This window comes from Aulonocara stuartgranti (assembly GCF_965226115.1).
Source record: "Aulonocara stuartgranti genome assembly, chromosome: 17".
NCBI lineage: Eukaryota > Metazoa > Chordata > Actinopteri > Cichliformes > Cichlidae > Aulonocara > Aulonocara stuartgranti.
The window spans coordinates 22,517,431-22,589,519 of NC_138953.1; the positions used below are offsets into that span (position 1 = coordinate 22,517,431).

General features: G+C 39.2%; 1 protein-coding gene and 1 long non-coding RNA gene across 6 annotated transcripts; one reads left to right on the top strand and one right to left on the bottom strand.

Annotated features, from left to right (window-relative positions):
• Positions 1–17,809: 17,809 nt before the first annotated feature.
• LOC309692545 lies at positions 17,810–37,116 on the bottom strand. Of its 4 annotated transcripts, XR_014272335.1 has the most exons (4): positions 36,935–37,116; positions 35,878–36,071; positions 35,715–35,783; positions 34,171–34,896 (listed from the first exon to the last, which is right to left on the bottom strand). It is a non-coding gene; the product is annotated as an uncharacterized lncRNA (long non-coding RNA). The 4 variants fall into 4 exon arrangements; XR_014272334.1 differs by adding an exon at positions 17,810–18,877 and having other exon boundaries at positions 34,722–36,071; XR_014272336.1 differs by having other exon boundaries at positions 35,715–36,071.
• On the top strand, positions 30,407–33,705 carry LOC309692544 (uncharacterized protein). Of its 2 annotated transcripts, none has more exons than XR_014272333.1 (3): positions 30,407–31,411; positions 32,115–32,232; positions 32,347–33,705. XR_014272333.1 is itself a non-coding variant. In XM_082511148.1 (3 exons), the coding sequence occupies exons 1-3, from the start codon at positions 31,542–31,544 to the stop codon at positions 33,126–33,128; spliced, it is 960 nt and encodes a 319-aa protein (XP_082367274.1). In that variant the 5' UTR covers positions 30,407–31,541; the 3' UTR covers positions 33,129–33,705. The 2 variants fall into 2 exon arrangements, 1 of the variants encoding a protein (XP_082367274.1); XM_082511148.1 differs by having other exon boundaries at positions 30,407–32,232; positions 32,347–32,515; positions 33,029–33,705.
• Positions 37,117–72,089: the final 34,973 nt, after the last annotated feature.

Below are 72,089 nucleotides of genomic sequence, written 5' to 3' on the forward strand. Positions count from 1 at the left end.
GAAAAAGAAAGAAGAAGCACAGAAAAGCGGACCAAAGGGAGAGCAAGAGTTCATGTCTCCAGCTCAATGTTCAACACAATCTTACAAACATTACGCCTAAGCTAAGCTGCCAATTAGAGCTACCTGTGTCAACGCACAAAACCAAAGCAGCCATGCCTCTAACCATGAGTCTTAACAAAATCCCAACACTTGAACCATGTGAATAATCTATTTTTTTTTTCAAATTCCCAAACTTTAAATCTGTTATAAAGATGGAAATTATTTATTAAATTGAATTGAATTGTGTATTTTATTGCTCAAGATTGACATTCTAACATTGAAGTCTGTGTGGACTGACCTGTCTTTGGAGACCAAAGTGGTCATTGGTGTAACGGTAGTTTTTGACACTTGAGCATTGTCTGTATTTGTCATCCTCAGAGGTTTCCACTGATATGCTGACAGTTGTAACAGTGCTGTATGCATAACTGAGAAATTCATAGAGAGGCACTGAAAATGAATTCTGTAACATATTAAAAGAATTATAGTTCCCTCAAAATGTAAGAAATGTAAGTGTAGAAGATGTAATTTGAAACCAAGACATGGATACCTGAGGACATGGATAATGGTATAGGACAATTGTGTTGTTTTTTTTTAGAGATGTTTCCCATCATTACCAGTCTACACACACTGACTTCTAGCTCACCTCATCGCCTAACAATGCTGTGACACAATCAGAAATAAACTTTGTCATTCTCTGTCAAATGCATCATTATCTCAAATACAATAGGTCCAGCAAACAATGCTTGTCTTGTTTTAGTGTCTAACAATGCCTCTTCTTTTTCAATATGGAGCCTTCCAAAACTCCCCCTGCAGATTTGTTGTTTGAGGCCATGGTTGAGCAAGACAGCCCTGGACTGAATATTTACATAAATGAGCCAATTTAGCTGCATTTCAGAGAACTGGACTGGCTGGCAGACTGGCTGGCTGCTTTAACCACACAGACGTGGATGGACGCTGACAGAAATTCACAATAAATCCCATAACAAAGTACAGAATCTAACAGTCCAGTGGGCCATGTTAGCAAATTACCAAGTGGCAAAGATGCAAAACAAGATATCTTTATTTACAACACAGGGGTCGTGGTATTCCCAGATATTTCACATCCAAACAAGGCAAATCAAGATGCTGAGAAACAGACAGACAGAATGATGAGCACTGTGAAAAACAGAAGCTATGCTAGGGTTGAGAAATTCTGATGTTTCTGGTTGTTAGTGTCACTGTCAGCTTGGCCTAGCATGAAAGAAGAGCAAGGGGGCAGTGCATCGGCGAGCCAAGCCAGGCTATGACAGACCAATGGCCAAGGTAGAGAAAAGGCAAGCAATATGACAGAAAGCAGGCATAAAGTGAAATGAGCACAAACACTCAGCACACACAAACGCACTGATTGTGCCAATCCGGTGCCAGTAAATTGCTCTGTGCTGGAGAGCTTAGGGAGGCATCAGAGAGTCTGGGCACCATCCTGCTCTGAGCTGCAGATCCCTAGCTGACTGAATGTGGATGCTTGGACCAGTCGGCTGGATCAGCTGCTAATACACAGCCCGGGACCAGGAAATTACTGAGTAAGCAGTGAGCCCGTGCAACTTGTTGCAACATGCAACCTCAACCACGGACACACACATGAAGTGGGACATGCTTGCAAAGAAGCATGGCATGCATGCAGACTATGTCATGATAACATAACACTGTATGTGAACACAAGGACTGAGCAATATGTCTGAAAACAGTTAATGCCACTTAACTGCTTTTCTTTTCCTCAGTGTCAGTTACCACACTGTAATATATGTAGAATAAAACTAACAGAACATCCATCTTCAGTCTTGTGAATTGTCCTCCACTACAAGATATAGTATGAGCAATGATATCCATGTGCAAAGCAAGAATTCACTATTCTGCACAATAAAACTGCACCAGTACGAGTTTTTCAGTGTCCTTACTAGGCATCACTCCAAGAATGTGAATATATAGATGATGAGAGCCAAAATAACCACAACGTCAAAATAAATCTTACTCATTACAGCTCAAAAGTAAGGGTGGGAATCACAGACATCTGTTTAGCTGTATAATTTGTGGTATCAGTGTATGTAAATTACAGTTATTTGGTGAATCTGTGAAGTTCACTGAACCAGTGCACAAATAATTATATCACAAGGGGAATCAAAATGATCAGTTTCCATATAGGCTATATTGGCAAAAGTATTCACTAACCAATACAAATCATCACATTCAGGTTTTAGCTGTGCAACAAGGCCAGTTGTGAAATTTCTTTGCTACTAAATATTCCACAGTCAACTGCTAGTGGTGTTATAACAAAGGGGAAGTGATTGGGAATGACAGCAATTCAGCCATGAGCCACAGAGTGGGGCCAGCAGATGCTGAGGTGCCAACTTTCTATAGAGTCAGTCGCTACAGACCTCCAAATTTCATGTGGCCTTCAGATTAGCTGAAGATCAGAGAGCTTCATGGAATGGGTTCCCAAGGCTGAGCAGCTGCATACAAGCCTTACACCACCAAGCACAATACAGAGCATCAGATGCAGTGGTGTAAAACACGGCTCCACTGGATTCTAGAACAATGGAGACGAGTTCTCTGAAGTGACCAGTCACACTTGGGTTTGCTGGTTGCCAGGACAACAGCACTTGTCGACTGCATTGTGCCAAGTGTAAAGTTTGTTGGAGGGGGATTTTTGCTGTGGGGTCGGACCCTTAATTCCAGTGAAAGAAACTCTTAATGCTTCAGTATACCAAGGCATTTTGGACAATTTCATGCTTGTGGGAACAGTTTCAGGATGGCCCCATCTTGTCCCAGCATGACTGCAACAGTGCAAAAAGCAAGGTCCAAAGACATGGATGAGTACGTTTTGGTGCAGGAGAACTTAACAGCCCTGCAAGAAGTCCTGACCTCAACCTGATAGAACACCTTTGGGATTAGGATGGAGATTGTGAGCCAGGCCTTTTCGTGTGTCTGACCTCAAAACTGTGCATGTGGAAGAATGCTCAAAATTCCCATAAACACTCCTAACCTTGGGTTGAGTTTGGAGTTGAAGCTGTTCATATTAAACATCATATTAAACCCTGGGGATTAAAAATGGCATTCAATTTAATTCAATTCAGTTCAATTAAATTTTATTTAAACAGCACCAAATCACAAGAACAGTCGCCTCAAGGTGCTTTATATTGTAAGGTAGACCCTACAATAATACATACAGAGAAAAACCCAACAATCATATAACCCCCAATGAGCAAGCACTTTGGTGAGAGTGGGAAGGAAAAACTCCCTTTTAACAGGAAGAAACCTCCGGCAGAACCAGGCTCAGGGAGCGGCAGGGCCATCTGCCAGGACCGGTTGGTATAAGAGAAGGAAAACAGGATAAAAGACATGCTATGGAATAGAGCCAGAGATTAATAACAATAATAATTAATAACAATAGCATGTCACTCAAATTCACGCATGTGAAGGCAGACACGTTTTAATTTGAAGAGAACTCCGAAATGTCAGCTTTTTACTCTTAGATCAGTTGAACACAGATAAGAGTGCACTCTCAAAAAGGTCCTTGTCTTACTCAGTGACTCAAGAAAAATAAAATCACTTTAGAGAAGACATTTAAAAAGCAACTTTTTAACAAATCTTAACAACAAATCTTATTTTTTCAAACTTTCACAGGAGCATTTCCCATCTCACTGCAGTGATTCTGAAGGATACTGCAGGCTGTAAAGATCATCAGTGTTTATTGTGATTTTTGGTACAACAGACTGAAAGGTTCGTCCCAGAGCAGCAGCATTTAAGCATTCATTCAATTTATTTTTACTTTTGGTCAAACTGAGCTTCTGTATCTCATAACATCTGTTGAGAAATGTTTGGGAACATTGTATTGTCACAGTTTACTCATGTCCACTCTCTAAAGTGCGTGGGCTGACTGTACCTGTCACTTTTTATCAGATCTGAACAACTGAGTTCCACTCAAGTAGAACAGTTAGTCCTCTGTAGTTGATGGCCCTCAATAAACACCGTTTGAAAACTTCTTATGGTACAATAACTTGCCTGAAAACAACCCGCTCTCCCACCAGGATACACTGGCCTACTTCTCAAAGTACTCACATCTGGCAGAGACATAAACCCCCTGTAAGGTTCTTTTGAGAAACCCTGGCATTATATTCAAAGCTCTTATTCCCTCGACCTTTTGTTGCAGTTCCTTCTTTGCTCCGACGCTTTCTGCTTCCATGTGTCCATGTGATATAGTTTATGTGCACATGCTTTTTGATTGTGCACTCTCTTTCCATGGTTTCCGGCCTCAAAGGAGCACATAGATCGATAGGATGTTTAACATACTCCCTCCGCCTTTTAAAGCCTGTGGCGAACAAGCCCTTCACCACCGACCCTTAACCTCACCCGCTAGCGCAGATCGAAGGCGCCCCTGTCACGTGATCGCCTTACACAACACTCACAGGAGGTCCTCTTCTCACCAGGCCGCCTCCCACTTCCTGCTCAGCTGCTGGTTACTGAGGTGAACCATCGCCATGGGCAACGGACCAAAAGAGAAGGAGGAGGACCGGGAGGAGGGAGGTGAGTCGGAGAGGAGATGTGAATAGATGTGAGAAGAGGGCATGAAATCGATGAGGCCATGCAACAGCTTTGCGGATCATGTGCCCACTCACCGAGATAGAGATGCAGACGGGAACACACACACACACACACACACACACACACACACACACACACACACACACACACACACACACACACACACAAAAGTAGAGAGCGAGATGACCTGGCATTCACGATTGCCAACAATCCCGTCCATATTACAGGAACGAGTGAGAATGATACACACATTCCTCCCTCACAAGTTAAATGTTTCATCCATTTTTAGACTGCACAAATTAATCTTCTCCACCTCCACTGACATGAATATGAGTTTTAACTTTAACTCTCCTATAATTAAAGCAGAGCTTTAGCATTTCAAGCAGGAGATTTCAAGAGTTTCATTTTTCAAAGAGCCTATGTTGCAAAAGGTCTTGTTGGGTGGATGCCGTAGGCATCCACACTATTGAGATCCTGTTTCTCTTTATTCTTTATCCTTTATTATTCTAGTTGCTCCGTTTCTTTGCCGCTTAACTACTCCCTCAGTTTTCAGCCGATTTTTACCATTCAAACTCTAAACTGTTCTGCTATTTCTGCTTTCGACTGCTATATCTTTTGGTACTTATTACTATTATACTTTTTAAAATATTACACTTTTTTCCTTTAATTTGTCCCATTGAAATGAATGGGAAACTTCTACAATTCTGCTAAAACTTGCTTGTCTTTGAAACTTAACTACTTCCTCATACTTTCACCTAGAAACTCCATTCAAACTTTAAAACGTTCTCAGATGATTGGGCTATTCCTGTGTGATTCAGCTTTTTCATATCTGTTACCGTTTTCATGTAATGACTCTTTAAGTTTTCAGTTACAACTTTGTGATTTTTCAGAAAATACATGTGTTGCTATGGTTGCTATGCAATTAACTCCCACTGCACACTCGTCCGTTCTGAATTTTCTCTTCATGTCTGAACAACTCCTTGCTACTCGCTCAATTTCCACTCAACTTCCACAAATTATACATCAAAACGTAGGTATTTTTGCTGGCTTTAAGACAGTGTCACTATAATTATTGTGAGAGTTACGTTTTTTTCACAATTTGCCTCGAAGTGACACATGGTCTAAAAACTCCCCATTCAAAGTCTATGGGGAGGTTGTGAAACTCAGAGCTGAAATACTGAAACTGAAGGCATTTTCAAATCGTCATATCTCCTTAACGAAGCAAAGTTAAGACATGAGGCTTGTCCCTGTATATCTTCAGACACTCCTGACACTCACAATTCAAGAATTATTTTCTCACCTATTACCGTTCTGAGATGAGTTAGACTTGTTTGAGGGGTGGAAATCTGTCCTCCTCTCATTTTTCAAATTCCGAAAATGAAGCCGTTTCTTCTCTCGTCATATCTCCGCGACGGAGATACAAAGAGCTATGTAAATCGCAGTCAAAGTACACCAAAGTCCGCTGATTCACCCAGTGCAAGAATTATGCTTCTATCCCACCTAGTTTTTGAGTTACACGACGTTTTGTAACTCCAAAAAACGGCGTTTTTCGCGTCTCACCGCGATCTAATTCTGACTCCTCATCACCCTTTTTTTCAAAGCGCCCGCCCCCTTAGAGGTGGCGCGATTGGTAATGACACCGCTCTTCAGACCAGAGGTCGTGGGTTCGATTCCACCTTGGCCCACATGTTTTTTTTTTAACTACAAATTTATACACTATCACAGACCGGTAATTCATATTGATAATTTATTACAATTCTGCAAAGTTTAATGATTTTAGCAGCTTTTCTAATATGGACCTCAGATTCTGGTTAACAGTCTATGGCAGAAATACATACAAGTACACAGCCTGATGAAGCAGACAGAAGCAGTACCTCTGATTGGTTCCGCAGTTTCACCTCTTATCAGCACAAATCTCACCCTCTTCTGCTGTTTTCACCTCTTTTCTGCTAATTTGAGCTTCTGTTCCACAGTGCACTCAGCCTCTTCTGCTGTTTTCATTAGAATTTTAAGCTTTTCCACCTTTTTTCAGTTACGTGAGAACCAGTTTGGCTCAATGAGTAGCTGAAAAATATCAGCCTCTTCTGCTGTTTTAGCAGGATTTCAGAGTTCAGCTTTTTCACTTGTTTTAAGCACAAATTTCAGTTTCTTTACCTCATTTCACAACAAAGTTCTTCCTCTTCACCTCTTTTCTGCTAATTTGAGCTGCTGCTCCACAGTGCACATTTTCCCTCTCATCATATCTTTGCTTGTGACCAGAACTCATTTGGCTCAGAGGGTAGGGCATCTGTCGTGAGACCCGGTGGCAGAGGTTCGAATCCTACCTGTGACAGCTGCTACACATGTTCACTGCTTGCATGCGCTCTGCTTTCTTGACACTCTCCAGTGTGTCATTACACATACAGCCATCTTCAGCAAGCACTTCTGCTTCTACACTTCTTTTCAACTCGGCTTTTTGCTTCTTTACCTCTTTTCAGCAGAAATTATTCCTCTTCACCTCTTTTCTGCTAATTAGAGCTCCTGCTCCACAGTGCACTTAGCCTCTTCTGCTGTTTTCATTAGAATTTTAAGCTTTTCCACCTTTTTTCAGTTACGTGAGAACCAGTTTGGCTCAGTGAGTAGCTGAAAAATATCAGCCTCTACTACTGTTTTAGCAGGATTTCAGAGTTCAGCTTTTTCACTTGTTTTAAGCACAAATTTCAGTTTCTTTACCTCATTTCACAACAAAGTTCTTCCTCTTCACCTCTTTTCTGCTAATTTGAGCTTCTGCTCCACAGTGCACATTTTCTCTCTCATCATATATTTGCTTGAGACCAGAACTCATTTGGCTCAGAGGGTAGGGCAGCTGCCGTGAGACCCGGGGGCAGAGTTTCGAATCCTACCTGTGACAGTTGCTACACATGTTCCCTGCTTGCATGCGCTCTGCTTTCTTGACACTCTCCAGTGTGTCATTACACATACAGCCATCTTCAGCAAGCACTTCTACACCTCTTTTCAACTCATCTTTTTGCTTCTTTACCTCTTTTCAGCAGAACTTCTTCTGATTCACCTCTTTTCTGCTAAATGTTTAGCCTTTTCACCTCTTATTAGCACAATACTAAGCAGCTTCTGCTAATTTCACCAGAATTGTCAGTCTCTCCACCTCTTCTTTGTAAGAATCAGTTTGGTCCAGTAAGGTGAGACGCCGCCTATAGATCAGAAAGGCCAGGTTCGAATCTCGCTCAGGGCAATGTTTTTTGTTTTTTCAACTTTTTCTGCTTTTTTCAGCAGAAATCTTCAGCGTAAGGCATCCACACAGCATTTTCGCAGGAAATGCAATTTTTTCTAGTGTTTCTTTTAAATGTCACTCTGCTAAAAACCGGGTTGCATTTAAGAAGCAGTAGGACTAGTGATATTTAACAGGGAGAGAAATCAGAGTGGCTGCAAGAACACACTGCTTGTCAACCTCGCAGCCGAGGATATATTTATAAAGATATGTCTATGGCAACAGCTAATACCTGACTGAATTAAATATGTCTCAGAGATAGAAAGTTGCTAAACAGGTCCGCGAGAAATAACTTAATTAAAAAGTTTCAACTTGGAACATTGAGTCAAGAATCATTCTGTACTCAAGATAAAATGAAAACATCAAGAGCCTTATTAAAAGATCCAGCCATTGTTCTGTTCTTTTTCTTGCTCAGTAATACAAAAGTACTGGCAGCCATTCTCAAATTGTTTGACACTTGTAGTTCAGTAGAAAATGTGCCTATTCGAGATATAGCATGTTACAGTGGACTAAAAGGTTGCGTACACTCAGTTGCCATTAACTCAACAGCAGCCAGCTACTATGGTGCAAAGGTCAGACCAATAAAAATAGAGCGATTACTTCCAGGTCAAAGTAATGGGTTGTTTGGGGATGTTTTTTTTTGTTTTTGTTTTTAGAAAGGCAGTTACTCTTTAACTTTTTTGCACTTTATTTGTATTTGTGTGTCTCTTTTGTCCTTTCTCTCTTTGCTCTATTCTTTTTCCCCTCACTACCACCCCAAATCTGCCCTTCTTCTCTGAGGTTTCTTCCTGTTAAAGGGGAGTTTTTCCTTCCCGCTACCCAGATTTTTCAAGATGCTCCATCCATCCATCCATCCATCCATCCATCCATTTTCTGGAGCTTATCCAGTTTCACGTTTTATGGGCAGCAGTTTAAGCACAGAATCCTAATTGCCTTGTAGCTCATTCAAGGGGCCATTGAGTTGGTTCCAAGTGAGTTGAAGTTGAAAGACATAATCTGTCCTGCGAGTCTTGTGTCTGTCCTGAACCGTCCTCCTCCAGTAGCCAATGCCAAAAACACCTTGGCTAGGAAGCGTCCAGTAGGGATGGGTATCGTTTAGGTTTTATCCGATACCAGTACCAAACCGGTACTTTTGAAACGGTGCCGGTGCTTAAACGGTGCTCGAACCGGTGCTTAAAGAATGGAGAACACAAAATTGGTCCAAAAACCTCTCATGTTCAGCTGTTTTTTTGTAAAAACATAACAATGTTAGCCTTTTCTGCAGCTATAGGGCATATATGGTATCACTCTTGGCTGGAAGCAGTGTTTAATCAGTGGGAAAAAAACACAAACTTTGTCCAAAAACCTCTCATGTTTAACTGTTTTCCACTTTCTCTTTGGTCATTTTAGCTTTTTTGGCCAGTGTGAAGGGAGTATCTGCCATCAAACAAGAAGACAGCTGCATGTAACTACGACAGTGTTTGCTAGCTCACCTTACATGCATTAATGTAATAACGTGGTTAGCCTACTCAACGTAAATTACACACGAACAACATTAAGCTACTCACGCAGAGAAGAACGGCTGCAGCTGCCATCATCATCCGTCATCATTTCTGCTACACTGGCAGGGCTAGGGGCCAGGACTCTACTCCTCAGGTTTTTGGGGGATGTTGCTAACTCCGCGTCCGATAACAGGCACCACACCCGCAGTAGATGTGCACGGTGTGAGGTCTCGCAGCAAGCTATCAAATACGGTGCATTTCTCAGGGGTTTTTTTTTTTTTGCATCTTTTTGCACCATATTGCGTGATTTATCAATGCTTGCCATGACCAGAGTGTGAATATGTGTGTGAATGGGTGCATGACTGGTTGTGTAAAGCGCTTTGTGGTCCTTAGGGACTAGTAGTTTGTGGGGCGACCGTGGCTGTGGGGCGACCATGGCTCAGGGGGTTGGGAAGTGCGACTGTAACCGGAAGGTCGCCGGTTCGATCCCCGGCCTCTCTGTCCTGGTCGTTGTGTCCTTGGGCAAGACACTTTACCCTACCGCCTACTGGTGGGGCCGATGGCGCGATATGGCAGCCTTGCTTCTGTCAGTCTGCCCCAGGGCAGCTGTGGCTACAACTGTAGCTTGCCTCCACCAGTGTGTGAATGTGAGAGTGAATGAATAGTGGCATTGTAAAGTGCTTTGGGTGCCTTGAAAAGAGCTATATAAATCTAATCCATTATTATTAGTAAAAGCGCTATACAAATACAGGCCATTTACCATCTTTTGCTGTGAAGTACAGCCAGACTTTTGACCGCTTCGCCTTGGGCATTTTTAATCTGTAGCTCTGCTCTAAAAGAACGTACAGACCTGGGCCCAGGGCTGGACTGGGACAAAAAATCGGCCCGGGCATTTTGACTAGAGACCGGCCCACCAGGATAAAGATTGAAAATGTGACGCCATTCAGGGGTAAAACCGCAAAGGATTCTGGGAACTTGTGGCAAGAGGTACTAGCGATAAAAAGAAACCCAAAAAATGCCAAGAAGCTGTTGTATTATTAACTGCAATAGCTGGTCGCATGACAGCCATGGAAAGCCGACGGGTAAAGAGATCGTTTTTTTTTTAAATCGGATTACGTAGTTGAAGAGAAATTTTTTAAGCCATGTTTCCGAAGTAAGAGCCGACGGATGGCCTGGATATACCAAATATAATGTCCCAGAACACTCCAGCTCACATGTTAGTCTGCTCCAAGCATTCCCACAAAGATCAGAGTTTTGTAGTAGTTAATACGTCCTTTTTCTTAACATAATTGGTGATATAGGTTACAAGTCTGGCGCTGAACAGAAATTGTCGCGCTATGCTCCTTTATTTATTGTGCATAAATAGTAAATTGTCCTGACACAATATTGCGTTTCGCTTCTGTTATTATGGTACATTGACAAAAACATATACTTTTATTCACAGGATAAAACTGTTGTTTTGTATCACTAATTGTCCAGTGCGATTACAGCATACAATATTATTGTCACTGCTACATTTCTGTAATACTGCCAGAAATTATTTCCACTACTAATTAATTACCGTTGAGCTCAAAGGTCCTATTAATAAACGGTTAACGAATGTGTATTTATGACGACAATTTGTGAGACTGGTAAACTTACCTTTGTTCGTACGATGGTCTTTCGTTCTACACGGTGCATTTCAAGGTCCTGTACCCATCCGTCGGTAAACTGTACCTGGGCTTGTTGCAGTGACCTGAAGTTACTAAACTTCATGAGTGTATGCACTCACTCCAAGAACCGTATAATTATAAATATGAGCGTGGTGAAAGTTGGGCAGCACGCTGACGTCTTTTGTCCCTCTGTGTGCTCGTAAGGGTCTGACCCTTTCACTCCTTTGATTTTTCCTCGTATCTTTTCTTTGTCTTTTCGTCGAGTCTGTCTTTGTACGGACCGGCATTGTTCTCCTTTTGTTCTGTACATTCCTTTTTTGTGCGGCAAAGAAAAAACAAGAAGGTATTGGAACCGGAGAATGAACGTTTTGCGGTGCTGCAAACGCTTGCATTTGATGCGGTACTTGGATTGTTTTGCCACGAGTTCCCGGCATGCAATGCGCGAAAATCACGTGATTGCTAAACAGGGGGGAGGGTGCATCCGGCCTCCTCGGCTGTAATTGGTCCAGCCCAGAGTCGATCATGACCCACCGGGCAAATGCCCGGTATGCCCGATGGCCAGTCCAGCTATGCCTGGGCCCGCCTACTATCCTTGGAAACATAAAATGATTGGCTAGAATCTAAAGTGTATCACATCTCAGGAAAAAAAAAAGCACCGAAATAAAGCACCGAAATGAGCGCTGCTTTTCGGTCTGGTTACTACCGTTTAAGTCAGAACCGGTGCCATTATGGCACCGGATACCGGTACCCATCCCTAGCGTCCAGGAGCCATCATCATCAGATACCCAAACAAACTCAACTGACTCCTTTCCATGTGGAGTAGCAGCAGCTCCACTTAAAGTCCCTCTCAAATGACTAAACTAGTCATTGTATCTCTGTGGGACAGCTCAGCCACCGTTTGAATTTGTGAAGCTAGGAATGTGGACTGAGGAATCAGCAGCTTTGTTTTCGTACGACAAAGCTGCTGATTCTCTCTATACTGCAAAAGATCGGTACAGCAAGACCAGTGTCTGCTCCTTGTATCCACACTGGAGCAATTCTCGTCCCAGTGTTAAGCGACAGAATTGAAATTAACACCTCCAACTCCAAGACCATGGTCTTCAAGTGAAAAAGGGACAAGTTACTACCCCAAGTGGATGAGTTTAAGTATTTTGGGGTCTTGTTCACAAGTGAAGAGAAAGTGACGTATGAGACTGACAGATGGTTTGACGCGGCTTCTGCAATGATGTTATGTGTTGAAGTAACAGGTGTGCAGAAAAGTGAGGCTGTCATTTTACATGCCAGTCTACATTACTGCCCTGCATAGTTTGGATTTTTTTTTCTTTTTAAACAGATTAAAACACCAGATTAGTTTAGTAATATGTCACATAATATTCCACATGCTCTGTTCCACAACTGAATGACAGACTTTTAATCTCATGTTTGATATGCTGATATGTTATAGGTGCAATATAAAAGGGCATTCATATGTGAGGTTTAAGCTGTACAATACTGCAGATGTTCAGGGATGCCAGAACTTCTAATTAGACATCTATAAGTGTGCAGATATAAAATCAAATAACTATGCCACAATTAAACCAATAATAACTAAGGAACTAGAAAATTCAGTATGCAAAAGTAAAATGTTACCTTTTACCACTGAAGTGTCATAATCTTCTGTCTAGGAGGTGATCATTGGATATATGTATGATCATAATACATAATTTTTACAAAGGTCATTACCATCCACTATGCTTCCGAAACAAGTGATTATAAAGGCTACATTTGGCATTTCTTGCTCGTGTTCACAGCTAAAGAGCAACGCAATGGAGTTAGTGTGAAGGCACAAGTGGAGGAGCACCAGCAAATCTGTTTATGTTTAAAGGCCAAAATCGAGAAAACGTAAACTTATACACAATCAAATATTGCTGTAACGACCCACCTCCGCACACCTCACTGGTGTGAGAGACAGACCATTGTGAAAGCCCTCTGCTCTGTGACCATCCTGCCAGCACAATAGCCACACCGTGTTTGGAGCACCTCAGCGGCCACTCGGCGGGGGTCAGCTCTCCAGCCGCGCAGTTTCAACTCAAGCCTCTGCTGTGCGGAGGGGAGACGAGCGCAACTGCACAAGAGCCTCCATTACGGCTCCAGCACAAGAGCCCTGCTCCATTATGGCTTTCACATAAGGGCCTTCATTCAGGCTCTTAGTCATTCTAATTAGTTGTGCTTTGCAGCTCAGCAGAGCCTCTGACTCGGTCTGTGCAGGGGCCCCGCGTAACAGCTCCCACGCGACTCCAGGCAGCCCCGATTCCAGAAGAGCGCTCAATGAGGATTGCGATTTTTTATTTTTTTATTTTTGTAATTGTGAAGCTTCAGTGAGCTCTTAGGCAGAGATTTAATGGCGTCTAATGGAATCTCATCACAGAACAAGAGAGGAAAGAGGACAAAGAGAGGGAACACTGACTAATGTCTCTGCATACTTTTGCTTTGCAGTTCACCCTTAATTCTGTAAATGCATTGTCTTTTTGTGAACGGCCCTTTATATACAATATTTTCACACATATATTTTTTATGTGCATGTGTTTATTTACCCTAACTACGCTGCAATTAATATGGGAATAGAGGGCTTGCAATAATCACCAACTGGCAGTAATGACTTACCCACGTCCCAATTTACTCACTATCATGAAAAATAATCTGTATGCATTCCTTTTTATTCTCTCTTCAGCTTTTATTGCCTCTGGTTTTTGACTTTTATCTTCCTCGTTCCACTCTTTCTTTTGTCATTTCCACCTAAAGCAACAAATAACAGCATCCCTAACTCGTTCACTCTAAAATCCCTTTATCCCCTTTGCAGTCGTCTCATATTTTGCTTTGCTCTTGACCACGCAAAACTGTCTCCCTCCTTTTTGTCTCCCAGCTGGTTCAGGTTAAAGCCTCCCACTCACATCTTAAAATTTGCCTCTGCAGCACAGTTAAAAATGACAAGTTATTGCCGTGTCAGCGGTCATGGTTAAATGCCATTCTGCTTTTCTTTAGAGCAAATGCACACACAGGAGACCACGGATCCAGACAGTTGTTGCTCACCAGATAGATCTCTAAGTGACCTGTCTTAGGAAGAGGCTTCGGCACAGAAAGCAACATCATCATCTGCAGGTACAGAGAGAGAGAGTACATAAGCTATGTATAGCAACGGGTAGTCACCTGCTATATAAGCCTTTTAGATAAGGTTACAAATAAAATGTAGGCAATGCAAAGCTTCAATAAATTCAGTCTGCTGCAAGGAAAATGTCTCTGTCAGTAGTTGGAATGAAAGGCTATGAAAGAAATCTTCATTCTATTGAATTTGAAAGTATTCGTACATGAATGACATGTCATATCGATTCTGAGGATGAAGAGGTCGCTCACATACTTCAGTTGTTGTATGCATAGAAAACCCATTTTAATAAATTTAACCAAAAACTAGACCAAGTTTCTTCCTGTTTTGTCTGTGTTTTCACACTGTGGGACAGATTTACTAATGATTTGAACCAACACAAACCCCCCCTGAATGCTACAATCACACTACAGATAACAGTGGTTGGAGACCACAACACTATCAGAATTATTGCCATCATGTGCGTTGAATTTTTGATCCTGTGGCCTTTGAAGTGGTTGGACCAGGTTTGCGACCGTCAGTTGCCATCTGCAAAGCAACTTTTGTGTCTCAAGATAATCAGTCAATTTCCTATGACTTGGCTGTCGGTATATGATTGAATGAGGTCAAGCTGGCAATTACACGGACTCTGTTTTTCATGATCTCGTGATCGGCTGTGATAAATCAGTGAAAATTGAAGCTCTGTTGATGTCTACACACATAGAAATTCATATTAAACAAAAATTCACATTTACTGCTTTACTTTCAGAGCTGGAACCTCAAAGATCTGAAATGAAAGAGCAGAAATACTTCCTTAAATAGTGATGTACCTCTGTGATGTAACTGTAAAATGACATAGGCACTCAAAAAACTTGCATTTTTATACGAATTCTTTCCAGTATTGATAAAAACACGTGTTACAGACTGGTTGCACACTGGTTGCATACCATGATTGCTTGCAATATACTTTTCTGCCTGCATTAATAAATTTGATGGCGATTATTTACAAAGCTTCGCCAGTGTGCTGCAGACTCAACCTCTGGACAACCACTTGGTTGCAGGTCTTGCAATGCAACCTCGAATTTTTCCAACTGAGAAAGTTGGCTTGCTACTTTTACTCTAGTAAGATTGAGTCATTAGGCAACTGGCTTATCTGATCTGTTACATACCACACTGTGTTATATTAATGTTTGAATCTTATGGTTGGTAAAACTGACTGGAGAACCTATACCTTCTCATGGTACACCTACATTCACACGTGTGTTACAGTTACAGTATCTTCACTAATATATGGATTGGTCTCAGCAAAAAAAATACATTGTGTTCTTCTATACATCCTACAAATTAACTCTTATACAGGTCTATGTGGGGGGAAATTTTTTAATTAAGAAATGGAATGAATCCGATTTATCTAGAGAACAGCCGGCCCAAACACCAAGACTGCACACAGTCTCCAGCCATCCTTAACAGAAGAATTTGTCTTTATATCAAAAACATATTTATTCTCCTTCAGCCGCCTCTCGTCGAGCTTAATTGCTGGGCTATTTCCAAAGAGAAACACACGAAAAACTTACAGTTACGCTTCATCTTTTTTGTTAGCTCATTCCTTGCTTTCTCATCAGGCCTGCTCATCTCTGACCCCGCTACAGTAATTTGCGCTGCTCTCAGTGGATTGCTTTTGTCATTACTAAAATGAAATACTGTGTTTTTGCTTAAAAATGTGTGTCATGCAAGTAGATCAGTCCCAGAACTTGCCACTCCCATTGGTGCATTTGTCCCACTTCATCAATTCACATTTTACTTTGAAAAAAAGCTGAACTATTTCATGAGTCAAAATGTTCGAATTAAAAATCCAGTGAAAGTACTCCACATCCTTACATGACAGCTTAAAATACAACAGTAACTGGCACATTTTTTTCATTGTCACACTAAATTAATTCTGCCTCAATTTCCTGTCGTTCTCTTGAAGACTTTGAATACTTACCCAAAAAAACACAGTTCTTACTGTCATTATTCCAGGAAACAGTCTGTCAGCTTCAGCTTCAGTGTCTGTACCCAACTGGTTACATCCTGTACTTGCCTGTACAGCTCCAGACAAATCTAATCATAGAACTGTAAAAGCAATGGTACTTATGTGGAGGTAGGACCAACAAGGAGATTAACATGAATGTGAAAGGAATGTATTACAATGATGTCACGAATGGCTGTGGAGGTGGATGGAAGAGGGACCATAAATAACTTTCCATCATCTGTAATGTCTAATGGAATGGCAGAGCACTCATGGTCTTGACTTCTATTTTCTGAAAAACAAGCTGATCAAATATGTGATTACGTTTCTTTATCATAGTCTGACCATAATCTAGACGATGTTACATGGATATCGATTCCCTTACAACCAAATACCAGTGGTTACAGGATATCTGTGCTTAAGGAGCAAAACCAGATCATGATCTGCTAAGCTCTCGTGTCCATGTTTCTCTCAGTTTGTCTAAATTTTGCATGGCTCCAAAGGTTACTGGAGCTCGGGCTAGCAACTGTTAATACAAAAGACACAAAATCAATGTCATCAGTAGAAAACACAACAATACTGCTGCGGCAACTTAGTGTGCTTTAACATGTTAGTTTACTCAGAACCTTCTTTCTGCAAACTTTAGGATCACGCAAACAGCGAAAAAAAGGGCAGTGCCCGATTCACACTTTTGAAGGAAGATATCCTGGATCTGCAACAAAATTTAATGAATTTCATCCTTTGACCCCGCTACATTTCTCCACTAACATCAATTAACATCAACTAGGTCAGTACTTCTCAAACTTTTGGTAGCTGAGAGCCAAATTCTTGAGCCAGCATATGGTTGGGGGCTTCACAGGAAATATGCAGTTTCTATGTTTCTAAAGTTTAAAGTTAGTTCTAAAGTTAACATTCAGTAAATGTTAGATTATGTTGGAAATTTTGACTTTTCTTCTGCTTATTTTTCTTCCCTGACACAAGCTGTATTTGTGCTTCATCGTAGGATGATACAAACTTTGGATGAATTTACTTGTCACGTTTATGAGATCATTAACATGTTGCTGTTACTGTTCAACCTGAGCAATATTTAGGCTTTAACTTTAACCTTCAGAAATACAGCTCAGTGTTGCTGTACCTTTACAGTTTTTGCAAGAATCTGTTGCAATACATATCATGTTGCAGGGGTTATGATTTAGTACATTGCATACATTGCACATTTTTAAATAAGTTGCCAAAGTTAAATGCTTTGTTTACTTTTCATTTCATTCAATTTTTAACCATTCCCACTTACCCATGTAGCCATCCACACCATCTGTACAGTGGAAGTAGGACCGATGAACTCTCACATGACCAATAGGTTTGGCAGCATTTTGAGATAACATTGATTGCATAAATGCATTGCCAGAATAATCTGCTATGTCAATGATAAACAGGAGCAACAAGCATCCTGCAATAAAATAAGGATGACAATGCTAGCACTGGTAATATTAGCCACCTTTATAATTTTTTTTTTCACTTGCAATACAACCAGAAACAGGTGAATAATAATATATAATGATATATTTTTAGCACGTCAATAATTTGTGCATTGTTATTTGAGACGTTACTTACTTTTAGAGCAGTCATTATTGAGGTTTTTTAGAATAGAATAGAATAGAATAGAATTCAACTTTATTGTCATTGCACATGCACAGGTACAGGGCAACGAAATGCAGTTTGCATCCATCCAGAAGTGCTTTAGTGATATAGGTATATTACAATATATATTAGCAATAGTATAGATATGTAAGTATATTACAGAAATGGGTCTATTATGGTATGTTATAATGTACACGGTATGAAGTATGTTGTGAATATTCTATAACTAAGTATGTACAGGCTGTAGTGAGTACAAGCTATGAACAGGATATAAATATGAAAAACTACACAGAATATGAAATAAATAACTTTACAGAATTTGAGATATACAGCTATACAGAAATGGGAACTATGCAAGTTGTAAACAGTTGTAGGATTAAAGATTATTGAATGTACAGAATGATTATTTACACAGAGCTATACAGTAGTGCAGTTAAGATAAGTGAGGGTGTAGATAGTTTCTACAGAGGCTATATAAAGTGCTAGTGGTTGTGAGTGGTGGTTCACTCCATGTTATTATTGTGTGTTTGAGGGTACAGTTGTCCATTGTGTGTGTGTATGTTCAGTCCATGAGTTTAACGTGGGTCAGATGTCAGGAGGCAGAGTTCAGGAGTCTGACAGCTGTGGGGAAGAAGCTGTTCCGGTACCTGGTGGTCTTAGTCCGGAGGCTCCTGTGGCGCCTCCCAGAGGGCAGGAGGGTGAAGAGTCCATGTGATGGGTGACTGGGGTCTTTGATGATTTTCCCAGCCCTTTTCAGACACCGCTTCCTGTAGATGTCTTTTATGGCAGGAAGTGGTGCTCCGGCGATGCGCTGGGCAGTTTTCACGACCCTCTGCAACGCCTTCCGGTCCGAGGCAGAGCAGTTCCCGTACCAGACTGTTATACAGTTGGTCAGGATGCTCTCGATGGTGCAACGATAGAAGTTCACCAGGATGTCTGAGGACAGGTGGTTCTTCCTCAGAGTCCTCAAGAAGAAGAGGCGCTGGTGAGCCTTCTTGACCAGCTTGGAGCAGTTGGTCGTCCAGGTGAGATCCTCGGAGATGTGGACTCCCAGGAACTTGAAGCTGCTCACACGCTCACACGCTCCACAGCCGTCCCCTTAAATCAATAATATCCCTAATTAGAATTTTTCAATAAAGCTAATATATATATATATATATATATATATATATATAAATTTTCTAGACCTGAACACAAACTTTACTGAAGACATCTGCCACACATTCTTGCTAACACATACAAGCTATGAATCCACAGAAGTACCAGAGGCTGTAGTTAATTATCATTTTACATTTGTTTACAGCAATATTTTTTTAATTAATCTGTCAACTTTATATAAACTCACTAATTGCTTGAAACTACATTTAGTAATAATCAGATCTAATACTGTTCTAATTTGATTTTTGCTTTAAAAAAATGATAAATGATAATGATCCATTTCTTTAGTACGTAATAAACAAAAAACAAAGTATCACTAAAGAACTGAGAGGATCATTAGGAGGTTGCACTTTTTATTATAGCTCGGTAGAAATGTGGTGATAACTGGTTGGAATCACAGACCCAGACAGCATGATATTATCTTAATATTTCACCCACGTTACAATACTGTTGTGATTTTTAACATTTTCCTCTAAACTGAGTATTGGAATAACAAAAACTGCAATTTATTTATTTATTTATTTTGTCTCAAAATGAGACGGTCATGCAAACAACGCTGTCACCAAAAATGTTGCTGTGAGACAGAATCAGTCGGCTATCAGCCTGACATCAGTCTGTGAATGAATGAGATCAGGTTGGCAGTAAGTTGGCAGTTATGCACTCTGTGTCCTGTGTTGGATAGTTATTATTAACTTGTTCGGCTGGTGTTATGGTGCAGGGCTCATCTCTTGTTAGTAGAGTAGTATTTTCTTTTTTTTATTATTTATTTATTTTCATTCATTAAATAAAATATCCATATTTGGTGTCTCTGTATATATGCAGAATTTCATCACACAAAACATTGCAAAACTGTGCCTCATCCCTAGGAAATAGCAATGTAATATAAGTAATAACCAAATTATACTTTCTATCAACAGTTTTAACAGCTGAGTTATACTGCATTGAAATGTATGTAACTGGGTAACAAGAGAGCAGAAACTGGGGGATAATAATGTGGAAACAAAACCAGTTAGCAAGAGTATTAGCTGTTACGACACTAGCAGGGCCTGCTGTAGTAATAATCCAAAACACTGAAGATATTTACACTGTTACCTTCAAACAACGAAGTGGGGACATAATGTAAGGTTAATTACATATAAGGTAATACTTTCCTAATATGAATGAACCAATATTAGCTTATTATGATGAGGTTACTACCATTTTAAAGTTAGCATATAAAAATTCAAATTCACACATTTTACTTAATAAGTTATCATCTTGTCATCAGTACTTTACTCTTTACTATACTATTACTAGTTGGTTTTCCATCCGTTTGCTAACACTTTATTACCTCCAGTTTGTTATTATTACATTATTGCCCAATTACATACGTTTGGTGTAGTCTAACTCGCCTATAGTCAGTGACTATTCTTGGATACGATGACTGATTATTTGATAATTAGGTAGTAATAGTGTGCTATTTCCATATTATTTCTGTCTTGTTTCCACCTAGTTGCCACATTATTACTGAGCTGTTATAAAAATACATATAAAACATTTAAACCTTTATTTGTTTATGGAGTCTCATCAGATTAAAATCACTGATTCAAAAGGCCATGCATAATATTACACAGGGTAACCCACAGGTGGCTAATACCACCAACCTGATTATTAGAAGATGAGAGAGCCGGCAGCATCGTACAGCTGCTATCCTCAGCACCTAAGTGCTCCACAAACTTAGGGCTAAAACCTGAACTGAACTCTATAACTGAAACGCATGCTTTAATATTTGTTTATTTATCACAAGTCATATTGTCAGCAGACTATTGAACAATGTTATCGCACATCACAGATTTTCCTCATATCCTGCAGGCCTTGTAAAAATGTAATTATTTTCCACGCAACCATATGGAAAACACCATTAGTGTAATATTAGTGACTGTAAAACATGTGCAACAGTGTTTTACATTGGAGTATTTTCTACAAAGAGACGCACACGCAAGAAAATCTAAATGAGGTGTGCATTTTCTGCCATGCGTGGAAGGATGCAGCTTGTGACAGACAGGAAAAAGTGAGGAGTTGAATATCTTGAGAGAAAGAAGACATTGGGCGAGATCAAAGGTTGACACTCTGACAGCTGTCTTTGATTCACCTGTAAGCCCTTATGAGCATGCACTCAGCAATGCATGCATTCAACATGCAACTCGCAACTGGGGTGACAGCACCGAGCACTGAATTTACATTAATAAGACTTCTTGTTATTCCCTCGCTTAGACAAGAGATATTTGGAGCATTTATTAAATTATTAATCTATTTATTTATTAATTTCGTCAGTCAGTCAGATTTTTTTTTCATGGCCGAGAAGCTCAGCGTAATTTCATTGAGCTACCAGATGGTTGAGGGTTTAATTAACAACTTCAAAAGCAATAACTGGAGAGCCGGCCAAATACACAGCCGCACGCACACACATGCACACATTATTAGCTGCCTATATGCAAAAGTCTTGCACAACCACAAATGCATATCACCCACAGCCGCTTATTAATTCATACAGCATGAAATTCAAAAAGAAAAGTGGCCATTGTACTCCCAGTGTGTTTATGTACAGTATCTTTCTCCTTGTTATGAAGGCTGCTCCCCGAGCTCCCCAGACTGTCTGTGAAGGCGATAGTTGGAGTTGAGGGGAGGTGCTGTGGATAGGCTTGAGGCTCCTAGACTGTAAGTCACACCCCGCTGATTGGATCTTACTGTCCTCTCGGGGACAATAAAAACACCCTGTCTTCTCTTCATCTCTCCCCCCTCTCTCTGGCATTACTGGCAAGCACAGCCATTATTCCACTATAATGACATTATTTTGATTGGCGAAGCAACAGCGGGGCTCCATCTGCTCGCATTAGGCATGGTAACCAGACAGCGCTGGGATATATTAATATGAGTGGCACAGGGCAAGGAGCCTTTAACCCGGCCTGGGGGTCAGACAGCCTCTGCAGGTTCTGGCTCTTTTCTTCAGACACAACACAGACAGTCCACAGATAGCTGCGGTATGTTGTCATTGTTCCACAAAAACGCTTGTTCACTACTGTTATTGGCCAGAAATATTTAAATTCAAAATCCCACAACTGTCACTCTAGATTTCTCAACATAGCAATTTATTAGTGGGGCATTAGTGGGTATTTTATTTTATTCTATTCTACTGTGTACAGTTGTGTACAGTATCTTATTCTGATCTTATTTCAGTGTTTTTCAAATTTTTCTATGTAACATTGCACTGTCCACTTTCTGCTTTAACAAAACAAATTTCCCACGTGTGGGACTAATAAATGTTATCTTATCTTATCTTAATTGTAAGATGGCAAAACTACCATGGTTTGATCCTACCTTAAAAAGTAAAGCTCTAATCAGCGTCTTTTCAAAGATAAGTCAATTTTCTATTGCACTTACACTTTTACCTGCACTTCATTACTTTGCTCTGCTGTGTGTGTGTGAAGTGGAGAGCAGAGGAGAAAAACTACAGGGACCGTAAACGATAGCTGAAACGAAACAAGTACACAAGGGATGGACATGGTCAGCAACAGCACTCAGGCAGGCTATAGGGTTTAAATGATGCTCAGCTGATAGTAAGGGGCCCGGAGTGTGCCAGGAAAATATCTCCAATCCCATAGGATGGATCCATGATTTCTCGTTCTTTATGCCAAATTCTGACTCTACTATTTGAATGTCAAAGCATAAATTGAGACTAGGCAATGTTTTTCTAGTCTTCTGTTGTCCAATCAAAGCTTACGTTTTGTGTTTTTGCTGTTCTTAACTGACCCAAATGTCTCCCGATGTTGTCATTTTTGGTAGTCCCTGGTCTACCAGGTTTGACATGTTGTCTGTTCAGAGATGCTCTTCTGCATACCTTGGTTTGTCACACTATTTGAGTTAGTGTTCCCTTCCTATCAGCTCGAAGCAGACTGGCAATTGTCCTCTGATCTCATCAAGGCCTTTTTGTGCATACAGCTACCACTCACTTGATAATTTCTCTTTTTTTTTTGGAGAAAAATCTGAAGATCCTGGAGATCAGTGTTTGAAAAAAATCCCTGTAGATCATCAGTTTCTGAAATATTCAGACCAGCCTGTCTAGCAACAACAACTATGCAACTTAAATCACCTTTCTTTCTCATTTTGATGCTCAATTTGAAATTCAGTGGATTGCCGTGACCATGCCTACATACACTATACAATACACGGTTTACTGTTTTATTGTATAGTGGTTTACTGTTGCATTGTGATTGGCTCACACCTGGTGGCCAACTTTCTGTTTTTGAGTAGAAAACACTCAAGTGTGAGTGTTGCAGTTAAACTTGCAGAGAAGGTACGTCGCCTCTTTAGTTTGTAAAAAAAAAAAAACCCTGCACAAAAGCGCCTTTTTGGTTGAATTTTTTTCTTTTTGAGGTTACTGTATATCTGATAGCTACACAGACAGTGGTATGAACCTACTTTTTACACTGAAAGATGCTAACGTATGAATTGTGACTGAATTTTCCAACATACTCCTCGGGTTTTGCAGTACTCATTGGGTGCACGTTTTTTTTACTTGAAACCACACCTAATCATTATGTGGATTGTGTTGTGCTGTGTACAACTTCCCTTACTGATGTCTGCATTAGTACAAGAAGAGTGCATTAATGATAATGTTGGCAGAAAAGGCTGAACTATCTTATCAACTTGCCAAAACCAAGGGACATCTAAAAAGTTTATTGGCAACAGCCTCCAATCAGCATTTGTTACCAATGCTAGATCAAGTCAATGGGGAATTGAGACAGTTGGCTCATTTAAATTTTCCCAAAAAAGTTCTATTTCTGTTTTTTTCACTCTTACTGCAGGTCAGTAAACCAAATGGCTTGAATGTGTTTGATTTCCAAAAGAAAACAGTTTAGGTCCCTTCTGACTCTAGTCCGATGCCAACAAAGTATCTTCATGTGCCAGTCAATTTTTTTTTAAATAAAACACATAAAAAAAGAGGGAAAAATCTTTTTAGATGTTATGAAAGAGTCCCTGATTAATAACAAATATGGTAGCTTATGAAATTCTGATCTTGCCCTTTGGATTACAGAGTATGTGTATTTGTGTGTGCGTTCATACAGCCACTGTGCGTAAATTGTGTGGATAGAATACATATTTCCTCACTGTCATCCATTTTTTGCAGGGTAAACAGGACAATGAGGATCTTCAGAAGGCCTCCAGATCAATGTCCTTCCTGTTGGAAATGTCAGTCTAGTCTGTTCATTAATCTTTTGCCACCAAACAAAAAAAGAGCTTTGTTAGATATTGGACCATCCGCCATCGCTTTGATGAATAATCCCTTCACTCACAACAAAGGAAAATAGCTTACCGTACAATTTTGCCACCTAAATCAGATCCCCTTGCATCTACCTTTACTTAAACATTAATAGGTATGTGGAACAAGTCATGCAAGAGGTTACCAGGGTTTATTTGTGTGGTGGCCATATAGAAGGTCCACGGATTTTCACAGCATCTGAAATTTGTCACATAAATCACTTTAAATTAGTTCCCTTGTCACCACAGTAGTATTCTCTAACTCCTTTTTCTTGCAGTTTAGCAATCAAATACTTTTTCTATTTGTCTGCAGGGAATCATATGGTAATCTTAATTAAAACCTAAACATAGCTGGTTAAAAAGAAAAGCAAAAGCGTTAGCAACAGAAACTTTGACTAAGGTTGCTTCTGTGTCCCACATACGCAAAATGCCAGGGGATCTTAACCTTTCCTTAAGGTTATCTCTCTGTATATATTGCTGTCAATTGTTTCTTATTTATTTTCTGATATGCTATATGCTTAGACACAGACTGCGCAGAAGAAGGTTCTCCAGCAGATCTTTATAAGCTCTTTATGAGGTCAGCCGTACGGTTGCTGTGAAAAGGAGCCCATCTACCTTCCGTGAGGCTCTGCTGAATGTCACATGTGCCAATGTTAAAGAAAGCAATTAGCCACTGTTGGCATGTCCGGGTGTGTGGATGAGTAATGGCTGGTGGGGCGGGAGTGTCTAGCTCTGATAAATTCTACTGTTCCCGTGCCTTATTAGTACAATGCCTAACTGGAAAGTGGGGGCTGGGAGCTAAGGTGATAGACCATAGGGGGTGTCAAAGATAAACCCAGACTGACAGCAGAGCGTGGTGGCTAAATGCTAATGCACCGAGTGACATTTCCGATGCTGGCCTGGGTTAGCTTAGATGCTGCTGGTGTGCTGACAGAACATCCCCCAGAAACGGGGGGGGGAAACCCAAAATACCAGTGCACCGACTCTTTCTTCCTCATTCCATCTTCACTCTTCAAAATGAAAAGATGAGGAGGAGGCTTGTGATGTTGCCACAAGACTTTTATCACGAGTTAGCAGGCTAAGCTAATAGCAGATGCTTCAGTTACTGATAAAGAGAGTGACAGATAAAGATGGCACCATAATGAGACAAAAGGGAGACAAAAGCAGAGAGGAGGAGAAGACAACTCTGATATTTAGCCAAAGAAAAGCCCGTGCTTTGCTTCCCCATCAGCCACTGGGGAGTTTAGCCTGAGTTCAATTCTTTGTCCAGTAAATCCCCAAGCGCTGCTTTTGTTGATAAACCCTCTGCTTCCTCTCCCTCGCCCTCTGTGAGGATGATCTCTATCTCTACCCTCAATTTCCAGGAGTTGCCAGACCATTACAGAGAGGGAAAAAAACTTATGTGACTTTTTTGACTGGTGGTTGGAAGTCAAACACCTGTCGAGGCAGGGTAAAGTCTCATCTTTCTGGGTGGTCGGATGTGATGGAGTGTCAAAGCTGTGTCTAATTGGAGGTATTTTTAACACTGAGCGGTGTGTCAACTAAAGAAATCTCCAGAGTTATGAACGCCACCTTTAATAGAGTCTAATTAGTGGAAGGGTGTGCTAACAGGAAGTCAGTGAGCAGAACAAACACTTGTGTATGTGTGCGCTCCTTATCTAACTGTTCACTGAACACTTCCTATACCTAATGCATTGTGACAGAAGAAATGTGTGTGCATGCATGCATGTCTGCAAGAACAAGCATCACAGAACAGAATTTTCCCAAAGGCTTCTGAGCCAAAGAAGATATAGTATAATATATATTACAAGAAATTTCCTCTTAACTAGAAAACAAATGTTTCAGCCTTTTTGAAAATACTTTAAACAAATGGATAATCCAAAATACACACAAAGAAATCTCTTTGCAGTCGAAACACTGAGAGAAGACTCGTATTTGCATGTTCATAGATATTTCATAGCAGATCTACTTCTAGATCAGCTCTAACTGAACTACTGTGCTCAACAATACATGCTTTAGAGTCATGTCAGATCTTTGCAGGTACTTCTGTGGATACTTATAATGTGCTAGACTGATGAATTTGTCCAAAAGTTGGGGAAAACAGCAAACAAAACAAAGAGCTTTGGTGGATATTGGACCATGGGCTAATGCATTGATGAATAATCCCTTCACTCGTAAAAAAAGGAAATAGCTTACTGTACAATTTGCCACCAAAATCAGATCCCCTTGTGTCTGCCTTTACTTACACTTTAATGGGTATATAGAAAAAGCCATGCAAGTGGTTTCGAACGCCTAATTACCGGTATGTGGTGGCCATAATGGCAGGCCACAGTTTTTTATAATATTTGCAATTTGCCACATAAATCACTTTCATTTTGCTAACTGGTCATTTCCGTAGGATCCTGTAGCTCATTTTTGTTGCATTTTTGTTGTCATATAAAAGAAACAAATGCTCGCTAAGCTTATCTACAGGGAAATGAAGGATTTGGGACAGGATTTTTGCTAAGTCTGTTGCTATAACACAGACAATTGTTAAAATCCCCCCAGACATAATGTCAGAATACAGATTAAACACTCTTCTTGAAATTATTTGTTTTTAACATGAATTTACCACATTGAAAATTCGTAACAATATATAAAATCTTACCTATTACTTTTCTTCATTTGAAAAAAAAGAGCCTCAATGTAAATTCCAAAAACTATGAACATATACACTTTGTCTCCTACTTGAGTAAAAATATCACCCTCAACTTATATAAACTCAAGCCCTTCAGTTTCCACATTACTCTACTTTATGTTGCATAATGGACAGTAATTCACTTCAAAAGTAGTTTTGGTGTCACCAAGTCATCTTTTATACATAAGTATTGAAGATCAACAGAGAGATGTCAAACTCATAAGTAAAATTACAACAAGCTACATATTTCAAGTTTTTGAGGGTCTTCAAGTGATCCTTTTTTTATTATTATTGGAAAATAGTTGTTGGGGTAAAAATACTTTTTACTGTAGGCATGTAGTAAAAGTGTATTTCCAAGTTCATTCTTTACCTTAATGATCTTTTAATATGTGAGCTTCTTCATGCTAACATGCCTTGGCTTGGCAATGACCACCAGATCTCCACATGGCTAACTAAAATAAACAATATGTGCATAGAGGTTAAGTCTATATTAAGTCTATATTACTAGAACTACTACAGTTTTCATTCTAAGAAACTGAAAGTTGCATTTCTAACCAGTGCTGGGCAACCAGTCAAACCAAACACTCAGTGTTACAAAATAATAACTAAGTCTCGTACATTTTGGCATTACCATTTTTTCTGTTAAAAGGTTGGTGAGCATTTCATAAAAAGTGGTGGATGTTTAAAAAGCCAGAACCCTGCATCTGTCCCTATAAGTTCACATGATCTGGTTAATATTAAAATATAACAGGTGTAGTGCACCCATTTCCTTTGTGTATACATTCTATTTAAAAAAGCCATAGTTCACATATTTTCAACTCAGAAAGATTTGTGATGGTGCTTCAGTAAGATACTTAGTAAGGTATTATGTACAGGTTGACTGCATCTTGCGGACATCAGCACCACTCAATGCACTGGGGAGGAAAAATCAAACAGTATCGGACTCCAGACTGTCAGTCCAGTGAACCACCAGTGCACCTGACACCAGCAGCCTCTCCTCCACAGTCCTCAATTATAAACTACTCTACAAACTCTATGGCAAACAAGTGGGTTTTCCCATTTCCATGCAGCTAGCTAGCAATGAAAAACCACTTTCTACTAAAGAGACAGAAAGTGAATGTGGACAGCATATTCTAGTTGTTTTTTTAAGATAAACCTATTTGCTTTAGCTAGGGGAAATACAAAAATTACTCTATTAGGCTGCTTTTTAGTTTTAGCTTTGTTTTTATTTCTTAGTTATCAGTTCTGTCACTAGCTAGCTAACATAAACTAGCATAAGTCTATTAGCAGTGTGTGTGAACTTTATTCACAGTATAGTCATATATACACACACACGCACACACACACACACACACACACACACACACACACACACACACACACACACACACACACACACACAGACACACACACACACACACAGCTTACAGTATTGTTTTTGGGTAAACCAGTAAGGCCTGATCTACATCAGTGGCCAAGATTTTCCACTTCTTTGTATTGCTGTGTGATGCTAAAAGTTTTGGTATTGCTGATACCAATACTGACACCAATAAAGGCAGCTTATGTAGAGGAAGCAGTGCGTCTTGAGTTATGAGATCAATTGTCATCAATTTGAACACTTTTTTATGACCACCAAATCACTGTGATGTTGTCTTCTATATTAGTTAACACAACAAAAGACACCTTTCAGCTTTTTATGTATGTTGCCTAAGTATTGATCTGAAACCAATACCAGCGTTGGCATCGATACTATCGATTTTTAAGATCGATCGCCCCACTCTACTTCTTTTTGATATTTTTTCGCATCCATTCGAATAGTTTCGATAGTATCCATCCAGGACATTCCTGGGATTTGTGAGTCCTTATATAGATGCTATGATTATTATCCCATATATTGAGCGGATGATTGTTATTCTCTGATAAATTCAGACCAAAATCCAGACAGAAATGTATCGAAGGAATCAATTGTATTGAACAGGCTGATTATGGGGAGTACTGACCCAAAGTATAGTTACATGTCAGGTTATACTGTAGGGTTTCAGACGGGTTTGCAGTTATGATGTAGCTATAGCATCAATTTCCCACTAAAGAATAAATACCCAGCAGGAGCTGAAGCCAGCTTCAGCACTCTTCTTGAAGCTTTTTTTCTTTTTCTGGTGAAACTGCTGCCACCATCTAAAAATCTGTGAGTGATTTGTCCTAGTCACCTTTTATTTTTCCTGTTTTTTCTTTAGCGTCCTTCATTGGTTTGCTCTCCAAACACTTCAGCTATGCATTATGTTCATTTCTCTTTTACCTCTTTCTCAGTGTACTATTTTAATAACATTGAGCTAACTATGGTGTTGGTCTTCAGACTTCAAGACTGTACCTGCTGACCCAAAAGCCAGGTGCCAGACACATCCCCAAGGTACCCCAATTGGACCAAACCATGTTTGGCCATGTGCAGGACACCTATGTAGTTTTAAGCAGGTGATATTATTGTTGTGGCTGACTGGTGTGTGTGCACACAGAAACACACACACAGCTTACAGTATTGTTTTTGGAATTAGAGGAAGACAGATTCAAGAGAGATTAGTCTTCTCAGGCGACATAATCAGATTTAGTTTTTGGCCCCGAGCATCCTCTGGAGCAGTGCTGATCTGATCCCATCACTGAGCAAATAGCAACAGCAAAAACTCAGATTTAACCCTACCCTCCTCTCGCCTTCCTTCCAATCTTCCATCTTTACAGTCTGCTTCTTTACCTTTTAACTTTATTAAAGTATTTTTGTTGATTTTTATGCACTGTAGACTTTGCTTCCTACACCCGCATCTTTGATTTTTCTTTCCTCTATATCATGAAGTTATTTTTTGCTCATTACTGCCTGCTGGAAGCATCAAACGGTCTAAAGCAAACAATAAAGACCATGGTGTTTATTTGTCTATTCACAGCGTTAAAAATGCCAGCTAGTGGGCCATTAATGTGTGTTTTCACGATGAGCCTTCCCACGGACAGAAGATCAGAGCCAACAGATCAGTGAAGAAAGAGAAAGAAAAGGATGGACGAAAACACACACAGTTACACACAGTGATATGTGTAATGGGTCTTGCTTTTATGATGAGCAGCGGTAATTAAAAATGCCACTCTGTGTGACGGGGCAGTGTGGAAAGAGAGGAAGCGGGAGGGGAAAGGAGAGATGGGAGATGGACGAGATAGGGAGGAGGGAGTGAAGGGAGTCTGGTCTGGTCCTCTCTTTAATGAGGATCCTAATCAACCCAGCAGAGGCTGCCCTGAGACCCCCAGGTTCATTAGACCAGAAAAACCAGACTGCCGGGAAAGAAGGAGAAGGACGGAGGGGTGGGACCAGGCCATAGAAAGAAAGAACGAAATACCTTAAAATGCGCATTTATTCATATCACAGTTCAAGAAAAAAAACAGTTACTCACATGTCAAAAAGTTTGCAAATACTAAAAACACACGCACACACTTAAATTCATGTGCACTTGTAAAAATATACACTGTAAAAAAGGGCAGTGAAATTGACATAAAAACCATGTAAAACCCCTACAGAAATGTATAGTAAACCCCAAAACACAACTTTCCTGTTTCGATCACAGTGAATTATTGTAAACCTTTAAACAGAATGTTCCTGTTATATTTACAACATGAATGTGTGATTATAATCAAATTTATTGGTTAAAACTACAAATACTGTGAATAAAAACAGTGAAACACCGTAATACTCATAACCAAACAATCATGTTAATTTGACATGCAAATACTGTAAAAATCACAGTTTTAGTCAGTTTTTCTTAAAAACACATGACGTATATGTAAGTCACTTTACAACTGCATGGATGTACTGGGCCTACTTTTAACATGATTCATGAAATGATGCAAAGTCATGGATTGGACTAATAAAAATGTTTTCACAGAAGATGTCATTGTGAACCTGAGAGGTTGCCTCTCCATTTATAGGCTATATAAAAATATACAATTAAAATTGTTTACATCATGTTTTTTTCTTAAATCATTTGCAGCCTATTGTAGGGTAACCAATAAGAAATTATTATTTAACGACTAAGTAATGCTTCTGTCATAATGCTTGTATTCTTTATGTTTCTTTTAATTGCAATGTGATACTTAGACTAGAATACTTTTTTGGGTTAGGTCAGCAATGTCTCATTATTACAGGCTAAACAAACTTACAGTGCCTCCCATAGGATCTCTATGGTGCCTCATCTCCACAGAGCTGTAAGCTACTTCAGGCCACTCACAGTTGCACTGAGCGCGCCTAATTTTGAATGTGCATCTGAAGCTCGTCTCTGATTGGATAATGACGTGAGGGCGGGAGGAGAAGAGCGCCTAGTTCACGACTATAGCTAACGAGCCAGCACGAGAGAGAAGATGGGAGAAGAAAACGTCGAACTTTCAGCAACTACGTTGTTAGGACAAATTACAAACATACGATTTCAAGTGTTTTTTGAGGATCTGTGTTTGTTTGTCAGAAAGTCTGCACGGTAAGTTCAATATCTTGGCGACGTTTTTTCGAGATAAAAGCACCAGTTGATATTTAGACCAAGGCTCATAACCTAGCGCTAGCATGCTAGTTCAGCTGAAAAGCACAGGCAAACTTTAGAAATACTAAAAATGATCATCTGCGTCTTTTGTAAAAAGGTATTGGTCACATTAAGAGGCTATGTACTACATTGCAGAGTGCATAAGAATGAGCCTTGTTGTATTTTTAAATGTGTTGGCGCCAATTGCAGCCAAACATTCACCACGTACTCTGCTTTCAAGGGGCATTTTTATCGTGTGCACAATGCACCTGCACTTCAAGCTACTCCTAAAGCTCTTGTTGCAGATTTAAAATGTGCAGTTTCATTATGTGCCCGCCATTTTCAAACAGTGAAAGAGCTAGTGTCTCACTTAAATGATCATATTGCAGGGGGCAGGTCTGTGTCATGTCCAGTAAGTGGTTGTAAGCATATGTTTACAAAAAAGTCATCATTTACTTCTCACATGTGTAGGAAGCATAAAGCTTGTTCCCCAGATGGTATTGATGACATGTACAAGGAATCTCGTCCTCAGCCCCCAAATGACAGTACAGAATATTCAGAAAACACACATGAAACCATGGCATCTGCTAGTTCAGCCAGTGATATGCCAGAGAAGGATAGTCATTCTTATCTCAGAAACATGTGTCTCTTTTACCTTAAACAGCTACTCAGCTACTTTGAAGAGAAGGAGGAGTCCATGCTTCTCTGTGTTGAAGATACATGTCTGGCAGATGAGGTACAACTGGAGCAAGTGCCTCTGACACCCACTATTATCATGTGTGGTAAGTCTGTTTCATAGCTCTCTCTCTCTCTTTTTTTTTTTAAGTGCATTTTTTATAGAATGTCATGTGACTGCCGTGTTTATTGATATAACCTGTTAAATAATTTCTTCACAGGACAGTCCTGCTATTCCTCAAGAAGATACATGCTGAGTGTTGATCGGCACCTCGTCAGCACAAACATATCCTCCTTCATTTCTGCACTGTGCCTCATGTTCGGGAGCTACTACAATTTCAACATCCATTATCCATCTGAGCTGGCTTCCACTTTAGAGTTTCTTCAGAGGTGAACAAATATGGCTTTGTTATTTCTCATAACTGAGACTCTGGGATCTGGAGTCTGGCTTTGATGTGGTTCGAGTCCAGGTCTGGCTCTGAGTCTCGGTCGGCTTTGGAGCCGGTTTCAGTTGTTTTTTCTGTTTTTTGTTGTTGTTTTTTTTGTTTGTTTGGTTTTTTTAAATACATTAACAGTCTGAATCTGGGTCCAAGCCTGGCCGAGACTCAGGGCTAGACCAAGCGTCAACTGACGTCTGACTATCTATAACCTTTGCTTTGGATTTTAACAATGCTAAAGTGTGACATATCACTGCAGAAGACACTCGTGAAGGGTGCCAATACTTTTGACCATGCATTGTTCACTTCCCCACAGCATTTTGGTTATACTTTGTCTTGAACGTGGTCATGGCCATGACTGTGTATATATATGTATATACTTAATTTTTACTTACTTTGTACGTGTATTTTAACTGATCAATTATAAAAATGCTTAATAAACTTTTATATGATTGTTATTCTACAGGTGTTTCTTCTCCATAAACCCAGAAAAAGGAACCAAAGTAGAGAACAAAAACTCAAAGCGTCATCTCAGTGTGAACCCTCGAGTCCTCACCCTGATTTAGGATCTCGCCGACCACGAGTGGCGCTAAGCCTAAATCTTGACTCTCTGTGGACTGTTAGTTTTACTTTGTTAATTTTGTTCCACAATGTGTACTGGAACCTTTTACTGGTCGAATGCATGAAGCCAATTCATGAAGATGTTCTTTCTTTGTAGGAATGTTCTTTATTTACATAAGAAAAGAAAAAAACAACATGCTGCTACTGCAGTGTTTCTAGACCACATGTGTAGGTTTGTTTCACCACGTGGTTTTGCTGATGTTTTCTGACCAGGGCCATGGTTGTGGTGACAGCAGGGTGCGTGTTGCGTTGCACGGTGATTATGATCATTTTTGGCACAATATGTGTTTTTTGTTTTAAAGTCTTAACAGGTTATTTAACTTTTTCTGGTGGAGGGTCTAACAAATGCTTGTTTCATGAACATGGTTCTTGCTTTGCAGGAATGTTCCACAGCTTTTATAGCCTATATTTTGATTGAATTGTGTAGTTGCTGTGTGCCTTGCATATTGTGTTAGTTGGAAAAATGGATCCATTTGCTGTCATTTTGCTAATGTGGCTGCAAAATAAATTTCCCAAAAGTGATATTTTCCTCTCTTGTGTTTTCTCATGTGTATTTTTGCATGTTTGGGTGTAGGCGTAGCAGTAAGAAATTTGCTGGGTTATGGTTAAAATTTTACATTAAAACATATAATATTCAGCATAGATTTTATGTATAATTTACAGAGCAGCTCCATTTAATATGCACAGTTTCACCGTAGTTCTACCATTTTAAATTAGTTCTTTGTACGATATTTCCCTGTTAATTTTGCAGTTTATGGATCCACAAAAAGCATTTATTACTTGTAAAAGATACAGGAAATAGTGTATTTATATTATCACATCTATGTGTGAAATTAACTTCTTTTTCCTGTAGATTTAACAGTTTTAATCTGAGATTCATTCACTGTAAATCAATTTACAAGTTGCATCTGTAAAGCGTTTTTACAGGAAGTCCCTGGTAACCCCAGCTGCCAGGGTTTTCCTGTAAAAACAGCACGTTTTTTTTTACAGTGTACCAAGAGTAGTAATATAATCCTAAAACTGCAAAAACCTATCCTTTCTAACTTCAACCAGTGAACATAAAACATTTCTAATACACCACAAGTCTGTAAACATCTTTTAATTACAACTAAGATCATAAAAAGCATGCTCCACTTTCAGTTTGATTCGACCAAGTGTAGCACTTACGTGGAGTTACATAAAGTACCAATGGATAATTACCAAAGTAATAAGCAATTTGGGCTAGTGTCAGAAGACTGAGAACGACTCTTAGAGCTCTGGTACACGAATGGCAGAGAAACCAGACAAACACAGTTATGTGGCTTTAAAAGTACTTTAGTGATGTTAAGCCTTGTAAAAGAAATTTGTAAACAACACAGTATTACAACAGGTTTTAACAGAATGTCAAGTATAAAAATTTCCCCCAAAGTAGCAAAAAAAATATAATTAAATAAAATTGTGCACAAGTAAAAGAATTAGTCTTTTTTAAGTCCAAATGGTACCGGTGGGGCCCATAGAATTCGTCTGACAAGGAGTGTGTGTGTGATTGTCTGTCCTACCGTACTACTTGTACAGTAGAGGATTGTAGTCCATCAATGTGCAAATGATCGTGCGTGTATATGTATATCGCCTCCTAGGATCTTGGGTTGGCTCGCCATCCAGTGAACACTGGAACACTCTGGGTTCTGGAATCGCTGACCTGGTCTTTGGATTCGTCCCATATAAAAACCTGACCTATAAACAATGGCCAAATATATGTCACGTGCCCTTTAAGGATAACTCTCACAAATTAAACTAAAGTAGTGTCACAGTGCAGTAACTACTATTCAGATCAGCTATCATCAATTCAATCATCATCAGCTCAGTCACGTTGTACAACATTAAAATATCAAGTTTCAAAGGTTAAAGTATCAATATCCAAAATTTCACAGTATCAAGGTTCAATACTTATTTGTAACCTGCAGTAACATTAAAGATTATCTACAAGGTTGCAAACATGCAGGAATTATAGTCACCATATAATTCACTTTCATTGTAAACATTAATTACATCCATCAAAATAACTCACTGTACATATATATCTAATCACAAATAAATAAGTATATTACCCCTTTTAAGAAATGGAATAATATGCAAATGCTTATCAGAAATTGAACAAAGTGCAAATAATCAATTTCAATAACACGTAAACACAAGGACTCAGTCCACAAATAGGAGTATTAAAATAGACGTGCTTAATCCCGCTTGTACCGCTTGTACCATAGGCCTACCAGTACAAGTGGAAATACACTAAAAATTACCTCCAAGTGTTCAATACTGAGTATTGTAAAACAACCGATTGACATCAAAATTTAAACAGGAAGCAGGATAAAGTCTGCTTACAATTATCTCTCATAAAGTTATTTTTAGCTGCTTTAACCATTTACAGCTTTTCACATGTTAATGACTTAGTTAATGCTCTAACTAGCATAACAACAGTGCGTTTCAGAGACATCGAACAACTGTACCCACACTCCGCACATCACGTGTCTGATTAGCCACATTTAGCTTACCGCCGTCGAGTGGATGCTCAGCATTTACGTGGAGCCACAGCTCAGTAAACCCTCCGGTTTCGCTCTGCCCTTGACAACAAAAAGTGCAAATACATAATTTGTGAAAAATATCAGTTTAGATGGTATTTTTTTAACTCGTTAGAGGTTAATTTCTCCAGCTTACCGATAACAAAAGTTTTAGTCCGTCTGCTCTGTTCGGCTGTAGAAGCAAGAGACTGAAAACTTGGGAGCTGGTACTAAGGAGGGACAAGAGCTGCCTAGAGCTTCACCGATTGGCTGACATGTGAGGAGTGGAGTAAAACAATAGGCTCTCATCAGAGCTCATCAACCCTCTGAGAAACTTAACCCTTGTTTGACCTGTTTGTAGCTATCGATCCATTGAGGCTGTGGACAGCTACAGGTACCTTGGTGTTCATCTGAACAACAGACTGGACTGGACTCATAACTCAGACGCCCTCTACAGGAAAGGGCAGAGCAGGTTGTACCTGCTGCGGAGACTCAGGTCGTTTGGGGTGGAGGGCCCACTCCTGAAGACCTTCTATGACCTTCTATGACCTTCTATGACCTTCTATGACTCTGTGGTGGCTTCTGCTATCTTTTATGGTGTGGTCTGCTGGGGCGGCAGCATCTCTGCTGGGGACAGGAAGAGACTGAACAGGGTGATCCGAAGGGCCAGCTCTGTTCTAGGATGCCCTCTGGACCCAGTGGAGGTGGTGAGTGACAGGAGAATGGCGGCTAAGCTGTCATCCCTGTTGGACAACGTCTCCCACCCCATGCAGCAGACTGTGACAGCACTGAGCAGCTCCTTCAGTGGGAGACTGCGGCACCCACGGTGTGGGACGGAGAGATTTCGCAGGTCTTTCCTCCCCACTGCTGTCAGACTCCACAACAAAGACTTTAACTGAACAAACACACACATCCACACATGTGCAATAACACTAAGTGCAATAATCTTTTCTGGCATCGTTGTATTTTTACTCAGTTGTATATAGCATTCGTATTCTATTTTTATCTTATTGTATATTTTTATTCTATTTTATTCTACTGTATATAGTATATTATTTTATTCTATTCTGTACAGCTGTGTACTGTATTTATTCTTATTGTATTCTAATTTTTGCGTCATAACTTTTGCACTGTCCACTTCCTGCTGTGACAAAACAAATTTCCCACGTGTGGGACTAATAAAGGTTATCTTATCTTATCTTATCTTATCTTACCAGAGCATATCATATATAATCTGCATCCCTTCTATGTTTAAATAATTATTTTGATCTCATTTCACTTTCATTAACCGGGACAGTAAGAACAGAACAATGAACATTAAATGTTTTAATTTTTCTTCTCTTTCTGTTTGAGATGATTTTAGGAACTGGGTTACACAAGCCCTTAAAATTTAGCACCACATTGGTCCAACCCTTACCAAACATTTTGTTTCTCCTTATTTTCCAAATTCCTAACTTTGCCACACCAAGAAGAAAATTAATTAGGATAACAGTCTTACTTTTTATAGCGCTGTACTTGAGACCAAAAACCTGCAAAAACCTAAACAGGCTTTTTAACTTTGAACAAGACTCAAACAAATGTTCTAATGAATCTTGATGTTCACAAAAAGGACATCCCTCTCTAGCACTTAGGTCAAAGTGAACTCTGTGTCTGTTTGTAGCTATCGATCCATTTTATAATCCTCTGCTGGAGGTCACCAACCATTTTTACAACAGATAGCTAATACAGGACCCTTTATCTACCTTCAGGGGTAAGGTCTGTACCAAAAACCTGTGTCCAACTCAACTCTGACACCAGCCAGAGTGTAGCACCTTGACACAACTTTGGTGCTTCTTCCCATATGAACTGAGAACACCTAACACAGGGTTTCTCAGAGAAAGAAGTGGTCAACTCTCATTCATGCCAACTATCAGAAGCTGGGGTGACTGAATTTACTGGAAATACATACTCATATTCATCATTCCACTGGTCAGCTAGAGCATGGTTTTCAGCAAATACTCTCAGTGGCACGGGTAGGGACTGCCTGACCTCTTCCAGAATCCTTTTTAACCCTTTAAGACCTACCATAGAACCAAGTCCGCCAGAGCTTATATTATATTTTTACATGGTGTGGTGCCATTTTTGGGAGCATTTCAAGTTGCTATACATCAATACAACAATTATAGCCCAGATTTTAATAATATGTATTCATTAAGTGCATAGTAATTACATAAATTGCAAAATAGTGCAATAAACTACAAAAAAATTGAAAATCGTTTTTGCTTTTTTAACATATATTTCTAGTTAGAGAAATTTAAGAGGCTTATCCCTCAAAACTATAAATACAAAAAAGTTGCACAAAATAGTTTCCTACCACAGGAAATTTATTTTGAGTGTCTTCATAGTTTTATTTTTGAAATACACCAATTTTTATACACTGCAGGAAAAACGAAAATAAATATTATACTGCAAATTTGCAAAAACGCAGCATATGCATCAAAATAAACTATTTCCAGCAGTGCAATATGAGTCCTAAGCATCCCAGAAACGACACAGAAAGTCATAAAGTCAAAGATAACTTTTAAAAACACCAGTAGAGGCCCTGTGGCCCTGATGGTAAAAAAAAACTACATTTCCGCAAAAATGACGTCACTTCCGGTTTCAGGTAATGGCGGACATGCAAAAGTTTGTGCTGACGTCTATTCCAACGTAGGAAGTGTTATGAACAGCTGATCGGATCGGCAAAGCGTGTTTCTGGAATATTATGTTTTTGTTGCTGCAAGCGCTTTTTATGCAGTTTTTGCAAAGCTTTATGTGGAAGGAAACTGTGACCTAGGACAAGCTGATGGCATAAGATGTAAGTACAACTTCTCCGGTTTCATATGCAAAAAAAATTATTGCGCTAGCTTACGTGGTTGGAGAGCTACCGGGATTTAAAAATAGTTACGCAAAACAGAGCGTGCCCGCTCTGACCGGCTCTAAAGGGTTAAGACTCTAATGGACTTGAAGTGGTAACGTTGCACATCCTAGCGTCAGAATTATGGAAAATATTCAATGTTTTTCAAGCATTCAACACTGAGTGATAGAATGGTCAGATAAGTCCTTTCCCCTCCTCTGACACAGGAATAAAGAGGGCAGATTTATTTAGCTAGTGTTGCCCAGACCAGAAGAAATTCACAATAAGACACTGACCATCTTTAATGAGCCCAGCAGGTGGAGCCATCTTGAAAAGCCTGTGCCACAGGGATGAGGCGACCAGATTGTTGCCAATTAGAGCTCTCTCCATGTAGGACAGCTGGGGTAGCAGCCATTTCCATTTAGACAACTTGGAGTCAAAGTTTTCCTGTACTCCCTTCCAGTTCTGTTTTTGAGAATGTTAATTACCTATAAATACTCCCGATGTTTTAATACAATTCCTTCCCCAGCATAAATTTCCTGGCAGGGTTGGAATGCTAACTATATACCATTTACCCACCAATAAAGCCTCACGTTTGTCCTGGTTAACTTTAGCTGAAGAAGCCTTTTCATAGGAAGATAAGCTCTCCCTCAGTTCATGCACATCATGTCGATTGCTAATAAAAACTTTAATATCGTCAGCATTAAATGAAACAACTACGCAAGGGCTGACCCAAAACCGGTAAAGTAAAACACTTTACTCTAGCTCTCAATCTAGATAAAAGAGGATCAATTGCTTAGCTATATAACTAACCCGAGATAGGACATCCCTGGCTAATACCTCTATTGACTATACAAGGCTGCTCAACCCACCCCCAACCTTCACAACACAACTAGCATTAGTGTAGAGTAATCTTACCCAAGAAAGAAAAACATTTCGCACACCAAATGCTTTGAAAGTTGAAAACAGAAAGTATGATCTACACCAGGGGTGTCAAACACAAATACGCAGTGGGCCAAAATTCAAAATTGGAACAAAGTCGCGGGCTAACATTAGTATTTATTGAAAAAAAAAAATCTTCCTCCAGATATAAGAATGAATCTTTTCTTATGGACTCAAACAAGTTTTGCTGAAAAACTGAATATGGAACAAGCAAAGCTTAATACTAAACGATATATATATTAGCTGTATAATACCAGTAGCCCAGCTCTAATAGTAATTTGGTATGGCTTCGCGGGCCAAATGTAATTAGGCTGCAGGCCAAAGTTGGCCCGCAGGCCAGAGTTTGACACCTATGATCTACACGATCAAATTCCTTCTTTTGATCAATAGAGACGATCCCCACATTTAGGTGATATGTCTTGCATACATCGAATACATCTTTCACAACAAATGCATTATCTAACATAGATCTGTCTGGGAGACAATACGACTGGTCGACTTGAACTAAAAGGTCAATAAAATTTTTAAATCTGCTAGGTAACACCTTTGAAAGAATTTTATAATTGGTACATAAAAGAGTCAATGGTCTCCAGTTCTTTAAAAGGGCAAAATCCCAAATTTGTATTGTTTTTACAGACTTTATAAACTTCTTAACATCAGGAAAATAGTCTGTTACAAAAACTGATCTCCCATAATGATCGTCCAAAAAAAAGTTAATTTCATCTGTCGAATACAATTTTGGGAAATACTTTCAGCAACATATAAACAATCTGAATCTGATTCATAGTCACACTCCATATCTGCCACACTTTCACCTTGGCAACCAACCTGTTCAGCTTCTTGACACGTCTCGCCAATGTCCAAACTGAAGCTCGCCAATTATCTTTTGAATATTCCTGAATTATTTGAGATCCTATTCTAGCTACCAAACCATGTCCAGTCTTTGTGTCTGAACTGCAACTGGGCTGTGGAAAAACTTCCAACTCAGAGCTGCAACCACAAGCTGACACGCCGTCTGTGTCAACATTGGCAGCTGCAGAGCCTCTGACAGCACTCCTAGCCTTCACTCTCTCCACAACACACTCATCAATTAACATTATCTCCAACATCCTCAGGACTTTCACTGTTGCCCTCACCTGGAAAGCTGACCGAAACCATCAACTCCACTGTGTAGGGACAGCGGTCCCAGCCAGTGATCCTCTTGTGCCTCACATCTACACACTCAAAGTATTTCATCACACCGGAATTTGCAAAGACCATGTAATATCCCTCCTCTCTAATGACTGGGTTGGTGAGTCCAGGTACATAAACTTAAGTCTCAAGTCCCTCACCCTAAACTCACAGTTTTGAATCCGGTGGCCATTCTTCAGAATCATTTAAGCACCTGTGCCAGCGCTTTGTTAGATACAAAGGGCAGAACTCCGGACAATGTAATTCGGGTGGACAGTACAGCCAAGGGGAAAACTTAAACTCATCATTTATTGAAATCCCACTTTCAGTTAGTAGAATAATCACCTCAGGTTACTTTACAAAAACAACTCCTTTAATCATACAGGAATATTTCCATGCCCCGCTTTGACTCCAACTGCTAACAGCACCTTCTCCACAGAGGTGAGAGGACACCATCCCTGCAGAGGAGTCATAACCAAAAACACTAACAAAAAGAAGAAAATTACAGTTTAAAAATATAACCAGTAAGTCATAAACGAAAATCGAAATATGACAAAAAGTTTGAAAAAAACAGCTCTCAGCCTCTAAGTCCACTCATCACACGCTCCATGACCAAACTCACAGCATGCAGAGCGAAAGAAAGAAAGAATGCAAGAAGAAGAGAAAGAAATAAAGAAAGTTTTTTACCAATTGATGAAGCAAAGAAATGTTAGAGAGGAGGCAGGGAAAGGCAAGAAAAGCTACAGCAAAGTGCACAGAGAGGCTGAAGGGAGGGGAGGTTTGGCCTGTGGAGATAACAGTGTGGGTCATTGGGCGAGTCACGGCTGCCATCGATCCCCTGATTGGCTGTCTGACGGTTTCAACACGGCTGCCAAACCCTTTAATACAGGGTGTCTCCAACTGTGTGTGGGTGTGTGCGCTTGTGTTCTTTTTGTGTGTCTAAATGACTGCTATCTGTGCCGTATGTAGTCCATGTCTTTGCCACCAGAAGTGATATCTGTCCAACTTCCTCAGGAGGCTGATAAGAGCACCTTACAGCTGCACTGATAACACACGCATTATCCATTTCCCAGCCGGTGAGACAAAACCTGCACATTTGTGTGTGCAAGTACGTGTACGTTGAGAGTAACGTTTAGTGACGTGTGCACACTGTGAAGTGAGGGTGTTACAAATTGTTGTGCTGGCCCTCAGCCCTTCCTTTCCTGTCCTCTCACATTGATTGGACAGCAGGACGGGGACACACATTGCTTCTAGCAGCCCACACAACTCCTCGTTTCCCTCTAAATGCCAAACACGGCATGTGAGTGTCAGGATTAATTATGTTTAGAAAAATTCTTACAAATACTCATCAAAACCAATCATGTGTATTGCTCAGCATCTCCCTACACATTAACTTTACTTGGGTAGCAACTTATATATTAGGACAACCAACCCAAGTATATGTTTTATAAGCAAAATTACATGTTCTGAATTTCACCATCTGCAAATCATTTCGTTTCATAATCCACGCGCTCTTATTTTGAAAGTCCAGGGATTAAGCAGCTAGCCCTGGCCCTTCCCATCTCATGGTTTTGCTACCAGCTGCCTCACTTGCCATGTTGCTGTTATGCTATGATTCAGCTTCTTCTACAGAGAAGATCTGGCAACAGTAGTTCTTCTTCTGCTCTTGAGATCTGTTCTGAGCTGGGGGGTCACTCTAACCAGAACCTACAGCAGGTGGAGAACTGGTTTATGTCACTGTACAGAGCTCATAGAGGCATCTAAGGAAAACAAGGTCTACTTTTGCCAGCTGCAGTCCAAGACGGTGGAATTGGAGTTAATCCACAAGATAAGATACTCACTGTTATGTGTCACAAAGTACTTGGCAAATAAAATATTAGCAGAGGAGGAAATTATCAACACCCAATGCTTCATTGTGCTTGTGTAGCGTAAACATACAGGAATTTCACTCTTTAACAATTACTGCCTTTGTACAAGCAGGAGACTGTTTATTACTGCAATTTGACACATAAAATCATGAATTGCAAGAATTTTTTTAAAAATCTCAAACATTCATTTAATGCCCAACACACCCGACTGGTCTTGATTATCAAAATAAACCATATTGGGCCACAAATGGAACAGATTAGCTTGAAATCACATACACAATAATCTCTCCCAATTTGACATTAGAAATATAGGAACTGGAATCTATCTCTCCTTCTGATATCTGCTGTTTTGGCCCCTCAGCCACGTGTGCAGAGAGCAATAAGCTCAAAGACTATATTCTAACTCAAACTCTACTATTTTAAAAAAACATCAGAAATATGTTATCCAAGCTGTGCTCTATTAGGATATCAAGTAAATGTAGAGAACACATCAGAAACATATCCTGCAGTGTTATCTTATATAAATATCATTTTATCAGAAAAGATGTGAGGCTCTTTCGATTTCAGGGTGAATAGAATAAGAGAGAAAATATACAGTCAGTTCTGTCAACTGCAGATGTGTACCCATGCACTCAGCGTGATAGAAACTAGCAACTGCCAAAAATGAAATGAAAGCAACCGAAAAAGTACGCTGTCTTCCTGGTGCGGGTACAAAATACAATCTGTTTTAAAAGCTTGTCTGCATATTTAGCTCATTAGATCACAAAAGGCACCTGTAACTGAGTTCATACAGGCCAAGAGTCTTTGGATTTGGACCCCTGGGCGCTCGCTTCCAGCCAGTCTGGGAGCAATTATATCACATTGGGGTGCTTCTTGGCCTCATATTCCTTGGCTCACAGTAAATGCAGCCTTTACACAACAGATCTTTCACTATGTATAACAGCTGGCTGTTGCTTAGAAGAATAATTTGTCTTCTCTAACCATGAACCAGTTAACCAATTATTTTGTCTTTTTCTGAGGCCCCCAGCTTCCGTGGCTCTTGCATCAGGTTACACAACTTTTACTTTTTTTTCTCTTTTTTGGATGGTTATGGTTTATGAATTTAAATGGCAGCCACAGATAAGATCATTGACACAAAACATACAATTTTTATTGAAACTGTTTCAGTGGGTTTTATTCAATTTGTGGTATTTTTAAGCCTATAATTTGGGGATTTTTTTTGTTCTATTATGGTTTGCCTGCATCAACTTTTTTTCCCCTTTTCTCTTGCCAGCTCACATTACATTATTTTGCCAGTGTGGGCTTGTGCTTCAAAAAATGTGAGGCGCAATGCTTTTGCCCTTCGGAATATCTCATCATGATGAATTCAGCATCTTGTTGGCATAGGAACCATGACTCACCTGTTTTCCCTAATGATAACTTCATTTATTTTCCTTAATTAGTTTGGACCACAATTCTGTTTGGACTGGTTATAAAAGCATAGCCAAAGTGAAGAAGGTCTCCATTAGGGGAACTTTAAAACTTTGCGATGATGATGCTGGTGATAATGAAGGCACTTGAAGGTTTACAACCTGAATGGGAATCAACACGCCTTGGTTCATTGCTTGAAAAAGGTGGATTGGTACTGCTGGGTTGGGGGACAGAGACTAAACCCAAGGTGGAAATGTGTCGCATGAGATGAATATGCAGACTGCTGTGGCAACAACACCAGGGGGGAAACTTCTCAGGTAACCAGTGGATATACTGTATGTTCTTACCCTCACCTACAGTGCTGTGAAAAAGTATTTGTCCCTTCCTGATTTCTTAGTTTTTTCATATTTGTGACAGGTGTTACAAAAAGCAAGTGAGCGCCATTATCCACAAATGGAGAAAACTTTCTACTTTCTAGGAATCGCTGGCCTACAAAAACGACTCCAAGAACACAACAATGACTCATCTAGGAGATCACGAAAGAATCCAGTTAAGGTCAAAGTTCATGATTCAACATAAAGAAAGAGACTGAGCAAAAACGGCTTCAATGGGAGAGTTCCCAAGAAGAACACAAAGGCTTTTCTCAAATTTGCCAAAATATATCTTGACGATCACCAAGACTTTAGGGAAAATGTTCTGTGGACTGACGAGATGAAAAGAGACCTTTTTAAAAGGTCTGAGTTCTGTTACATCTGGCATCAAACTAACACAAAAGAACATCACAGCAACAGTCAAACATAGTGGTGGTAGTGTGATGGTCTGGGGCTGTACTGATGCTTCAGGACAACTCGCGGTAATTGATGGAACCATGAATTCTCTACCAGAAAATCCTGAAGGAGAATGTCTGACTGTCTAAACTGAAGCTCAAGCAGCAGGACAATAATCCAAAACACACCAACACACCAAGAAAGTGGTTTTGGAGTGCCCTACCCAACTTCTGGACTCAAAACAGACTGAGATGCTTAGGAATGACCTTAAACAAAAATCGTCCACTATGGCTAAATTAAGACAATTCAACAAGTAAGAGTGGGCCAAACTTCCTCTGCAGCAATGTGAAAGACTCATTACCAGTTACTGCAAATGTCTGATTGTAGTTCCTGCTGCCAAGAGTGCAATAAGCAGTTAATAGACTTAAGGTGGTAACTATTTTTTTTGGACAATGTTTTTCCTTCAACAAATGTGATCAACATTTAAAAACCACATTTTGCATGTAATCTTGTCATCATTGTCTAATATTACAGATTTGTTGATGATCTGAATCATGAAAATATGACAAATATAGAAAAAATAGGACATCAGGAAGGAGGCAAATACTTTTTTTTATAATGCTGCATAGTCATGAACTTTAGGTGATGACCAAAGAGACACGCAGCCAAACTGAGACACTGTTAAAATATTAAAATTTTAAAAATTAAATCTTTTTGCATTTTATAATTTAAAATGTGTATTACCGATATAAACATGTAAGAAAAAGCAAAAAAACAGAAGAATGCATTTCTAAAAATTAATGAAGGATGATTTACTAAAGTTCACTGCATTGTCAAGGATAAAAGCAAAGTCAAACACTGAGCACCGGTGTGTCCTGTAGACAGCCACCGAGCACAAGCCTTCCACCTGTCCTGCCCACAGCAACGATACTGTGACTACTCCACAAAGATTTCCACGCCAGACAACAAACATTCATTATGCCAGAGACAAACAATCCAAATTCTCCTCATCTAAATAGGCATTACAGCTTAGAGGAGTAAACAGGATTCACAGAGGAGCTTAAGTCTTTAGGATGCTGTTGTGCTTTTCTTGGCTTTGAGGATACCAAGGCACCTCTCTGAGCAAAAATGGCTCCCTGGGTCGTATGCATCGCTCTGTATTAGAATAATCACCTGTTTTGTTTAACTAAATTATGGAAAGCAGGACTGTATTATGATTGAGTAAACAACTATTTTTAATCCCGTATGTGTAACTCGATTAAACGCAATTTAATGGCACTTTTCCTGACGGTGTGGGCGCAGCTAAAGCGATACGTACTTTACACAAAAGTTTGCTGCTTAATAAAATTTGTGCATTTAATAAGCAAATTATTCTAATCATAAACCTCTTGCCAAAGCAATTAGTGATAAATTATAATCTTATGATAAATTATCTTGTGTTGACAGCCTGGGGGAAAACTGCAATCAAACATTAATTATTCATTGGGTAATTAAGTTCATAGGTGTTTCTCCCTCCCTTTATTTCCTGCTCTCTCTCTTCATTTTCTGTTGGGAAGGTAGAGGTCTAGTGACCAGAGCTGAGTTATTTAAACTTTTCCAAGCACACAGCACCGAGCTCTCGTACTGGTTCTCTTACGCTCGCCGATCTGTGACTGTCAAGCTTCATTCGAATATGCAACTTGTTACAAAAATTCAAGGAAAAACAAAAAAGACAAAAGTATTGAATCGGAGCAACGCATAAAAGCGACGAGCAGAAATATTCAGCAGTTTTTTCTGTTCCTCAGTCACAACATTAATGTGCGACCGAGCTAAAATTACTCTACCAGACTTACCTTCCTGGCAGGGAAACAAAATCTAGCCAACCAATAGGGCACAAAGTGGAAAGACTATAACTGATAAGGTAGATGAATTAGTGCTGGGGAGTTGACACTACGGATGATTTTCATAGCAATTAATCTCTCTGAGAAATGCTTTTTTTCCCTTCCTTAAGGTGAAAATGCAACCGCAATTTCACAGATCACACAGCGACATTTTCAGATAGCTTTTTTGCTGACCCATAAAACCCTAAGATGTTGCAATCTTCATCTTTTTCATTAAAAAAACAAATTAACAAAAAAACAAATCAGTGCCATGTCTGCTCCAAAAAGAAAAAGAATAAATGCTGAATTGCTTTTTGACTAAACAGTTTGACATGGAGAAAACATATGAAACAAGCATAGGCATTTGGTATTTATACACTCTTTTTAGAGCAGATAGCTGCATCTTCTTGTCAAAATCTGACCCAGATTTTGGAAAACATTTTAACCCTGCTTCAGGGTCAAATCTGGAAATGCTAAGATAACACTGGAAGTCGTTTATCTGATAAAATATCGTCATCTAATTTAGGCAGTGCAGACATGTCAAAATATGCAAAATCTTTCATAAAAAAATAAAAGTTTCTCATATAACTGACAATTCAAACCTTAGCTATTCGTCAGACAGGCAGGTACAGAACTGTGTTCTGAAAATAACCGGCCAACCCAGATATGTCAGATGGGGTTGAAAGGACAAAGCATGTTCGCAGGAAAACAACGCCAGCATTCATCAAGTTCAATTACATGGAAGAGACATCAAACTTAGACAACAAGACGAGCAAAGCAGTGCTAGTTTGGGGATTTTTTTTCTTATTAAAGGCTTTTTCTATCTCACTGGAAAAGACAGCCTATTACCAATAACAAAGATTTGGATGAAGACATGAGGAAGACTAAAGAATCAAAGAAATAATGAGCTCTAACTGTCCCTTTTTGTTTTTTCGCTCCTAGCTTTGGTCCAAACATCCATCAGATTCTGCTGCTCTTTGGCTTGGCCTGTGCGATGGAGCAGCATGCTGCTGCCATCTAAAGGCAGAAGATGACGCTACTGAAGCACTGCTCGCTGCTGTGTGTGTGCCACAATTACAAAACACTTCATTATAGGTTTATCCAATAAATCGCTCCTCAATCTAAATGAAATACTTATCCTGTGTGAAATATAAAGAATCAGCTAATGCCTTCGAAGTGTCACTTGTCACTAAGAATGTATTGCTGTGTTGCTTTGGGAAGGCTGAGAGAGAGAAAATGTGACAGATTTACAGCCCCAGTTCCAAACAGGTTGGGACGTAGTGCAAAATGCGAATAAATATAAAATGCAAGGATTTGCAAATCTCTTAAACCCATATTTTATTTACAATAACACAGAAAACATTTTGATTTTTTTTAATGATATATTTTACTATTTCATGAAAAGTATCAGATCATTTTAAATTTGATGGCAGCAACATATCTCAAAAATGTCAGAATGGGGGCAACAAAAGTCTGGAAAGTACCAGGTAGTAAAAGGAAACAGCTGGAGGAACATTTCACAGCTAATTAGCTAATTGGCAAAAGGTCAATAACTTGATTCAGGAAAATCTGCAAAAAAAACCTGTGTCTAGTTCTGGAGTGATTTTGGAACAATGGGACAATGTTCGTCAGCGTAAATGGGCAAAGACTTTGAATATTTCATCATCTACAGGAGATAATATCATCAGAAGAGTCAGAGAATCGGGGGAAATCTGTGTGTGCAAGAGACAAGGGCAAAAATCCAAATTCAATGTCCATGATGTTCAGGCCCTAAGGCAGCTCTATATTAAAAACAGACATAATTCTGTCACGGAAATCACTGCATGGGCTCAGGAACACTTCCAGGAGTCACCGTTTTGTGAACACAGTTCCATCCACAAATGCAGATTAAAGCTCTTTGATGCAAAGAAGCTATATGTGAACATCCAGAAATACTGCCACTGGCACTGGGATGGCTTGATCAGTGCCGAAAGGTACATACGGGTTTTGCAGAAACATGTGTTCCCATCCAAATGATGCTTTGATGATGTCACATTTCAGGAAGGCAATGCTAAACCCGTCATGGTAGATGAATTTAGGTGCTGAACTGGCCCTCCTGCAGTCCAGACCTTCTACCGATTGAAAATAGTTTGTGCATCATGAAAAAGGATATATATATATATATATATAGAAGAAAACCCAGGGCTGTTGAGCAGCTAGAATCTTCTATCAGACAAAAATGGGACAACATTTTTCTCCCAAAAGTCCAGCAGGTGGTCTCCTTAGTTCCCAGATGGACTGTCGTCTAAAATAAAAGGGAAGCTAACTGTGCTAAACATGGGCCTGTCACCAATTTTTTTGAAATGCGTTCCTGTCATCAAATTCAACTGCTGGACAACCATATGTTAAGGAGTGTAATTAAACCTGTGTCCTAATATTATTTTACACATGTAACATGGAAGTTAGGCATATGGCCCCTGATATAAGAACACAAGAGTCAATGCTACACTTTCGATATATGAATACAAACCTTTTTTACTTTATCTTCTTTTGTTCGGGGATGATCATCTACATGACAGGACTTTCTGAACACCATTAAATGTATTATATAACAAGTAACTCAATCATTTGAATAAAACACTTTTTCAGATGATCGTGAGCCTCTGAATAAGTGCCGTGGTGCACAGTAGTTATTCTAAAGTGTCTTGCTTCCTATTATCACACAGATGAGTTTCATTTTACTCTTTATGATATACATTCCACAAATACCACTGGCAAGAATAAACATTTCTCTGTCACTGGGAGGGGAGTATCTGTTCAATATTTAAGAAGTGTTCACAAAGTATATTTACCATTAACTCAGGGTATGATTTCCATTAAGAAAACAGCATAATTTTGATGCTACAGACTCAGCTGCCTGGAAGATTTTCTTGCTTATTTGAGCTGTAATTGGAAAGTAAATATTCTAACCTTATGCTTTGTACTAAACCACAATGAAGTTTAGATGAAGCACATTTATGTTTTAAGCTTCACGGTGCTTATGTTTGTGTAGAGTGACCAGATGTTCCGCTTTATGTGGGACTGGACAGCATTTTTATCCCTTGTGCCCCTCTTCCACATTTTAATACAATATATCTAACATTTTGATTTGATTTAATCTTTAAATTCCCCACCAAAGTCGAAGAAAGCAGGAGAGGCTATCATCTTGGGTCAAGTCAAGGTGAACATGTCATCCTCTTCTGCAGTCCTTAAACTCAGTTAAAATGATGGCAAGAACCACAAAGAAAAGGAAATGCAGCAACAACAAAGACCAGAAATATTCTTACCACTGGGTAAATCTATATAACATAATTCTCTGAGTTACTGTTTAGCTTTCTTTCATGCTTATTGTATATAGCTAGAGACGGATTTGGGAGCAATTGCACTGAAATAAAATACCTTAGTACCTGGGTTGAAAGGGTTATACTGGAGAGATAGATGAGAACCACCCCAGCCTGCTGATAGGACAGGTTAGCAATAATGGAACCTTTACTCAAAGTATTAGAAATACTGATCAATAAAAAGAAAAGAAAATCTTACGCTTGATGGGCCATCAACATACCTATGTTGCTCACCTGAGTCAATGTTTTCTGTGGAAAAACCCTCATGTATTTTATGCTATATCCTTGTAATGCCATCAGCCAAGCAACAGTTGTACGTATTTACTGTATTCTGTAGTCACTAAGACAGTTCCATTTAAAAGGAGAAGAAAAAGTCTAAATTTTGAGTTATTATTGCAAGTGAAATTTTAACTCAAAATTTTGACATAGTTAGCTGAAATTTTGAGTTACAAGCAGACATCTTGTTTGTTTTGGAAAAACAAGCTTCCATAGTTTGAAATAAAATTCTTCAAGATATTTTGGTAGTACCAAAAACATCTTTTAAATTATTTTACCTTCCTTGCCAAAAACAGATGACGAATCTGACTGCAGGCACCTTCACAAAGCTTTGGCATCAACAGCGTACAACAAAATGCAGGTAAGTCCATTATTTATGTAATGGAGGGGACAACTAACCGCCTTTTGGCAACAGGCTGGTTAAAACAGAGAAAAGACAAATTCTTCTAAAAGGTGTCAAAGTCTCAGGTACATGTCAGGGAACATACAAATGTATATCCATCTAGTAAGTTTTCAGAGAACACACATGCACACACACACCCTCATCATGGTTTAATCAGTGTGGATGTACTGTGGAGGCCCTTTCCCCCTTCCGTGCCAGGCACTATTGTGGTGATGACTGCACTGGCATATTGATGTCAACTCTTTATTGTGTGGGTTTACGGTGGAGAGGGAGTGTTGATTATCTTGTAACCTCTTCACCCCTCTCTCCACACCTCGTTCCCTCTTAGCTAACAACGCTGATGTGTGTGTGTACGCGTGCCTGTTTGTGTGTTTAGTCTAATGAAAGCTACAGACCCGCAGCGTCCTTTCACATCCTCGTGCCAAAGCCTCAATCAGTCTCTCTCATGGCTGCGTCTATGTGCTGGCTTTCTCTTATCCCTTGCTTACATAAAAAAGAGCTTTGAAGGGTGTTTGTGTTGCTCCCACATGTCTGACTGTCACTGAGCTGCTGCCTCTGTCCTTGTTCTAAGCCCAGATATTAAAGTTACACAGCGGCAAAGATGCAGCAAGAGAAAAGAGGAGAGATGATAGAAGATCTATACACAACGGAGAAAAAAAAATAAAGAAGGGTGTAGGAGAGTAAAAGCAATAGTTTCTGAAAGTCAGACATCCAAACAGGCAAACAGATCACAAAGACAGAGTCATGGTTAGATCTGCAGACAGCTTCCACAACCAGAAAAAGATTGTAATAGAAAAAGAGCGAATGTAATGTAAAGGATTACGGGCATTTTGCTCTTCTATCACAGTGTATAAATGCCAGAGCCCCAACTTTCTGCTGTTGTGTGTGCATGTATGGGGGTTGGACATAATGAAAACAACCTACATGCATTCCAGCAACACAAATACTACCTATGCAAAGGCTGTTATAGTATAGTGTAAATTCAACTCATTTTTAAAGCTTCAGATTTTGGATTACATTCTATCCGGTCATTAAGTCTGACGTCACTAGCCGTGTCTGGGTCTACACTCCGCTGCAGGTCCATATATCAAACGATCACTATGGCATTACTGAGAGTTGAAAAACTGTCTAAAGTCTTTCATCTTTAATAAAATGATCAGCGTTCTGCTCTACCAGGTGCAACAATTGAGTTTAACATTCAGGCATCCACGAAAATGGAATTTATGACATTTAACAGAGTTAGAAGTTAGCAGGGAGTTAGCTCGCTAGCTTCTATCTAAATACAATATAGCATGTCCTGACTGCGGGGTTTTGGAAACAAATTAAAACATACAGCTCTGTTATCACTTCCAACATAATTGAAGACAGAAAACTAAACAGCAGTGACGTTTGTAGGGTTACTGAAGTTTGGCTAGCTGGTATATAATGATGTGCTACGTGACCGCTAGCGACACAGCTATGTTAGCATAATATAAACAAGCTAACTTTTTTTCCACTCGATAAAAGTTAACGTGAGTGTTCTCGGTGGTCAGGAACAAATGTAATCGCATGGCAGGATGCTGTAAAAGGACCAAACTTCAGCCAGGTGAACAACTGAGATAATCCATCCACAATACGAGGTTAGTCATTCATATACTGCTGCATGGGCTGGGCTGTAGTTACATCCTAAGGTTTTAAAAACTGAGCTTAAATAAATGATTAGCGGTAATAAAAGCCGAGGAAGGCCAACAGTGATCACTGACTGTTTTAGGAGCTTTTTGAGATTAAATAGAAGAAAATACAAAACATGGGCAAGACACTTCACCCGTTGCCTACTGGTGGTGGTCAGAGGGCCCGGCGGCGTGTCCGGCAGCCTCGTCTCTGTCAGTGCGTTCCAGGGTGGCTGTGGCTACAATGTAGCTTGCCATCACCAGTGTGGGAATGTGTGTGAATGGGTGGATGCCTGGTTGTGTAAAGTGCCTTGGGGTCCTTAGAAAAGTGCTATACAAATACAGGCCATTTACCATTTGCCTACTACCCAACCTGTACACAGATGAAGGAATACTGTAATCATGCATTCTTTGTAATAATGATGCAACACAACAATACTGCAAAAGCAACAATAAGACAGGCCACAAAGTCATGATCTGCCAGTGCAGGAAGATCAGCTGATACCTTTTATCAGGCTTTAGGCTAATGCATTAGGCTTTAGGCTAATGCTGCTAGCTAGCATTAGCCTGCAGCCTACAGATACTGCATAGCTGCAAGCCTCTTTGCAACACAGTCTTCTTGCTGCTGTTTAACAGTTACATTTTTGCAGACAGAAATATTCAGATTTCGACTACAGTTTTTCTTTTTTATTATTTTGTTTGTGTTCTTGTCACTAATCCATTCCTTCCAAAAAATAATGTTAACAGCTGCCTATGCAACATTCACAATTACATCAACTTCAATCACCGAGCATAATGAGGAGTTCAGCTGAAGAAACGAAGTCCAGAACACATTTGCCCTAAGATTAGCCTGTCAGGTATCAGCATCTACAAAAGCCACAATCTCCAATTTAATTGATACACTCCTGGAAACAAATATGGCCCTTTAGCCTTCTATTAAAAACTTTAAATCGTCTGAGAGAAAGAGATGCCTGGGGCAAAGGCAAAATTTTCCTCTATTTAGCCCACATATAGTAAATATTATTGTGTGAATACACTGTGTATTGATTTGCCATAGAGACATTGACCCCATAACTTCGCTTCAGTCCATATCAAGCCCAACACACCAGAGACTGAGGAGTGACAAAATAAACGTCCTTCACTGAAGTACAGAGATATCTGTTATAAATCCACTGCTTTAGATTCTGCACAACTGCAATGTTTTGTCTAGGCAGGACAAAATGCGTGGAGTATTTGTATCATTATTATTATTGTTATTATTAAAATAGCAAAAACATATAGCTTATTATGTACTGAAGCATGTGGTTAGTAAGTAGCAGCACAGGTAAATGTGGAAATAGTTCTTATTTTTATGTGACTATAACCTTCAGGTTTCCAACACAGATGGTATTCAGGGCATAAAATAAACTGTCTCTGCACAAATCAATATAAGAAAAAACCAAAGAGCATTAGGCCAAATGCCAACATGTAATAATAGAAAACTATCTCACTTTATCTACAAGCATGAGTACTTATATTGTACCACAAACTAAACTATGTGCTGTTACAAATCTTGTTAATATTTCCTCACAAAGCAAGACAACTGTTAGCAAGTCGATCAAAAGTAATAACATTTTTTCTGTTGTATATATTTAATAAGACTATATTAAAGTGTTCACCTGGGTACTTTGTGAGATTTGAACTGAACATCCAACATGTAATAATAATGACAGAGAATGAAAAAAGAAAAGAGGCCCGTTTTAATGAATACGTTTATCGTTTATAAATGATTGCACAGATGCTCTTCAATTAACATGGGCATCAATTGAAAAATGCATGGTTGTAAATTTAAAGAGCTGTCTTTGCTAAAAAATAAATAAATAAATAAATGAACAGACAAGGGGTACCAGTATTAGGGATGTTGAAAACGCACGCCACAGCTGGACTTGCAAACGTCCATCACAGTGGGATTGCTCCCCATCTCACCTCCTCCATGCTTTATGTAGACAGAGCACATTTGGCCAAACCAAACTAAGTGACTTATCCTGTCATGTGTAATGTGTACCAATGGCCAGTTGTGGACGACATCCTAAACTGGTTCTCCGAGCATGTCCTAGTTCATGTGTGAAAGTGGTATCAATGACAAATTGTGCTCCACAGCCTAAACTTTACACTAATTTCTTAAGGTCAGTCTGTTAATGTTTAGCATTGCAATACAGATCACAGTTCACTCAGTATGCAGATGTCATTTGATTTTAGGGACTTTTTTTTTTTAAATTTTAATGGTTTTTGTATTGCTTCTTGAATTCTGGCTAATAGAGATACATTGATAGAAAAATTAGATAGGTACTAAATTGAACCACAAAGAAAAGTGTTGTGTTACAGGGTAAAACAGACAGAAGAATAAAAATAGTGAAAATGCCACATGTGCAGACTGAGGGCCTTATACTGTGTGATGTATATACAACCTGCTCAAAAGCATGTTATGTTCCAGATTAGCAATAAACATGTATGAGGTCACAACCCTCTGACCAATCAGAAAATAGTGTCCCCATTCCTGGAAGATCCCCCAGTCATCTACACACTGACAAAGGATTATAGAGAGCTGAGGTTTTCCAATGGGAAACAACTGGGATCAAAACCAGGGAACATGAAAACCTTAAATAATATTCTTTTTCTGTCATCTACGTAGATAAACACATAGCAGGTTCACACTGACCTTTTGAGGATGCATGGACATTTTCTAATGGAGATAAAAACTTATTTGTGGTAACAAAGCTGTAGAGATGTTTCTGTGGATCAAAGAGGACTTGAAAGTATTTTTGTCTTGTAGACCATAGCAAGAGCACGCTCCTGGGAACTGAGTGTGTGAGAAACAAATGGAGGTTCATTTCATCTCATGGTGCATCATCAAAGGGAAGTCAGAAACAGTTTGAAGCACATGCCAGCTTGAAGCACGCGTCAGGAACTGATGGAGAATTTTCTTGTTTGAGTTTGAACGTCAAGATGATTGATTTGTTCTTGTTTGAAGTCAGAGACACTCTTGACATTTCACGCAAGCTTTAGTAAACATGTACAGTGAAATCTTTGGGGGTCAATGCATGGCAGGTGCTGGAACCCTATCAGATTTGTAAAGTTTATAGAAGAAAGACTGTTTTGTATTGACAGAATAAAATTATTTGGAAACATGAGCCTACGTACTATGGTTTGGGTATTTTCTTTTTTTTCTAGGTGTGTTTGGACCCCTACAATTAATGCCTGCAGCTACACAGAATTGAAATTCTTAATATACAACTAGAGAAACAATTCATGTAGTATGGAACAACTGAAAAGTCAATAAATTATTGTTATCAAGTCTTGGCCATTTTCTAATAGAATTGACTGAAGTGGATACAGTATGTTTATTCTATTCATTTACTAGAACTAACATTGTGTTCATCTCTATGTTCAACGTAGATCGGCAGATAATCTAGTATGCATGTGTGGACTATATGGACTTGGGAGGAAGCTGGAATTCCTGGAGGCTCAACCTTATGCTAACCATGCAGCTGCCCTGCTGTGTGTTTGCCCTACCCAGTTTAGACTAGGATCAGGGACATCAGTCAATGTAGATTCAGTAACTGATTTTGCAGCAGTTGACTTGGAGGCAGTACGAGTGTAGGCCAAAGCAAAGAAAAAAAATATTACCATTGGCCAACCAAGTTTGAAATCGGTTGACCCAAGACCGAAAGGCTCAATAAGCAGAGCAGGAGAAGCATTGTTCTCCTGATCCAGAGGCACATGAGCCCCCCTGGCATCAGGAGCAGGAAGGGTAGTGACCAATTCAAAAACTGACTCGGATCTTTTTTAAAGCTGGAAGTGGGAGGAGGCTAGCCAACTTAGGAGTCTACCAGACTGAAGGTTAGCTATTTAACTGGAATGGAGGTAGTAGAACTGTTGGCTGAAATGGGAAAAAGCTTTGCTTCAGGTAACTTGAGAAGACTAGACTGGACAAGACCAGACTTGGTGTTACTAAACCCAGAGCAGAAGACTCACAAAGTAGTATGCTAGAGAGACACATGAGTTACACATTAGCAACAGATCCGTCATCCTGCTGCCTCAGGGGCACAGGATCAGTAGGGTAACTCAGAAACTGACTTGGTGTTGACTGACTCACTGCCATAGTTTCAACTTGAGAGGACCCAAGTGACATTTGATGACTTACAAAATGTACTACTAAAATTTAAAAACATTTTAAAAAGAAAGAAAAAGAACACATGGTATGGCAAAGCAAATCATATCTACTACCTCGCACATAGGGAATCTACAACAAAGGTTATTAAACTGAGCACATTAAAATCAAATAAAGTAAATAAAAACCTTCATTATTTAATTCCAGGATAATTCCACAGCTGATTTGCAAGCAGAGTATATCAGTTTATAATGTGCAATAATAATTGCAGCCCATATTTGTTTCAACTGCATTTTCTTGGCTTTGTAGCTTTTCATTTCAGTTTTGGGGTCCTATATAGCTGCTGTAATTGCCACTAGAGCAATTGCTCCTCATTACATGCTATGGAAGCTGTAATTGGCCATCCCAGGCACAGCGATCAATGCCATCGTTATTACAGGATTTCAGGCACCTAGGCCCCAGACAGCAGGCCTAAGCAAGGCCAAGGAGGAACTGAAGGGGGAAAGTGGTGAGGCTTCACAGCTTGTTATGGGTGTACAGAGACTAGACAACTGCTTGTCTGGGTATCTATTGACAGCTCTGTGTCCAACATGCATCTGCTCTCTCCATCCAGCTCATTGACACTTTTCCTTTCACAGAATCTGCCAGCCTCATACCATTTCTCACCCTGTCTCATTAATGGGGTTCCTTTTGCTCTGTTTTTCAAAGGGTCATATTGTATCCAGTCGAGTAGAAATCCCAGTATCAAAGCTACTACTGTGAGTTCATCTGTTTCTAAACATTAATACATGGGTATTTATTTATAATTTTCTAGTATTAGAGACACTTTTACAATGCTTGATTCAAGACTGTTATAAAATCAAGATGTTTTAGTCAGATACTTTTACTTAGATAATTTTCTTCAGTAAGGTCAACAAACAAAAAAGTTAAAGATTTAATTAGGTCAGGCGAGATACATAGATTTTCTGATTGAGTCAATTTTGTACAATGGACCCAATAAAACCCCAGAGAACCTAGAAGAGTTGCACACCATCTAGTTTCTGAAACTGAAAAACATGAAACTAAGACTGAACGGAATGTAAACTATTAACTAAGGCACAAAGATACAGGAATCACTAGGGACTGTAAAAGGCTAGGGTGAGGGGGGAGAAAGACGCACTGGCAAAGATTAATGGGAAGACAGCAAGTATAAATACACGCTAGGGTGGTGGGCAAAGAGGAGAGACAAAGCTGAACCAAATCAGAATAACAAGACATGAGGGATGTAAAACAAAACATGAACAGGAAGTAAAGAGATGACAGACTAACATACAAACTTGACATTGGAATACAAGGAAAACAGGGAAGGTAACTAAACCAAAGATCAATGAATAAAACCTCAACTATAACACAAGCAGAATCCAAAGCTATACTAAAAATGGAGAGGACCTGACAATATAAACTTAATTAAGGCAACCTGGAATATGAACTACAAGTAATGGAATGCAAAACTCAAAATATCACAACACAAGAATACAAAATGCTAAACTCAGGCCCAAATGGCCAAGGTTCATGAGACCGTGTGATAGAAGCTAGAACAGAGTCTCTAACCACCTTTGATCACCTCACATTTCAGCATATCCAGTCACTCCTCTACAGTCATAGGGAGTATCAGTGACTACAGTAATCTCTCTTTATGTCATAAACTTTAGATAATTCTGATGTCACAGAGGTCTCCACTCATCTCATGCGGCATATAATGGAGATATTACCTTGGAAAAAAATGTTTTTATCAACTTTTGAACCTCAGTAATTCATTACCATTTCATTATGGACCTCTGGAACCTTTTGGCAGTTTTTCTTCAATGAACTCAGTGAGACTAAAACCAAACTTTGAAGAATTTTATAAATAACGTCCCTGATAATCTTTCTCAGAAAGATGAAGCCTTTGGAGGAGGCGCGGGGGGGTGGGGGGTGGTCAGAGTCACAGAGAGCCACATTATCACTTCCTTTTACCTATTACCAGAGATATATAAAAGCCTCAGACAGCCTCCAGGCAGAACTACTGTTGCATGTGTTGGCTCACTTACCTCTTTAACCTGTCTGCTTAGGTGAATTATTTATCACACAACTAGCCGAGAACAGGGTGCAGCACAGTTTTGTGCTTTAATGTGGAGAAGCTTTACAAAGTGAGCATCGTTTATACACAGAGGCCACATGATGGAGGTGTTGAGTAAGTGCAATGCTCTACAGTTTCCTTTAGAAGCACAGTTGAGTTAGGTGAATATATCACTTAAATGCAAATATATTCTGTTATTTTTCATTGCATCTATGCAGTGCTGTTTTTTTATTTTATTTTTTTAAATGACTTTAAATGGCATTCGAGTTTGTATTGTGACATCACAGGCTAAAAAAAGTGAAAAGGGCTTATAAAGGACTCCCTAGTCACCACTTTCATGCAGTAAAGGTTCGTTTATCTGTCGTCTTTTCATTTGGCTTTAATACACAGCAATTCAGTTCAGTTCAGTTTTATTTATATAGCACAAAATCACAACAGCAGTTGCCTTGAGGTCTTTTATATTGTAAGATAAAGACCCTACAATAACACAGAGAATACCAGAATGATGAATTTAGATGCTTGAGCCAGGCTACCATTTTCTCACCTATACATCCTCCTGGAACATCAGTCCAATTTTACCAAAGATTATTGAATTATTTTTTCATTACAAAACTATTTTCCCATAAGCATTACATACACATTGCAATTGCATAATGTATCTTTTTCACCTATGACATGCTGGTGGCTGACTGGCTTCAATGTTCTTTTGAAATCCATCAATGGATCATTAGTGTCACCAATTTCAATATACTTGTAAGCACTGCAAATTATATTTGTACAGTTTTTCAATGCAGCTACAATAACCGTGTGAACTTTGAGTTTCTAATTTCAGTTTTTGCTTCACAAAGCCAAAATCTGAAAAATGTCTTCTCTTTCTTAAAAAGTACTCCTCAAATAAGAGATGCAAAATGAATTCTGAAGGCGATACAAAGCTTCATCATTACACTGATTTTAATGGCACATATTTAGTTCAGTGATAAGCCCCTAATAGCGAGACAGCTCTGCAGCATTTTCTGTAATTAACTGTCTCACTACAAGGCAGGATGGCTTATGATCAATGCGCATGGAAGCTGTAATCACCAGCATTACTGTAACAGCCGAGCTGATGAACTCCAGCAAAGGAAAATTACACATGATCGTTATTAACGCAGATACGGTAGGTACATTACTTTTTTGTTAAAGAGAACTTACACATTGAGTTAAAAAAAATCATTATTGTTGAATCAATTTTACACTTTTCTTTGTTTAGAGTGAAATCTGTAGAGAACAGAAAACTCATTGAATCAAATTGTTAGTAATATAGCCCATATAGTCTAGTAGGCTTAACCCAATGTCCTTTAAATCACAAAGTTACAATTGCTGTTCAGTTTTTTTGACGGCTGATTCTCTTTCCGCACTGACTTTCACTCAATAGCTATATGCAAAACATGCACAACGCCGTTGCAGAATCTTTGGTTGCCATCTTGTTGAGATTTGGCACACTGGATACTAAATTGCCTAATTTTTTTTTTAAAGTCTTAAAATAAAATGCACTTACAGGAGAAATTAAAAGTGGATTCGTCTAAGTATCTTGAAGTAAATCAAAACAAGATGATAGGTCAGTCATATGACACACAAAGCAGTGGTAAACAGGTAAGTTGTAGAAAAGGTAACCCTGATATAGTTTTCATGAAAGAGTAAATTACCTATAGAGGAAAAAAAACTTTTTGCATTAGGTAGTAAACATGCTTACTTCTACTAGTTTACTTCTAAAGTTTGGCTTTTTAGCCACTTCAGTGGTTATCCTAATCCCTAACTCTAACTTTACTTTATCAGGATGTGTAATTTTTGAGCTTTTTTAAAATGTTCTCCCAAGTCTTGGCACTGATGGGACAAAGAAAATAATATACTGGCAGTCATAAAAATCTACTTCCATTTGACTGATCTCCTAAAAACAGGGTTAAGCACAAGTCTGGTCTAAGGGCCAGGGCTCAGTGACTCAGTTAACATGTATGTCTATAGGGACTGGAAAAAGGTGGAGCCAGCCTGGAGTGGCCACTTAAGAGGCCAGTACCATTACCAATACAGATAATCTTAACCTATGAAGTCTTATGTAGGGGAGAGCAGTGTTTTACAGTTTAATGACCAACTATGGGATCTATGGGATTTTTACTAATTTCTAATCATTAGTTTACATGTTTGATGTAATTTTTTTCATTTCCAAAGAAATACTTTATTTAACAGAGGTTAGTGGGAAAAGTATCAATCCCATTGCGCTAGTATCCAAAACCAGCCTTAGTATCTATACTGTCGATATCTGGATCGATCGCCTCTTTCTACTTAAAGGTTTACTTCATTTCTCAGATCTTCAGCTCTCAGCATGATTTCAGTCTCAAGGTGAAAAACAGAAGAGAGTTTACACAGCTTAGTTAGGTTTGTCATAGATGATAAACCTAGAGAAAATGGACTGATAGTAACACCCAACAGAAAATAGAGATTTCATCTTTTCTTTGACTGATTTCATTTTTGTGTTCTTGTACGTTATAGTATGATGCCTGTTGTCTGTGTTGATTTACTTACAGACCCAAACACAGTAACCTCAAAGTAAATGGACTGATTCTCATATAGCGCTTTTCTACTCTCCCAGAGTACTCAAAGCACTCTATACAACATGCCACATTCACTACACTGAGTGCTTTCTAACTACATTCACATTCCGATGGATGTACCGGGGTTAGTATCGTGCCAAAGGATACTTGATATGCAGACAGGAGGAGCCGGGGATCGAACCACCAACCTTCCGATCAGTAGGTGACGTGCTCTACCTCGTGATCTACAGCCACCCCTACCTACATGGTGTTGTTAAATGACTTAGCAATTTTTAAATAGAGCCCAGAGTGTATGATTTCTGTTTTCTCTTGAACAAACTGAAGACAAAATCTAATCTTACCATGTAATAATGTACATATGCTGGACATTGTACAATAAGAAAAGTGAATGATGGGATCTGTATTTTTTGTGTCACACTGCCCTCTTAAGGATGTTTGTTGGAAGAACAGAAATAGGAACATCACTGATGTATCCACAGAGGGGCAGCATCTACTTATAAATGTTATCTGAGTGTATCTCAGTCAGTTAGTGTGATGCATTTGCCATAAAATAAATTTTGTAGGTGAAATCTTGTCTGAATTAAAAGTCAAAATTACTTAATCAATGACAGTTAAACTCGGAGCTTGAAAGTGATTAGTAGAATTATGAGACAAGCCTCTCTGTTCAGATTCATGATGGATTAATAATTTAGTGACTGAAACCGTATTGACCAGGTGCCCACATAATTAGAAAGCTTTTTTTCCCCTCTTTTTTTTTTTTTTTTTTTTTTTGTTGAAAAAAATTAAATTAAGCCATTGTTATTAATGAGACCCTTCGGCTGTAATTTGTTGCAGCCCTTCATACAAAATACAGATACTTCAGAATCACTCATTAATCTATGTAGTGTCTGTTCACAGTGTCCGTTAGTTAGTCAGGGGTCATACAAAAGTAAAGCAAAAGTAATACAGTAAAACAATAAAAGCAACGAGCTAAAATGCTAACATTACAATGAAATAAAAGAAACAGGTGTAAAGGAGAATTGCTACTAGAAAACTGAAACAGGTCCAAAAAGCCAAATTTGTGTATCATGCTACATGTGACATTAGTAGCTTGATCACCTACGTTATCAGTGTGGTATGATAAACTGTTATCAGTCCTACCTGACTGATTATCTAATGTACTAAAAGCATCTTTATATTAATTTTTTAAAGAGATTTGTTTTCCGTTTGTAAGTATGATAGTGCTTAACAAAGTTATTGGACCACCACCCAAGTAAAACTTTCGTCACATCATTGCATTCTTTTGTTTAATGTGTCTGTAATGGTTAACCCACAAGTATGCCTAAGTCTTTAACTGAAATCAAATTCATGTTTAAACACTAAAATAATAACTTAAATATCATTATTGTTGCTATTGATTTTCGTGTCTATTTAATTTTGATTAAGATGCATACTTACAGTTATTAACCTACATTCCTGTACACAGAGAAAAATACGGTAGTTTTATTGGCTTAATGTTATGTTTATCCAAAAAAGTGGATTCTGTTCATCTGGGCGTGGCGTTTTCTCCCCATTGAAAATGCCTCATCCAGATGAACAGAAACAACTTTTTGGGATTTCCTTACGTGAATGATTGATAAGTTGTCAGGGAGGTCCAGGGTGCTGGCTCAAATTTGAACATAAAAGCATGATTTCAGTTTAAAATTCTTCACTCCTGCTCAAAATGGGAAAACCTTGAGAACTCACTGAAACACACTTTGTGATCCTGGATGGTATTTAGTGACAAACAGGGTAAGACATAAAGTGTTATCACTGTGTGGTCAAGAGTGTTTTGGAGTGAACTGACCAGACCAATACTTCAAAAATGTGCCAAGAGGAATAAAAAGAAATAGAAAGAAAAGCTGACTGAAGCAGATAACAGATAACTCAAGAGTCTAAGTAGGAGCAACAGAAGGAAAAAACACTGCAGATCTTCAGGCAGAGATAAATGTTTTTAGATCAGAGTCTGAGAAAGTCTCCAGAATGACTATAAGCAAAACAAACTGAATGAACAAGATTTAAAGGGAGGAATGGCTGCTAAGAAGCCATTATTGAGAATGTCAAACATCTGGAAACACCTCAGATTTTCCAAAAACACCAGGCTGTAGATGAGTGGAAGAAGATAATCCTAATGGACAAATTCAGTTTTGAACTCTTCAGTCAGCACTGCCATCCACAGAAAAACTGAAGAACGTGTTAATGCTATACCAACAACGATGACCCAATCATGCTTCAAAGCTGTGCAAACACTGTTCGATCAGGAGCATGAATCTGGTTAACTGGAGCTGATCAACTGGCCAAGTAAGGTCCAAATTTGAAACATATTGAAAATATTTATTAAAATATTTTGAATATGAAAATATTAAATATTTAGTGGATTCAAACATACATCGCACACAAATTTCATTCAAAGCAAGTCTTTGGGAACAGCTAGAAACTATATGGAACAAAAGATAATGTCATACAGAACGTAAAAACAAGGAGAACAAGAAGTCAAGCTATTAAGGCCAAAGGGCACTACGCAAAATGTTGTCTTTTAGTGATGTATGAATTTTGTTGCTTCATTTGCTTTATTAAAAAAGAAAAAACATAATTTTGCAGATTTATATAACTAATATCATCATTATATTTACACAGTTCTTTCCTTAATCGCGTCATTTTTGTGTTTAATTGGCGATTACTAAATGATACTTTAGGGTTTTTATAAACCAAAGGCATTACATTCTATGTGCAAACTGATGCTGAGCTGCAACAAACAATTGCCTGTGCAGGAAACAAGTGTAAATAATCAAAACATATTTACTAGCAGTTTGTGATATAAAATTGAATTTAAAATGAAAATGCAAAAAAATGAAACCAAGAGAAAAATAAAGAATTTTCTTTACAAAAACCAAGTAATTTAACAGTGGATAATGTATTTTAAAATGAAACAGCAAAACTGTTTGGTAGTTCTTTATCACACGTTCATATGTTTAAATGAGTGACTTACTGGTAAAATCCTTATACTTTAATATCCACAATATTTACATAATCTGGCATTGCACACTCATTAATGCACTCATACTAAAGATTCTCTGACAGTTAACTGGTGCGTCCTCCTGCAGGACTTTTTTCCACCACATGATGCCAGTGCTGCACTGTTGAAAAGTTTGTGCTCTTCAGCTTTCTGCTTCTTTTCAACTTACCTACAAATACACTGAAAAATGAAATCAGAGAGGATGAAGTGAGTGAAGTAAGGTTAAATTGGTAACATCAGCAACAGAAAATGCATCACGGTATAGCAGTGATTAGCATTTTCCTCATAGCACGAAGGTCCTGTCTGGAGTTTGCACGTTGTCCCTGTTTCCTTCTATTTTCTCTCCAGGGACTTGGGTCTCCTCCCACAGCCCAAAGATACACACAGGGTTAGGTTTAATGGCAATTCTAAATGAATTGTTGGTGAGTGGGAATGCCTCTATGTGGTAGATCGATGATCTGTCCAGGGTGTATTCTGAATTTTGCTTCACGATAGCCGGGATAGGCTCCAGTCTCCCGCAACCCTCAACTGGATAAGTGTTTATATGTCTTTAGAATTATACCTTATTTAAGTTACCTTTATTTGTTAAACACACACGACATTGTGCATTTTCCTTTAGGTGTATTCATGCAATTATAGATGACTTTTTAGAACTAAATCAATGTTAGAGAGGACATGCAGTGTCCTGAGGTTTTTAGCCAAGCTTTTAGCTAACAGTAGTTTAAATGTTCCATACGTCCAGACATATTTTATATACTGTTCTCTGTTTGTTCCACTACATCTACAATTAAACTGTCATGTTTTATTTACCATCATGCTAGATTACTGAAACTGTGACACGATGATTTAGGTGTTATAGATAGATAGATAGATAGATAGATAGATAGATAGATAGATAGATAGATAGATAGATAGATAGATAGATAGATAGATAGATAGATAGATAGATAGATAGATAGATAGATGGATGACATCAGGGAATCCTACTAGCTCTAATCATGGCAACACAACAACACTACATCCATTGGAGTCTATCTGCCACATTATGGAAGGATGTAAGATGCTAGTTGGGGCCCTGCAGGATAGTGTACAGTAACATCTGTGCTACATATGGACTACAAATCTCCAAGTCCTAATGAGAGACATCACCAAAGGTGTTTGAGAACAACAGGGATAATGTCCCGTGGGACTTCGACTTCCAGACAGACAAGCAGCTGTTGGCCAATCGACCAGATGTAGCGGTGGTTAACAAGGAGCAGAAGACTGGAGCTGTGATAGATGTGGCAGTCCCACATATGGAAGAAGATGTGGAGCAGATGTAGAAGGTAAAGTCCAAAGAGGTCCCAGTGGTAACCTCGAAACTGGAAGAGCGGCTCCAACAGAGTCCAAGCACCACAAACCAGGGTTAGGTTCTACACATTTGAGCAAACAGGAAATTTATATTACTGTAACTATATACATATATATTCAATTTCAAATTTGAAATAGATATAGATATAGATATAGACATAACTCCCTGATACTGGTGAACAGCATTTGGACAGAAATACTTGTTGAAGTTCATACACAACAAAAATTGTTTCATTCAGTTTCATTCAGCATTATCATCATCATCACCAAGGTCATCTTGGGGATGAATGACTTATCTTTATAAATAAGCCATCTATTTATGCTGGACACAGAAGCATGTCCATTTCCACTGTGCTGGTACATGTCACTATGGTCACATTATGGACTAGAGCCTGCTGAACCCCTCCATCTCTTGGCCCATCAGCCCATCTTCCCCATTCTGATACATTATTGGTTCACTCTGTAGAGCCCAGGAAGCATTGGGAGATAAGGAAAAGGGGCGAAGGGCCAGGCTCAGCGATCCCTCAGATAGCACCTAATCACATTCATTACATCAATTAAGGCAGGCCAACACAACACCGGGCTGGGAGTCAGACCTCCATCTCCTGCTGATCGATGCTAAACACTGAGCACATCGTCTGGTCTTCAACCTCAACCCTGTAGACCACAATACTGTATTATCTCTCATTTGCCAAACTAGTCATCTGTGGAAATTTCAGGAATTAAACTCATCTAAAGGCAAAAATTATGTAACATTTGAAACCACAAAGAGTAAAAATGTCCTTTTTGGTGATTTGCAGGCCAAAAAATGTACAATGTGAACATTAACATGAGGTTAATTTTGACTTAGATTTTACTATACCGTTACTGTTTTTAATTATCAATTATTTTAAATCTTCACAACCATTACACTGAAACTGCTGTTTGTACAAAAACAATCAAAACGCAGCAGTTCAATATATAACAATGAGTATAAAATCCTGAAGATTATATGAACATTAACACCAACATCCTGTGGCACCAAGCTATTAAGCCAGTAGACCTGTGGCACACTTTAAGTGGTATGGATATTAAATCGTTTAAAGCAGGAACTAAATGGACATCATAAAATCCTCTGAATATAATTCACCAAAGTAGAATCTCTAAGAAAGCCAAATTTAGTATAATATAATTTTTAGGTTCTCACTGCAGTTAAGCCCTGAACAATAGTTGCTGAAATTATAATCTGATCTGTCTGGTCATTAAATGTCATTTCAGGAGTATCTTTAGTACTACAACAAAGCTCAGAGGTATTTATTCTTCCTGCTTGTAAAGCTATGTGAGTTATTCACGCTAAATGGGCAACAGCTTTAGTTTCAGGTAGAAAATCATGGGGGGGCTAGTTCCCTGCATCTGTCAGCTTTATTGGTTCAGTAATCTTCACAGTGGAATCCTCTTTAGCAGAACCAACCCGAATCCAAATCATGATAATGTATTCATTTACTCTTGGTACTTTAAATTAATGTTTTCCTATTAGTCTGGATTTTTATAAATGGGATCAGTTTAACCCACTAGGGGGCTCCAGACCAAAACTGAGATTCCTGTTCAACTTTTTCTAACCTCTTGTGATAGTTTAAAATTTTATCACATGAAAAGAAATTTCAGGATACAAAAAACTGAGACTTCATTCAGAGGCCAGTTTCAAGACTCTCATTTTACTATATGGAGCCAAGTAATGGACAATGCACAAAAACTTGACTGACTTGTATTTTGAGCTTCTGGTACCAAACATCTTGCCTCAAGATATGACATATTTAATCACATTATTTGCTATTTTTTTAGAGAATTTGCTTTTCTCTACATCATATTTTTTTAAATATTCCTTCCTTTGGAACAAGAGCTTAAATTCTTGCCTGGGCTTCTCTAATATGTAGACTTTTGGGGTATTTTTATAAATCAACTGTGGACTTGAATGAATTTAATTGCGAGCAGTTATTTTTTGTAATATGCTAGTAATTTGTATCCGCAGTGTGTGAAAGGTTATTTAAGGATTATTGTGTGAAAAAGTAGGTAAAAAAACATTAAATGTTAATGTGCGCCATAAGCAGACACTCAGCGGTTGAGCTGATGACATACAGGTAAGATGACACATCGTTAAAACCATAGTGTCACATTGTTACAATGTGTTGTGCACAAGCATATGACACACTTAGATATGGGTGTCATTTGTGGAATTCATTTTGCATGTATAGCATTGATCAGATGTCTGGGGTGGATCACCTGCCTGACAGACAGGTATGCATAATATTCATATGTTTTTAAGACTAAATGACTCGTGACCATCAGCCGCTCCCTATGGTACAGTTTTGTGTCATCACTGACCTCCTGGCAGACTTAGCTTCCTCCTGAAACCTTTTGCCTTCTTCCCCCGGCGACAGAAAACCTGGTGACACCAGGATGAGCGACAGGCAAAGAAGAGAAGAAATGGCGGCGAAAACTGCAGGGAGATAAAACGGATAGATAAGGTCGGGGCATCACAGAAAAAAATGGGAGAGGAGATAGATTGTGACAGAAGAGAGAGAGAAGGGGGTAGGAAGAGTGATGCCATTGATACACTGAAGCTGCAAAGAGAGGACAGGAAGATGCTTTTTGCCCCCTCAAAGTGCTATCGGAAGACATACATTACAATGACAGCACTGTGACCACACCAACCACATAAAAAACACACAGGCTTATTTCATCTCCCACAGATAGTTATTAATAAAAACCAGGACAAGGACAAACACACACACACACTCACAGAAAGGAGAAATAGATGAGAAAGAGCAATGGAGAGTCAAAAAGGAGTGCCGAAAGAGGAACATCACGTTGTGAGGAGGCTTGCTCGCATGGCAACGTGAAGTCGAGAGCAATGGATCTCACACCTCGATTTGTCAGTGTGATGAAATAAGCTACTGGACACAATCCCATACTCCACACTGTCTACTGACGTGACATCTAAAGCATCTCCTTTTCCTCTCACTTCTCTCTTCTCCCTTCCAAGTATTCATTTATGCCCTTATTTCTTGTCTTACTTCCCTCACAGAGTCTCTCCACCTTTCTCTCTCAGAGTCTCGGTGTTATCAGTATCTGACACACAGTGAATCAGGGAGTATCTAGCGGCCCGCTATCAGACCTCTCTTCATCTCCCACTGCCCCTCTGTGCTCAGGCCTATCAATCAGAGAGCTACTGCCAGGACAGATGCCACCGTTGCAACTGCAGCCACTGACACAACTCGTATCTGCCACAACACAGTGATTAAATGGAACTAATGCAATTAACAGAAGACATTCAGTCACTTAAAGTCCAGTAGAGATGAATGAGCATTAAATGTCGCCTAAAAGAGATCAATTCATAGTATTATTGCATGTTAAATGTTAGGTTGGACTTTATTTAGCCAAAGATGAGCAGAAAAACTGAGAAGACAAGATAGTGCAGTGTGTTACAGATAATATTAACACCTTTAATGTGCCTTTTAAGGCAGCTGTAAGGTTGGAGTCAGGTAAAAACAAATTGTCCAAGAGTTTTTACATTTCAGATGTCAACAGGAGGCCTGGACATAGAAGTTTCTCTACCCCAATATCGTCTGCTGGAGATGGGAATTCGGGGATGGGGATTATTTGGGATCTGTGTAGGTGGATGAAAGTAGGGGTGATATGCTACCAAGAGTTTTGGACATGTTGCAGCCTATCCAGGACTTTGCTGGAGACTCCGGATAGAACATTATAATAGCTGAGATAAGAGACAAAGTCCACCAGATCAAGTGCCAAACAAGGCGGTTTAATGCATCTAAATGAACAAGCCAAGTAGTGTTTAGCACTGTCAGATCACTTGCTTAGTTTTATCTGAGTAACTCCCACAGTCCAAAGATAGCCTGTGCATTAAGTTAATCTATGAGTCTAAAGTGGCTGTTGGCGCAGATGTATGAGAGATAAAGCAGTAAAAGCATTGCATAGAGTAAAGTGCTGTATGAATGTGGCTTGTTGTGTAAAGTGCACTAAGTTGTCAGAAAGACTAGGAAAGCAGTACATAAATAAATGTCTATTTGCATATAAAACCATAAGGTTAACCCAAAATGCAAATCCTGTGTGCACTCTTAGGCATGATGGCATGGCATGAGTCACATGATAAACTATGCTGGTTGCAAAATACATCAAATGCACCCACAGAACAACCCGCAGGTACCCAGAGGTAGGCGGGTTGTTTAAGTCAATGCCCTGCCCTTTGTTTTGACAGACCGGGCTGCAGCCAAGCTAACCTTTACATGTACTCACTATGCTAAGCTAATGGTTGTCTTTGTTTTTGCTGGAAACAAAGTATTTGTAGGGCCCAGCACTGCATCCACTGGCAAAGCCAAGTGCACTGCTGAGGATCATTTACACTGCTGCTTGGTAATGACTTTTAGAGGTTGTATAGCTTCAGATTAATGGGTGTTTGCTAATTTCTGCTTTTACAATACTGTCATCTCGCTTTGTTCAACCATTCCTTTGCAGTCCATTGTGAATTAATGTCCGAGCTTATGATGATGCCAGGCTGCTGGTGTTGCCTGTATGCTGTCAACTCATCATTGAGCTGAAATGGGTTTGAAGTACTTTGATGTGGGCTGTCGTATGCTCCTTTTGACTGCTATCCTGCCCATACATTCAATCATTCTCCTGTAATACCAACTTTATGGGAAACTCAATATTGCATTTGTCACACATCACTTATCATGTTAACATTTCTTTCACGCATGCTACATTTAGCTGAGCAGTCGCACTCATTGGGTGCCAGAAGCTTATATCCATGTCCCGATGGCCATCTTCTGCTTAGCAATGCTACAAAAAATGTCAGCTTAAAATGTGCACTTCACGCTGGAGGCCTGTTTGCTGCCTAGATGCTTCAATGCATTACTTCAGCAAGGTAAGGCCTTCCTTTTTCTCCACGTATGTTAATGCATGTCATGTGATGCTCTCTGATATTTCTGTTTCTTGTAATCCACCTGCTGTTAATTTTATGTATTGACAATTGGCTGTTGATTTATTCAAGCTTTATCATGATACTTTTAATTAAAAAATTTTTGATTTACCTGCTGTTGGTGCCTGAATCTTCATGTCTGACTGGCAGATAGTTGCAGTGTAGATGGTGGGATCTAGGAGTTAAACATTTCCAGTGTTCCATGTCACTGTTTTAAGCTTAAACGCTCATAGTGCGGACTTCCAGAATTCAAAGATATGAATAAGCATGTCAGTGTGGCAAACAAAAGGCCATTTCAAGAAGATGTTCACTAATCAGCAGTGCAATCTGGGGTCAGTGTTCATCACCCATTTTTGTCATGATTGCTATCAGTGGTTATACTACTTTTAAGTTACCATCAATGATTTCCTGAAAGGATTTTCAATGCTATGCTAAACATTTAATAAAAACAAGTGACTATTTTATATAACTGTAGATGCCATAATGATTAAAAACACAGGATTAACTTACAGCAAATTCTTAAAGAGCCACTGCTTCGCTTAATTTTGTATTTCACACGTGACAGGTTAATACAAAAATCAAAATAATTGAGATTTATAATTAATCTTTTTTTTTTAAGACATATAGATGTTTAAAAAATATCTGTATGTTTGACAAAGATTTGGCAAAGTTTTGCTGCAATTGGCCCACCCGTTAAGGAGGATGCAGAGGTGTTGCTGGCACCCGACCCCTCATCACATGACATTAATTTGTCGGCCATTTTGGTCGCGTAATAACCCTGACACCTACCTACCGAAAATTGTGTTGATGACATAAACTATGGCGACTAGGAGTAAAAAAAACAAAGTTTATTTACTCTCTCAGAGGAAGTGAAACGCGTCCATGACAAGTTTGCTCGTTATGGGGAGAAACTGTGTAGAGAAAACGAGGGTTGAAGAATATCACTGCATATGTTGACTGATGCTGTGAAGTGCAACCCTGCCACTCTCCCATCACATAATCATGTTATTAACACACCGTCAAATTATACGGGACGAGATCTGAAGCCCTCCTTCAAATACTGATAAGTTTGGATGATTATCAGTATTTTGTGTCAAGATGGGTAACAAACCGCACCGGACTTTGCCTGGAGGTCACCCCTCAGGTATTTGCCAATTTCTTTTTAAATTTCTTTTTGATATTGGCATGTCTTGTCGTAGCATCCGTTACATTGTCAACAAGTCACCGTAGCTCATGTGTGATTCATGATAGTGATGTTGATGAAGAAATCGTTAATTTTCCATCAGTAAGCGCTGTTGTTGTTGCTTCTGTTACCTGGCGCTAGCTCCTGTTCGCTGCTGTTACTGAAACCTTTTTAGGTGGCTCTAACTTGGGTAGACTAACACTTAGCAAATGAACTGCTCTGTGATGTGAGAATGTAAGCAAACTGTTGATCACAGGAAAAATATAGTTTTAGTCAGCGGTCCGGTTACGGGAGGGTCACCTGTCTGAGCTGCTGATGATAACTAAGTGTGACAATATCAAGAATAAATAAACATGTTCATGTAGGATTTCTTATGTTATGAGAAAGGAAAAAAACTAGAAAGAAATAATGAA

Excerpts from the sequence above, each read along its gene's own strand:
- LOC309692544 (XM_082511148.1), top strand. The coding sequence starts at position 31,542 with ATGATCATCTGCGTCTTTTGTAAAAAGGTATTGGTCACATTAAGAGGC. Across the intron at positions 32,233-32,346 it reads ACCCACTATTATCATGTGTG|GACAGTCCTGCTATTCCTCA; the intron begins GTAAGTCTGTTT and ends ATTTCTTCACAG. Across the intron at positions 32,516-33,028 it reads ACTTTAGAGTTTCTTCAGAG|GTGTTTCTTCTCCATAAACC; the intron begins GTGAACAAATAT and ends GTTATTCTACAG.